At 39.1% G+C, this 72089-nt stretch overlaps 2 protein-coding genes, 1 long non-coding RNA gene and 1 pseudogene across 6 annotated transcripts in view; 1 reads left to right on the top strand and 3 right to left on the bottom strand.

The window, feature by feature from the left end:
• Positions 1-3561: 3561 nt before the first annotated feature.
• LOC148690152 (uncharacterized) lies at positions 3562-5336 on the bottom strand. Its single transcript, XR_015957581.1, has 4 exons — positions 5217-5336; positions 5012-5122; positions 4436-4502; positions 3562-3654 (listed from the first exon to the last, which is right to left on the bottom strand). It is a non-coding gene; the product is annotated as an uncharacterized LOC148690152 (long non-coding RNA).
• Positions 5337-29984: 24648 nt separating this feature from the next.
• On the bottom strand, positions 29985-31391 carry LOC137732839 (phospho-2-dehydro-3-deoxyheptonate aldolase 1, chloroplastic). The gene has a single exon (XM_068472099.2). It carries the CDS (start codon positions 31170-31172, stop codon positions 29985-29987), a length of 1188 nt encoding a protein of 395 aa, XP_068328200.2. The 5' UTR covers positions 31173-31391.
• A 78-nt stretch (positions 31392-31469) lies between these two features.
• Positions 31470-32089, bottom strand: LOC148690153 (pro-cathepsin H pseudogene; annotated as a pseudogene).
• A 36101-nt stretch (positions 32090-68190) lies between these two features.
• Positions 68191-72089, top strand: part of LOC137731939 (SET domain-containing protein) — a 7552-nt gene continuing 3653 nt past the window's right edge. The window contains exons 1-7 of one of the 4 annotated variants that reach the window (XM_088688269.1): positions 68205-68340; positions 68818-68898; positions 69004-69096; positions 69574-69702; positions 70016-70307; positions 70449-70564; positions 71012-71144. In XM_088688269.1, the coding sequence (XP_088544395.1) occupies positions 68872-68898; positions 69004-69096; positions 69574-69702; positions 70016-70307; positions 70449-70564; positions 71012-71144 (790 nt within the window). In that variant the 5' untranslated portion in view covers positions 68205-68340; positions 68818-68871. Of the gene's footprint in view, positions 68341-68817; positions 68899-69003; positions 69097-69571; positions 69703-69995; positions 70308-70448; positions 70565-71011; positions 71145-72089 lie in introns of those variants that run through there. The other 3 variants (XM_068471202.2, XM_068471204.2, XM_088688270.1) reach the window with 3 other exon arrangements.

Consider the following 72089-nt stretch of genomic DNA (forward strand, 5'->3'; position numbering starts at 1 on the left):
ACAACGCGTTAATACGGCCCTGTGACTTCCTGCTAAGTGCATCAGCCACTACGTTCGCACGACCAGGGTGATAATCAATTGTGCAATCGTAATCGCTGAGCAACTCTAACCACCTCCGCTGACGAAGATTAAGCTCCTTCTGAGTAAAAAGATATTGGAGACTCTTGTGATCTGTAAAGATCCTGCACTTCTCTCCGTAAAGATAGTGTCTCCACAACTTCAACGCAAAGATGATAGTAGCCAACTCCAAATCATGTGTAGGGTAATTCATCTCATGAGGTTTCAACTGCCGCGAAGCATAAGCAATCACCCTACCATGCTGCATCAATACATATCCCAGACCATTCAAGGAAGCATCGCTATAAACCTCGAAATCACCACTATCGTCTGGGAGTGCCAAAACAGGCGCATGAGTGAGACAATGCTTCAACTGCTGGAAACTCTGCTCACACCTATCATCCCACTCAAATTTAACATCCTTCCTCGTTAATCTCGTCAGTGGCAAGGCAATCACCGAAAAATCCTTAACGAATCTCCGATAATACCCCGCCAAACCAAGGAAACTTCTCACCTCAGTGACGGTTCGCGGTTGCTCCCAACTCTCCACAGCTGCGACCTTCTGAGGGTCAACCAGGATACCCTGACCAGAAATGATGTGCCCCAAGAACGCAACTTGATCTAACCAGAACTGGCACTTGCTAAACTTAGCATACAATTGGTGTTCCCTCAACCTCTTCAACACCAAAGTAAGATGTCGAACATGCTCCGCTTTCGACTTAGAATACACCAGAATATCGTCAATGAAGACAATAACAAATCTATCCAGATAAGGCTGAAACACCCGGTTCATTAAATCCATAAAGGCAGCTGGTGCATTCGTCAACCCAAAGGGCATAACCAGAAACTCGTAATGACCGTAACGAGTCCTGAACGTCGTCTTAGGGACATCATCCCTACTGATCTTCAGCTGATAGTAACTAGACCTCAAGTTTATCTTAGAAAACACACAAGCACCTCTCAGCTGATCGAACAAATCATCGATACGAGGCAATGGATAACGGTTTTTAATCGTCACCCGATTCAATTGCCTGTAGTCGATGCACAGCGTCAAAGTTCCATCCTTCTTCCTCACAAACAGAACTGGAGCGCCCCAAGGCGAAGTACGAGGTTGAATAAATCCCTTATCCACTAACTCCTGCAACTGAACTTTCAATTCCCTTAACTCCGCGGGAGCCATACGATAAGGAGTTAAAGAAATGGGATTAGTACCTGGAAGCAACTCAATAGTGAACTCCACATCTCGATCTGGGGGTAAACCAGGTAAATCCTCGGGGAATACATCAGGGAAGTGTCTGACCACTCTCACATCCTCCACTCTGTTAGGAACAGCCTCATCTAGCACCACATGAGCTAGATATCCCTGACAACCCTTAGATAACAACTTTTTCGCTCGCAGCGCCGAGATAACGCCATGTCTCACCCCACTCTGCTCACCCACGAAAGTAACCACAGGTAGTCCAGGTCGGTGAAACGTAACTACTTTCCCGTAACAGTCAATGTTGGCACGATAGAAGTGCAACCAATCCGTGCCCAGAATCACATCAAAGTCCACAATATCCAACGGGATAAGATCGGCTGACAAAGCAACACCCTCTACGATCACTGGACATCCTGGGTACACACAATCTACAACACATCTCTCTCCTCTAGGCATAGCAAACTCTAAATCATACCCTAGAGGTGTGGGGCGAGGTTGCGTCACTTGAGCAAATGTATGAGAAATTACGGAATGTGTAGCCCCACAATCAATTAAGACTCTAGCAAAACAACCAAGAATGTTCAACGTACCCATAATCAAGTCTGGGTTGTTCTGAGCGTCCTGCAGAGAAATATTGTGAAGACATCCCTGTCCCTGCTGACGCCCGCCGCAGCCTCTGCTAGCCTGAACGCCGCGTCCCTGAGCACCACGCCCCTGGCTGGGCTGACCCGACTGTCTCGAAGACCCTGCACTGCTAGTGGCAATCTCACCCTGCTGATAATGTCCTCCCTGATACCACTGAGAACCACCCGCTGGAGCTGGAGGATACGGCATATAGCCGCCTGAATACTGGGGATAGCCACCGTGGGAATAGGGATCCTGGGGATACTGATACTGCCCCGGAGCATAAGGGACAGCATCACCCTGATAGTGGTAAGCACCACCTCGACCCGTCTGGCCGTAGCTACTAGGACCCTGGATCTGTTGGAGTGGGGCAGGTGGTGGCATAAAGGTTTGCTGTGGTTTCTGCTGCTGCTGACCCTGGGGACAATTCGCCGCTCTATGTCCCACCTGTCCACATGTGAAGCAACCGTTGCTACCACGTCTACACTCGCCGAAATGCCGGTTGTTACACCTGCGGCAAATAGGGGCTCTGCCTCGACCACCATCGCCCTGCCTCTGGCCTCTAGCGCCACCAGAAAATCTACCTCCACGACCCTGTCCAGTGGCACTGAAGCCACCACTCGAAGAACTCGAGCTAGCACCACCCCTCTTGAAGTTCTGAGTCTGACGGGGCCCGAGCGATGCCTGACCTTTGCCTTTGTCATCTTTCTTCTGGTTGCTGTCCTTCTCTTCATCGGTGTCGCTCGACATATTCTCAGAGTCCTCGATCCCCAGCAGTATCTCATAGAAGTCCCGGTAAGTCTCGCTGTGGACAGTAGACGCCATAGAACGCCACTTCTTCCTGGTGCCCAAACGGAAAAGACGAAGCATTTCCGCCGGATTACCAGCGACATCAGGATGGTAACGAGACAGGTCCGTAAATTTGCGGTAGTACTCATTCGCCGACATCTTCCGCTGTTTCAGTTTGGTAAACTCCTGCTTCTTTCGGTCAATGTACTCAGGGGGAACATATCTCCTCTTGAACAAATCCGTAAAAACATTCCAATCCGTCCTCTGATCTGGAGTCAACCTACGGAGCTCCTGCTCCCACCAAGTTGCCGACTCCGTATCCAGAAACCATGAGGTCGTCTCGACCCACCTCTCCATAGGCAAGTTCCCCTGATTATGCAGCACACGGAAAGTCTTCTCTATGTGTTCTAGCCAGCGCTCTGCGCCCTCGTGCCTTTCACTACCCTTAAATTTATCCAACTTCAGATTGTACATAGTCTCCAGAGGAGTCCTCTGGGGAGGGCGTATCACAGACTGAAGGGCTGTAGCAAAAACTTCCCCCAACTGAGCAACATCGGGGAAGTTAGACTCAGAAGTACGACGTGGTTCCCGACGAGGAGGCATAATTCTGACAGAAGACACCAAAATCATTAGAATACTCACAAGGACACAGGACTGCCAAACCTAGGCTCTGATACCAAACTGACACACCCCGATCGAGATCGGAGCGTGCTGGCCGTCACACAAAGGTGACGTAGCCATGTGCAAGTGCGGAAGCTAATAAAGTAATGATATATAAGTACGAATAATTAAAAACTAAACTAGCAAACAAAGTACTAAACAAGTGCTGGCGTAAGTGAAACACAATTCAGAGCAGGTCTACAGCAGTCCAAAAGAAATTGCAACAATAGTTCACCCGAAGGTGACCCCACAATGATAGGTGTCTGTCAAAAGTGTCGAACAAGCCCTCTGGGAAACCACCGGAACTGCTACTCAACTAGAACCTGGAGGGGCGCAAAACAAAAGTGTGAGTGGGCAAAAACAAAGCTTTCAAAAACCATTTATAAAATACTTTCTAACCCCTCGCCGTAAAACCTGTATACTTCCCAGAAAATATAAACACATAATACATATGCCAAACATGCTCAAATAATATGCCATGCCGAAATCTCATAATGATATGCAAGTGCCCAGGTATAAATCAAATCAATATCATGTAATCTAGCAGCCGGAGTCACCTAACGTGACCTGTACGGCTGCATCTAGAGCTCAAATCTCAATCTCAATATCTAAACCTGCCCACGAGTCGGAACCACCTAAAGTGGTCTGTACGACAGGCCTGGGTGTAAATAAGTGCTACGATCACGTGAAGACTGGGCGAATAATCGCGGGTCACCTACGAGTCGGAACCACCTAAAGTGGTCTGTACGACAGGCCTGTGCACCTACCTTGAGTCCAAGGTGAGCATAAGGTGCGGGAGGTGAACATCACGTGAAGGACTGTGCCCTGGCCACGGGCGGGAGCACTAACACCGGGGGTGCAGGTTATGAGCTCTCTAACTATCTCAAACCATTACTGAAACATAAACGTGAATGACGCTTACCTGGCACTTACCTGTGCGTCCACAGCACCCAATATGCATATGCATAAATATATGCAACTAATAACGTATCCAACGATGCACGAAACGATAATGTAATGCATGGCATAACGAATAAACATTTAATCAAGTTCTGGGAAAAATATAGTATATAGGTATATACGGAAAACCAAAAGCCCACTCACTGGTATGTAGAAGGGTCGTAGCCCCCCTGCCTCGCGTGTGCACGCTCGTCCTCGGGGTACGTGTCACCTATATGCGAAATAGCTATAAAAACGTTAACTTTGAAGCACATAACCAACTTCTCGTAATAACTTCTCATACATTGCTCAAAATGGACAAATGAATATACCAACGTGCTCTACACAACCTCAGGATCACAACCATATTTTTAAAATAATTTTTGGACCTCTCACGCGCCCCCACGCGCCAAAATAGGCACGGACCTACGCGCCCCCACGCGCGGCCACGTGCCATGCACACTGACGGTGTCAATTGACGCCGTCAGGAATATTCCGTTAAACTTAACCGGATACCGTTACTGCCGTTAGGAATATTCCGTTAAACTTAACAGAATATTCCTGTTTCTTCTCCAGCCTACCCTCGCCGGACTCCGGTCACCGGAAAACTGGGAAAACTTCAAACTCACTATTCTCCTTCATTTTTCAACCATTTTCTATGATTCTTGTACCAAAAGAAAGCCCTAGACTAGTAGAATCACGCTATACAACTTTTAAAAGCTAAAAACCACGCGATCGTACCTGTCACAAAACTCAAAACTCGGCCAACTTCGAACCAAGCTTTTCTGACGTCCACTTCCGTCCAACGATACACTCCGAGGTTCCTTGGGACCTCACGAACACAATTACAAGCTTCAAAAGTCCAAAAACAAGCTAGAATAAGTTTGCATGAACAGTACACAAATCGGAGCTTATGAAATCGACGTGAAAACGTCGAAGTTCCTACCTGAAAATGGTATATTCGTGCTCCCCTCGACCTCACGATCACAACTGCACCCTTGGTTTCCTCGGTCTGCTACGGTATAATGGTTCTTGGTGTGTGTCCGTACGTTTACAGTGGAAATAGGAGCTCGGGGGAGAGAGAGATAGGGAGAAGACAGAGGGAGAGAGATAGGGACAGTGTATGTGTGTGTGTGTGTGTGTGTGTGGCCCAACACATGCCAACACCACACCATCCACCAACAGAATAACGAAACGAACTAGGGGCTAAAATGTCATTTCACTAGTACGTTTTAATAATCCCGGGACGGGATGTCACACTAAGGGGGGTGGATTGTGACATCCCACATTGCCCAGAGGAGTGATCCTTAAATGTATATTCCCATCCCTACCTAGCACGAGGCCTTTTGGGAGCTCACTGGCTTCGGGTTCCATCGGAACTCCGAAGTTAAGCGAGAAGGGGGCTAGAGCAATCCCATGATGGGTGACCCACTGGGAAGTTGCTCGTGAGTTCCCAAAAACAAAACCGTGAGGGAATGGTAAGCCCAAAGCGGACAATATCGTGCTACGGTAGTGGAGCGGGCCCGGGAAGTGATCCGCCCCGGGCTGGGATGTGACAATACCACTAAATATTATAGTACTAAATATTAATTTTGGAGTAGAAAAGAAACAAATAGTTTTTGGTGCGAGAGTTGTTTTTGCACTCCAAATTAATCATTCTGCACTCATTTAAATAAAGATTAAGAAGAATACGTGAAAATTAGTCATATTGTCTGCTATCACAATTTCCCTTGTTATCTCCTTATATATAAGCGTGTTTTATAGTTCTAAAATTATACGTTCCAAAATATTTTGTCTATGAGAGACGCATTCATGGACAATTGACCCAAATAATAATTGTTTAAATTTTAATTGCTAAAAATGACCGGTTTTCAGTACAGTTCTATTATAGCATGCATGGGACTACAAATAATCCTCTCTATTCGTCGCGTACTAGTATGTTTCAGGGGAGGAAAAAGGGATAATCTGGGTGCGTAAATATTTGGTCGTAGGCAAAAATAACAGCCCCTCCTGTTTTCCCGTAACCATAGGGAGCGTTGGTTATGTAGAATTTGTATTGGAGTAGAGAACTCTATATTGAGCTAAAAATTTAAACAAATATGACCAACTAGAGGAGAAATTATTCAAACTGCTCGGTATTCAAACGAGTACACTTTACGTGTTATAATACAAGTAGAAGAACAAACAAAAAAAAAAAAATAGAGTTGTATTATGACATGTGGGGTATTGTTTGCGTACTCGGTACTTGGAAAAATCTCTCCACCTAGAGGGTAAAAGATGGATTATTCATAAGACTATTCCAATATTATCCAAAATAGTAAAGATTAGAAGGAAGGAGTTATTTTTTTTTAGTAAGTTTTATTCATGTCTAATCCTTATCTAATCACCTCCAAAAATCGAATCATTCACTTTCCACCTTCAAGATGCTCTCTTACAAAGACATACAAAATATTTTGTTTCTTACATATGGTTCGTTTTGATATATATTGACGGCATTATATTTATGTCTTAGTAAAAATACGATGGGATTTGGAAAAAATATAGGTGATGCTATATACACACTTTTTCTACCTCCCACTGTTCTATATATCTCGTTAATTTCTATTATTTGATTCTTTTCGATTCATTCAATCCTATTGTGATAACTCTTTTTAGATAAGTTTCACTTCATTCTTAATCACAGTCGTATTTTTCCCCGGATTTGATGCTTAATGACACAAACATTAGGCAATTTCACACGTAAGAAAGCTTAAGGACCCCACGACCATTCAACATGTTTATGGCTAAATCCAATAATGTTTGAACACAATAACATGTGCTTTAAAGCTATGTCATAATCTTAGGGTTTTAGGTCTATGAACTGATGATTTCGAGTTTGACGTATATTATAGATTCCAAGCGTATCTATTCAAACTTAAACGATATATTTCTAACGCAGTTTACTCTTTTTATGTCGGCAGTGATGTCAAAAGTTGTTCTAGCTTCAGTTAGAATGCTCCGAAAAGTGAGCTGAATTGATTTAATGATAACTAAGATATATAATGTATTTGACATACAGTTACAAAGAATTCCAAATTCACAAGTTGCTGTACAGCAGCCTTTACAAGGTGCCTGTAGCATTTGCAGCATGATAACTTAAGATTTTTTGAGTTGTCCACATAAAGATGCTTATTTTAAGTCTTGCATGGAATTATGATTTTAGTCTTTGTATTTTTTTTTTTTTGGACGAAAGATAAAATTGTATTAATAATCAAATGCGAATGGAAACAGTTGCATTTTTTGCTATGACATTAAACAAAAATTCAAGTCCTCATTCAACCCAATTAAATCTCCCGCCAAGCTTAAGAAAGTATGTCACCACCATATGAGTTGCACGACTGCATTGTCGAGGGGGAATGATGAACTTACTGACTAGAATGACCGATCATATTCCAAATATTAATTTTGGTTTTAGTCATTTTATTAGGTACATTTATTTAAGGATGACTTTCTATAAAAACGATAAAATGTTATGCCAATGGCAATATATCAATTAAATTTATTTAATTATAAACAAGGCAATGAGATTTTCAAGCACACTATAACACTTCAATCAAATAAAATTTACTAATCCATGCCACTACAGCTGACAGCGTGCAAATGTTTTAATAGCCAGTCCATGCATCACTCACACGTCTTTTACACTTTACACCTCGCACAACTCTGTGAATTCAAACATTTGTTTTTTATATTTGAATTAGATGCTGCGTTCCAGTATTTGTTTTTGGTTTATCTTCTACAATTGAATTTAGACTCTGCGTTACAATCTTGATTTTTACTTCTACTTTTACATTTGGATTTAGACTATACATACGCCGTAGTTCTGCTTTTACATTTGAAGTTTGTTTCTGGTTCTACTTTTACATTTGGATTCAGACTCTGTAATGTAGTGTTCATTTTTATATTTTTATTTTCCTATGGATTGTCTTCAAACTTCCAAGAGATGCAAATAGTGTGACCATTCCAAACACAAATGCAATTAAAAGATTAAATAGCAAAAAGAGTCTAAAAGTCGAAGCACAAATTTGGCATATTTGATACCGCTCAATTTCATCCTCAAGCTCCTTCCATGGTATCCTCTAAACCTCATCGAGACTCAAGTTCAACTTTTGTGACCCTAGCCTCGACTAGTTTTCTTCTAGAAACTCTCCATGGCAGCTGATGTGCGACCCCTTTTTCCCAAACCTTGCTGCGACGATCCGCTTCACAATCTTGTGGAGGTCGTTGATGGTTCTGGAAGGAATTGTGTCAATCACGATGCGTAGTTGCTGATTGACTGAGTCATTGGGATATGGTGCTCCTCATTGTCACCAATAGAGAGGAGGAGAGTGAAAAGAAAGAAGGACGAGAGAGAGAGAGTAAAAAGAGGGAAATGGACGAGAGCGAGTAAAAAGAAAGAAGTGAAGAGAAGGGAGTAGATAAGGACAAGATAGAGGGGAAGAGAGAAGGAAAGTAATAAATTAAAGAGAAAGGTAGAATAGTTATTTTCCAACTAGCTTAAACCCATATAAGAGGCTTCATTGACCTATGTATATTATTATAAATATTTTATTAATTAATGTCCAAAACAAAAGTTGACATATATGACTAACTAGTAAAGATTCTATTGACCTTTTTCTAGATAACCTTTTATTTAATATATAGTTATGTACAAAATTTTATATGCATTATAGGTAAAGAAATATGGGAAAACAAAAAGAAAACACCCACATATTAATTTAATTACAATAACAAAAGAAATATCATTCTTTAATTGAAATAGAATTTTACCCAGAGATGCGGCCTTCACCTATTTTTATTATTGAAACCACCAACGGATGTCTTGAAAACATCGGATGAACTGGGAACCCATATGCTCTAAATTCCTCTGGAATAGCACAAATTTTCGCTTGTTTATCCTTTTTTCTTATCTAATATGTTTATTACTTTGCTAAATCTATTTTTCATGTCAAGTACGTATCCCATAAAAGTTGTCACAATCATTAATAGTATAACTCCGAGGACAAAGAACAAATTCCTAAAAACTGCTATAACTTAGAGGATATAGACCACGAAAAATCTGTAGATGAACCACAATAAGAAACATACTTGGCCCACAGCATGTTCTAGGCTGAAGTGGTTGGCAATATCTAGCTAAAATTTGTATGTTTCTAGATATTTGAAAGAAGCACCAGGAAATATTCTACTAAATGCACACCTCAAAATTCTCATTCTTCGCATTGCCCTTCCGTACATTTTAAGAGGTTAGTTCTTATTAACACTCAAAACTTGCAGGTTAACAAATTAAAATAATTAAGCCCTGATGGGCTTAGGATATGAACTAAAATGAAATTGACTCAATTTAAATGGTTCACCCCTCAAAGCTGGGCTACATCCTCTGTGTTGTTCGAGTTGTATTGGTTTCAAAACTACAAATAGCGCTTGGCTAATTACATGAACTATCCATTTTCTCAATCGTCTGACCTCCTTAAAAAAGGTTCCCACCCATTTATATAGGCCCTCAATGAACTGAAAGCCTTGGATTCCCCTAATATGGCATTTAATGCGCCACTTATGTAAACTAATGTGCTGACACTTTTTCACCCATTGACTAGGTATTCGGCAATGAAATGACATGTCCTTGGTCAAGTTGGCATGCCTTTTTAGAGTGATGCATGTCGAGAGACTTGCTCGACCTTGGTTATCCATCCCTGCATCTCTATGTAGCAACCCAGCCACCTTTATATCCCGTCACAGACCTCTACTTTTGGTCTCAAGTAGCCATGTGACCTGATTGAAGTTTGAGTAGACCTACTCCTAAAATCTTGTGCTATAAAGTTGTTAGGTTGCCCACGTGCTTCTGGCGGTTAGAAAGTACTTTATACAACCTAGTCTACAAAGCTTGTAGGTGGTCGGCTTTAACGCTCGGGACCATCTTCCTTTAAACCCCTTGGACCTTGGGTTTCTTGATCTTCCTTGGGCTTTGACTTTACTTTGGGCTTTTAGTAGCTCCTTTTCTAGCTTCCACCATTTTGTGGGCCTAAAAGTGCCCAACGTTAACAATTCCTCCATTATGATTTTTTCTAGTTAGGTTTGTCGTTTAAACTCGTTTAGAGAGGAATGAGGAAGATAGAGTTTGTCGATATGCGCAAACAAGCATAGCGGATGACATAGGTAAGCCCTTACCTGCCAGCACCAGATAAATAAGACGATCAAAGTGTAATCTGTTATAGTTTAACCACGAAAAGATGTAGTAGTTCTTGCCTACACCATCCTTTTAAACCACTTCTAGTGACCTTGCACAAGGGCTTTGTTAAGGCTTAGTGAGTAGTCTGAAAATAAAATAGGCTTCTACTTAAAGGTAGCTTGCTTACTTAGTTCTTGGGCTATCGAAGAGCTTGAATTGAACCTAGAGCAATGCTACTCTCCTTGCCTACCTCATACACTCTTAGTCAATTAACCATAATCCCGGGAATTTATGATAGATTGCTTCCATTAGTCCCTGATAGGCAAGCTGTGGTGCGTCCCATAATTCTTTATAAAGTAAAGATATTCCGGATGGCTGAATTCCGACAAAGCTGTATCCATTGGGTATAAGTTGAACCATTTTGTTTGGTGCCTCTTCTCAAGAATAGAATCTCGTGAATAGATGTCGAATAGCAGAGCTCACTCGACCCTTTTCTCAGTTTCTAATTGTTTCTCAACAATAACATCTAAAAAGGATAAATCCATTAAGAGTTCATTCAAAAGAATTGAGGAAGAGCTAGAAGAAATACATTCCATAACTCTCTCAATCCAAGTACGATAGAAACTAAATTGCCCTAAAGTAGCTTTGATGAATTTCCAACATAAAAGGTCATAAGCATTTTCTAAGTCAAGCTTAATTGCCATTTGGCCTATAATTTAGCACATATCAGTTAAACCATGAATATTTAACCAAGAACATTAATGTAAACACGAATATTCCTGCGATGAATGAAACAAGAACACATCTTTAAAATATATTTTGTATTAATTTTAGGGTTACAATCTCTTTTACAATTTGATCCTCTGATTCTATCTTCGTAAGGTGTAGATTTGTGAATGAGCTGTTGATCCAAAGGACCGTCAGGGCTTGGTCTAGCAATGAACAGTGGTGCAGATTTGTCGATGTTGTTGATCCAAAGGGTTGTCGAGGCTTGATCTTAGGATGAACGACAATGAACGGATCTTCAAGGGCCTTTAGGGCATGGTCTTGATGAACAGTTGTGTGGATTTCTTCAAGGGCTGTTGGGCTTGATCTTGATGAACGAGGATGAACGGATCTTTAAGGGCCTTCTGGGCTTGATCTTGATAAACAGTTGTGTGGATTTCTTCGAGGATTTGACGAAGAACAAAGAGAGCTTTCTTGATCATTCAGGATTCTTGGGAATTTGGGAGGTTGGATGCTTGAAAGCTTTAAGAGTTTCAAAGCTTCAAGGATTTGGCGAATTCTCTTCCAATTTGGGAGTAGAGAAATGTATATGTCAATTCCACCTTTGATCCCTTGATGGAGAAGCCTATTTATAGACTTTGAGAATGAACCACCACCATCCCTTTTTTTTTTTTTTTTGGGTGAAGTGGATGATGTAGGTGAAATGAGTGGAGGTGAATGATGTAGGTGAAATGAATGGAGGTTGTAATTTTAATGCATTAGTCAATATTTATTTCACTGAAATTTCGATGTCTACAAATGCCCCCACTTCAAGGTGTGTCGTATACATGTGTTTGTCATGTGTAAGAGATGCACTTTGAAGTCCCTTAATGTAGATGTTGATCCAAGGGCCTTCAAGGCTTAATCTTGAAATGGACTGGAAATTTCTTCAAGGGCCACTGAGGCTTGATCTTGAATTGGGCTGAAAGTTTTCTTCAAGTGCCGTTGAGGCTTGTTCTTGAATTTTGTTTGAAATTTCTTCAAGGGCCGTCAAGGCTTGATCTTGAATGAAATTGGACTACAAGGTGGTATATGATCTTTGGCTTTGGTAGTGGATGAATCAGTACGTATTTTGTTGTGCTTGTTGACTTTCCACAACTTTGAGCTTGAACTGGGTTGGAGGATTTTCAGGTTTCCTCCAATTGTTGACTTTCCACAGGCTTATTCTTAAACTGAGCTGGGGGGTTTCTTCTGCCAGACTTGCACCAAATGTCTAAATTTACTCTTTTATGTGGAGCTGAATTTGATTCAAAGGTGGTGGACACTTGATTTTGAATCGGACTTGTGATTTCTTGATGGGCCATTGAGACTTCTCAAGCTCTTCGATTAGAGCAATGATGTGGAGCTTGGATTTGACTTAGACTCCTCCGTCTAGATTATGCGATTTTGCAGAGAAGGGCATTGTGCTATAGTGATTTGTTACAGCTCATCATGCTACATTCTTCTTTGCTTGTTTCATTTGCATGGTAGAAATGGTGCACAACCTTTTGCATTTAAATGGTCCTTTAGAGCATCACTTCTCAGCGACTCATCCATGCTTGGCAGCTTCAATGTAAATAGCCAACATCATATCAACTGTCCTTGAAGTATTCACTGAGGAAATTCGAGACCCACTAACAGTTGAAGACGAGCACTCGAGAGCAATGCTAGGTAAGCAACCAGGAAAAGGTTCTGGGCAATCAGTTCCAGATCGGAAGTTTGATTTTAGGTTCCGACTGATTGCTTTCTTTCTCCTTGTCTTGCAGGCAAGAGTAAGGGCAAAGGAAAAGACAGGGAAAAAGCATGATATGAGATACCTTTTCTTTCGACCCTGATGATATGAGATACTTTTGATTTTGAACAAGTGGTGGATGATCAGCACATGTATGTATTGCGCTTGTCTCCACATGCTTCGATGTGTCATTTTTGCTTGCCTTATCTGTTCTCCAGGCATCTTGTATCTTATCTGGAAGTACATCAGCAGTTGAAGATGAGTACTCGAGAGTGATGCTAGGTAAGCAATCAGAGAAGTGGTTCTAGGCAGTTGGTTCCTGACGGGAAGCTTGATTTCAAGTGCCAACTGATCGCTCTCTTTCTCTTTGTCCTGCAGAGAAGAACATGAACAAAGAAAAGGACAGGGTGAAGGCATGCTATGAGATACTCTTGCTTTCGACCCTAATGATATGAGATACGTTTGCTCTGGTGTGACCTGGTTGAAGAGGTGTTTTCAGGGGGAAGAAAACTGAGTATGTTGAGAGGTTTAGTTGCAGGTGCATTCTTGGCAAGGAGGAAGAGTCAGGTGTTTTGGAATTGTGTCTTGCCATGGAGGATGAAGGTTGACATATATAGGGATTTTCCAATAGCAAGTAGGGGTGCGGATGCGGCCTTGTCACCCACGCTTGTCGGCAAAAGTGTGGTAGTTGGAATAGTGAACTTCACGCATTTTCAACTTTGTCAGAGATCTTTGACAAAGTTGCACGTGTTATCCGACAAGTTGAGGCCGCATCTGAAAAGTGTTAACGGATTTTATGTAGGATAATCCGGCTTTTAAAATTCGGAAAGTGGTGCCTCTTCGAATTTTGAATTGGTGGTTGTGTTGCCTCTCCTTTTATAGAAGTATCGATCACATCCAACATGCACACTTTGAAGATTGCCCACTCATGAAAATTGTCTCTGGTGTATTTCTGAGATTTTACTCCATCCAACCATTTTTTTTTTTTTTTTTGAAAATGGCCTACCCTTCTAACATTTGCTTAGATTTAAGTCTCAGAAGCAATACAGGCACGCCTCGTTAAGGTAATATAAGGCGCCCATCCTTCTTATCTTCGAATGGCCCTCTTACAATTAAAGACTCTATGATGATGGATGTAACAATGGCTACGGTAGTAGCTAGGAACTTCCTTACTCCTAGAGATAATAGGCTGCTTTCAAGATGGTCCAATGAGTTGGTTGTCCAAGACTCTCTGGCTCTCAATGTCCAATGTGCAGGCTCTGTGTCTAATATGGGTCAACATCTACTTGCTCGAACTCACCAAGTTGAATCATTGACTACCAACGTGGCAAATCTTAAACAAGAGATTAGATAGCTCAAGCGCGAGAATAGAGATTGGCACATGCTTGCAAATAATTATTCGACGAGCATGAAGAGGAAGCTTGATCAGCTGCAGGGCTCCGAAAGTTGGATTCAAAGTCACCATCAGAGGTTTGTGGCTGCATTCCAGAGGCACTTTTTGCTTTCGTCATCTGAAGTTTGACCAAGTATTGGGCCCTGAATAATCAACCTCCAGTGCCTCTTCTTCCTAGAGTTCCGCCAAGTACTGAAGCGTCACGTGAGCAACTTTTGTGAAGGCTTCCTCTTCTTTCTTTCTTTCCTTTTTTTGTTTTTTTTTTGTTTTTTTTTGTGTACATATTTGTAATTTCCCAAAGATATCAATAGACGAGCTTTATTTTATGCAATGCATTATGTTAAGTACAAATAAAGCATATATCTCACTAAGATGTGTTACTTCTCTTTTTTCTTTTTTTTTTTAGTGCCTGATGCACCATCCTTCCCCTACTTTCTACTTTTCAATTATTCTGTCACCACCACCCCCTTTTTTTTTTTGACTTGCTAATAGGAGCACACACCATAACCTTTATAATTCTTCTTTTTTGTTTTTGTCATGGTGCCGTCCACCAAGATTCCACCATTTATATATATATATATATATATATATATATATTTTTTTTTTTTTTTTTTGAACTTGGTGCCTGAGGCACCACCGACGCACCCTCATTTTTGTTTTTTTTTTAGTTTAATATATATACATAATATATGTATATATATATATATATACAGTAGAAAATTAAACACTTATAATTTGTATTATCAAGGATGCCTACGAGCTCCATGTTGTTTAAGTTCTTCATCTGCCATTAGGCAAAACAATTTGCATCTTACAGTAAGTTTTAATAAAACCTTATTTTCATAACTTATTCGCATCATTAATTTTAATTCATTATTTTCATGGAAATATTACTTATATTCAATTTAGTTTTATGCATTTATGTTATAATCTGCCATCCATGGATATTCCATTTTAATCAGCCTCATTTCTTTATCATTCAATACATCGAATTGTTAGCCTCTTTATATGTATTCTACTTCCGCACTCTTGATTCTATGGACAGTTTTACCGTCTGAGTTGGTTCCGCCCCATTTGGTATCAGAGCCAAGTAGTTGGTAATTGAGTTGGTATCTATCTCAATTTATTCCTGTATTCACATTTCTTTTATCCTATCTGCAATTTCTTATTTGTTGATCAGTCCTCACTTGTTCAAACTCCCAACCAAACAGTAAGGCGTGGTCCAAACAGTAAGGCCCGAGGAGAGGCATGAGCGGGGAAAGGGTTTAGACAATACACGAGGAAGGTGAATCATTTAAGTTTTGCATATAGAATATTTGTTTTGTGTTTATCATGAGCAGATTGTTTAGATCAAATTCAATGGCCAGTACTAGCTCCAGATCCAACCTAGGAACTATACCAGATATTATAAATGAAGAACAAAAACTTGATTTTCAAACTGATGAAAGTATTGATTTTTGTGATTGGAATATTCCAAAAGTTTCAAGCAACAATATTTACAAGAAAAAATGGTCTTTGACCTCTTTTAAATCTGAACATCATGTTAAAACTGCTGAAAAGGCTTATGCTCTTAGTAAAGAACATGAGACTTGTCAATTATTTTCTCCTGAACAAATTAAATCCTATAGAAAAGATGGTCATAACTACATTCATATTGGTTTAGTTCAAATAGTTGTTAAACCATTAACAAGAAAAGGTCTTAATACCTCCATTCTTTTATGTCTCCGAGATGCAAGATTCACTGACTTCAGTGATAGTATACTTGGAATGATTGAATCCAGTCTTTATAATGAGCCTATCCATTTTGATTGTTTCCCACATCTCACCATAAGTCTTTCAGATCCATACATGCTGAAAGCACTCACACTTAATATCAAAACTTCAGGATACCAAGTCCTAGAAGGAACACAGCCTTTGGCACTTATTTACAGAGTTTATTACAAAGTCACTGGCATAAATATGAATTTTCAAGTTTTAACCAAAAGCCTGCGTGACCACACACTTTTAATTCAAACAACCCAAGAAAATGCAAACATAAAGGTCCCTAGAACCATTAGGTGGTCAAACATCAGTTTACCTTCAAATTGGTGTTTAATCAATGAAAGTAAGCCAGTAGCTATACAAAACAGCCTTGTCAATCTTGACAATGTTGAACAATATTTTGACGGTACAGTAAAAATTAATTTTGATCGACCAGCAAGAAGATCTTACGAATCAGTACATTCGCATAAATCATTTGCTTCTAGCAGAAATTCTTTTTCTGGATCCTCATCAACCGATAGATTGTGACACACCCCGACCGAGATCGGAGCGTGCTGGCCGTCACTCAAAGGTGACGTAGCCAAGTGCACGTGCGGAAGCTCGTAAGTAGTAATATAAAGGTACGAATAATTAAAAACTAGCATACAAGTACTAGAATAAGTGCTAGTTTGTGCGATACAAATTCAGAGCAGGTCTATAGCAGTCCAAATAAAACGACAACAGTAGTACGCCCGAAGGCGACCCTACAATGTGGAGTGTCTGTCAGAACGCCGAAAAGCTCTCAAGGGAAACCACCGCAACGGCTAAGCAACTAGAACCTGGAGGGGCGCAAAACAAAAGCTTGAGTGGGCAAAAACAAAGCTCTTTGAAAATCATTTCATAAAATACATTCTAACCCCTCACCGTAAAACCTGTATACTTCCCAGGAAATAAACATATGTACGTATGTATAAACATGCAAAACATGCTCAAGGGTATGCCAATCATGCTCAAGATATGCCATGTCAAAACCTCGTAATGAAATGTATGTGCTCAGGTATGAATCATATCAATAACATAACATCTGGCAGCCGGAGTCACCTAACGTGACCTGTACGGCTGCATATAGAGCTCAATCTTAAACTCAACAACTGAACCTGCCCACGAGTCGGAACCACTCTAGGTGGTCTGTACGACAGGCCTGGGTGTAATACATGTATACGCTCTAGTGCTACGATCACGTGAAGGCTGTGCGAATAATCGCGGGTCACCTACGAGTCGGAACCACCTAATGTGGTCTGTACAACAGGCCTATGCACCTAGCTTGGATCCAAGCTGAGCGTATGGTGCGGGAGGTGAACAACACGTGAAGGACTGTGCCCTACTCTGGGCGGGAGCACTAACACCGGGGGTGCAGGTTATGAGCTCTCTAAGCATCTCTAAACACTATTTAATGCAATCGTTAAATAACGCTTACCTGGCACTTACCTATGCCTCCACAGGACCCACATATAAATATATATATGACATATGCATATGTATATGTATGCCACAAATAATGCATGCAAAGATGCATAAACGATAAATAATAAAGTGCATGGCATAAGGCAAATAACCCTTTTTAATTCAATTTCTGGGAATATAAATGTATATAGGTATATACGGAAAACAAAAGCCCACTCACTGGTATGTAGAAGGGTCGTAGCCCCCCTGTCTCGCGTGTGCACGCTCGTCCTCTGGGTACGTGTCACCTAGATGCGAAACAACTATAAAAACGTTAACTTTAAAGCACATAACCCGTTTCTCGTAATAACTTCTCATACATTGCTCAAAATGGACAAATGAATATACCCACGTGCTCTACACAACCTCAGGGTCACAACCATATTTTTAGAAAAAATTTTGGACCCCGCACGCGCCCCCACGCGCCAGCACAGGCACGGACCTACGCGCCCCCCACGCGCGGCCACGTGCCAGGCACACTGACGGTGTCAACAGACGCCGTCAGGAATATTCCGTTAAACTGACGGAATATTCCGTTAAAACTAACCGGATGCCGTTACTGCCGTTAGGAATATTCCGTTAAACTTAACGGAATATTCCGGTTTCTTCTCCGGTCTACCCTCGCCGGACTCCGGTCGCCGGAAAACTGGGAAAAGTTTAAACTAACTATTCTCCTTCGTTTCTCAACCGTTTTCTATGATTCTTGGACCAAAAGAAAGCCCTAAACTAGTAGAATCACGTTGGACCACTTTTAAAGGCTAAAAGTTACGCGATCATACCTGTCTCAAAACTCAAAAACCGGCCAACTTCGAACTAGGCCTTCCCGACGTCCAAATTCGTCCAACGAGCTACTCCGACGCTCCTTAGGACCTCACCAACACACCTACAAGCTTCAAATGTCCAAAAACTAAGTAAATTAATGTTGCATGAACAGTGCTCAAAACGGACCTCGCGATATCGACGTGAAAACGTCGAAGTTCTTACCTGAAAATGCTACGGTTGTGTTCCCCTCGACCTCACGAGCTCAAATGTGTCCTTGGTTTCCTCGATCCACCACAGTTTGAGGGGTATGTGTGTTGGTCCGTACGTTTTTGGAAGAAGAAGAAGAAGAAAGGGAGAGAGAGAGAGACACACGGGAGAGACAGAGAGAGGGTGAAGAGAGACAGTGCATGTGCAGGTGTGTGTGTGTGGCCCAAAGCTTGCCAACACCACACAAAGTAACCAAAAACAATAATACGAAAACCAACTAGGGGTAAAAAGGTCATTTCCTAAGCACATTTCCGATATTTTCGGGACGGGATGTCACAGATTGGGTCGAGATCAAGATTTGATAAAATCTTTAGTAAATAAAAAGTTAAAGGAGCAGGAGACTACTTTTGCCACTGCCCAGCAAGAGCCAATCAATGATTTGATTAATATTAAACTAAAGTCTGTAGACACTTCATCACAAGTAACACATCCTGTTTACCAATCTCAAAATTAGGAAGAAAAAACCTCACCCATAGCTTCTGATTTTGAAACAACATCGGTGAATCACCAATTGCTTGTTTTAAACAAACCTTACAAAATTCGGTGGAGGAAGCTCAAAGCTGACATCGAATCTGTTGAAAATATACCCTAAGAAATGTTTTCAGAAAAAAATATTCTGACGAAGAAAAACTAGCCATTTATGGTGAATGGAAAGCTTTTATAGAGCAATACCAATTTGAAATATCTTTCTTTGATTTCATTTAAAAACATTATGAAACAAAAAACAAACTTACGGTTGTTACGAAAGAAAATTGGGTTAATGAAGGCAAAACTTTGATTTCTTCTAGTCATCCTCTCAAAGAAACTATTTTGATTTCCACCGACAATACCCAGATTTTAGCCACTCCTTTCAAAATTCCAAAAGAAGATGCAGGTTTTAAATCTGTTATTGAACAGAACAATTTTACAAACCAAAGTCTTCATACTATTGGAAAACAGTTAGATAAAATTGAAACCAAAATCGCCAAATTGTCTCAGCCAACTTCTTTTCAAAAAGAAAAACCATTAGTGAATTTTACTGATACTTCTTTAAGTTCTATTGCTTTAAAGACAATGACTACTATGCAAAAAATTGATCAAATGCTCAATGAGCTCAAAAAAGAGAAAGTTGTTAATGTTTTACAAAATCATGATATTCCTATCAAAGTAGAAAATGCTTTTACTTCAGAATTTTCTCAAGAAACAGACATTGATACTTCTATTCAGAACATTGAACTTGCTTTTCAAAATATTGATCTTGATCTTCAACCAACTTCTGATCTTAAGCGTATCCGTACTAATCCAGTCAACCCTACAACTCTCACAAAAAACTGGTATCCCAGACCAACACCCCTAGATCTTCAATTTGAAGAAAGAAATATCCAAAACCAATTTTCATTCTCTGCTGACAAACTTTATGAATGGAATATAGATGGATTGTCAGAACAAGAACTTCTCAACAAACTTCAACATATGTCTATGGCTGCTAATAGTTATATTACCAATCATAATCTCACACAAACACAAATTGTCGACCTCTTGGTCACTGGTTTCACGAGAATGCTTCATTCCTGGTGGGAAAAACACTTAACCTCTCAATCCAGAGATGAAATTCGCCATGCGGTCAAAAAAGATGAGGAAGGACTCCCCATCTTTGATGAAACCATAGGACAACGAATACCTGATGGAGTAAATACTTTGCTCTATACCATTATAGAACACTTTATAGGGACACCTAGCAATGTCACCACCAGAGTTCACAACCAACTGAGTAATTTAAGGTGCCCTACCTTAAGTGATTTTAGATGGTATAAAGATGTTTTTATGTCCAGAGTCATGCTTCGAGAAGATAGTAATCAACCATTTTGGAAAGAAAAATTTATTAATGGATTACCAAACCTTTTCGCACATAAAATAAGAAATGTTTTAGTAAATGAAGAAGGTATTATACCTTATCATACCCTTACTTATGGGAACATAGTTAATGTTATCTAGAAGGAAGGATTGAAAATGTGTATTGATATGAAGATTTCTAAACAAGTCAATAAAGACAAATCAATTGCCAAATATGAGCTTGGAACATTTTGTGAACAATATGGTTTACCTCCTATAGCTCATTCCCACAAGAAGAAGAAAGCTCAACATATGAGCAAGTATTCTAAACCACATTCCAGATATCATAAGTATAAGCCTAGGTCGTCTACCAAACCTTTTCAGTCTAATAAATTTTATGAAAAACCTAAAAAGAAATCTTTTGGAAAAACTGGTAAAGATCGACAAGATAAAAAAGGAAAATGCTACAAATGTGGCAAGTTTGGCCATTACGCCAACAAATGCAAAGTCAAAAAAGCCATTAATCAGCTGAAAATCTCTAATCAAGAGAAAGTACAGCTTATCCAGGTTCTAGAACTTAAAGATACTGACTATAGTCAATTAGAAGGAGATTTGGAATTATCCTCTTCTGATCATAGTAGTTCCAGTGAAGTTTCTTCACCAAACATCAAGTTAGGTTGTACCGACACTTGTTGTAATAAAATATCAGTGCTTAATAAGCAAGAAAAACAAGAAGAATTTCTTGTTGAAATAATAAGTAAAGTTGATGACCCAGAATTGAAATCTTTTTATTTAAAGAAATTAAAAAAATTGATTTCACAAGAAGAACCAGGCACTAGCCAACCACCACCTCAAAAGATCTCACTTAGCACCACATTAGAAAGGTTTAGTAAGCCTAAAAATGAAATTACAATTAAAGATTTGCAAAAAGAAGTTAATCAAATCAAATCGGAAATTAGGATTCTAAAGTCCGAAAACATAGAAATTCGTTCACAACTCAGTAGAGTCCGTACTCAAACTGTTGTCGAAGAACAGGATAGTTATTCTTCAGACCGTGATTCTGATGCTCATTCGAGCAAGGCTTCTTCAAAAGATTTAGTTCTAAGTCTTTTAGACAAAATAAGAATCAGAAAATGGTATTCTAAAATCAAGATAATAATCGAAGATTTTCATTTAGAAACCATAACATTAATTGATTCGGGTGCAGACTTGAATTGTATTCAAGAATGATTAATTCCTACTAAGTATTATCATAAATGCACTGACACTTAGTGCTGCAAATCAATCCCGATTAAATTAAAATATGAAATTCCTAAAGCCCATGTTTGCCAAAACAATGTTTGTTTTAAAACTCCATTTGTTTTAATCAAAAATATTTTTGATCCGGTTATATTAGGACTCCCTTTCATCGCTCTAATCTATCCTTTTAAAGTTCATCATAATCGAATCACTACTAATGTATTAGGACAAAAGATTACCTTTGAGTTCTGCATGGAAACAGATCTCAAAAAATTAAAACAACTCCAGAAAGACAGTGTCTCCAAAACTATCAACCAAATTAATGCAAAATCTCAACAAATTAATTTCTTACAAGAAGAAATTAAACACCGAAGAATTGAAGAAAAGCTAACAAATAAGTCTTTGTTAGAATCCATTAGCCAGTTTACTGATAAACTTGTTAAGGAAATATGTTCGGATATTCCCAATGCCTTTTGGCACAGAATACAACATATTGTTAAACTCCCTTATTATAAGGATTTCAATGAGTCAAAAATCCCAACAAAAGCACGACCTATTCAAATGAATCAAGAAGTCTTAGAGCTTTGTAAAACAGAAATTAACCAGCGTCTGGAAAAAGGAATTATTCAGAAAAGTAAATCTCCATGGTCATGCCCTGCATTTTATGTTCAGAAGAATGCCGAATTAGAAAGAGGCACTCCACGACTAGTTATTAACTATAAACCTTTAAATGATGTTTTGGAATGGATCCGGTATCCAATTCCCAATAAAAGAGATTTAATAAAGAGACTTTCTCAAGCAACTATTTTTTCCAAATTTGATATGAAATCAGGCTTTTGGCAAATTCAAATTCATGAAACTGATAAGTATAAAACTGCTTTTGTCACTCCTTTCGGACATTATGAATGGAATGTAATGCCTTTCGGCTTAAAAAAGCACCAAGTGAATTTCAAAATATTATGAATGAGATTTTTAATCCATATAGTCATTTTTCAATTGTTTACATTGATGATGTTCTCATCTTTTCAAAATCAATAGATGAACATTGGAAACATTTGCATATGTTTGCTAGAATCATTAAAGCCAATGGATTAGTTGTATCGGCCACCAAGATTAAGTTGTTTCAAACCAAAATTAGATTTTTAGGATATCACATCCATAGTCTACCATCCAACCAATAGATCGAGTCATCCAATTTGCTGAAAAATTTTCAGATCAGATCACTGATAAAACTCAACTTCAACGTTTTCTTGGATCACTCAATTATGTTGCTGAATTCTATCCTTATCTTCGACAGCAATGCAAACCTTTGTTTGATCGCCTTCAAAAAAATCCTCCATCATGGTCCCAAATTCATACTTCCATTGTTAAATAGATTAAAAATCATGTCAAGACTTTGCCTTGCCTTGGCATTCCAACTCCCAACTCATTCAAGATAGTTGAAACTGATGCTTCTGACATTGGTTACGAAGGTATCCTCAAACAGAAAACTTCTTCCGAAGCTCCTGAACAAATTGTTCATTTCCATTTAGGAGTTTGGAATCCTACTCAACATAATTATAGTACTATTAAGAAAGAGATATTATCTATTGTATTATGCATTAGAAAATTTCAAGATGATTTATTGAATCAAAAATTTTTGGTTCATGTTGATTGCAATTCTGCAAAACATGTTTTACAAAAAGATGTTCAAAACATTGCATCAAAACAGATTTTTGCATGCTGGCAAGCCATATTAAGTATTTTTGATTTTGACATTGAATACATTAAAGGCAGCCAGAATTGCATCCCTGATTTTCTAACCAGAGAATTTTTGCAGGGGAAAAATGGGTATTAACCAACGAAGGCTTCCAGCCACTCTCACCCCAACCCCAACACCAGTAAAACAGGAATCTATTCCCAATTCCTCATCGGCTTTAGCCATCACAAACAGATTTATTCCCTTAGGATCAACCATAGGAAATATCCGTCCAAATTACCAAACAACATTAACTACCCTTTATGATCCTTATTTTTCAGTTCAAACCCCATCTCATTCGAGACCAAGATCAGCCAGTTTTGCTAAAACTTCACCATACCTCAAAAAATCAAACTCAGAAAGGCTTTTTAGCATCCCACATCATATCGATAAAAATCAACCACCATAACGCATTGCCAAAATTCCCCTTCCCCCAAATTATCATTACCTTCCAACTGAATCTTTCAAAAGTCTTAAATATTACCAAGCTATTCTCTCTGAGACAGAAAGCATTGCTATCAAACCCATTTTCAGCACTACCCATGAAAACAAAATATTGTACCATTCCCTCCACATCGGAAAAATTCTTATTGAACAAGAATGGGGAATTCCCCTTTACCCTACCAAACCTTTTCATACACAACATGTTCTCATCCCAAACAATTGATAGGAGCATATTTAGGTGACTTAGCTTGTTTTCGTGCATTTATGTTGTTAGTTCGTAGTTATTTTAGTAGTTTAAGCCATTTTCGTGTGTTTTTAGGTTCCCATGGCTAAGGAAGCAAAAAGGTGCATTTTGGAGCAAAATTAGACTTGGAATGGATAGCTTATGCTTGGAGCAAAAGGAATGGAAGAAATTGAAGACCTAAAGGAGTTAGGATTCCTAATCACCAGAGGGTTCCTAATCATAAGAGGATTCCTAATCAAATGAGGAATCCTAGTCAAAGAAGGTTTCCTACTTGGAGAAGGAAAGTTAAGCCAAGGTTTCCTATTTTGGTTTAACCTTTCCTAATCCTAAATGTCCTTGAATCCCAGCAAATTTGAAGGCACCTTATGTATTTTAGGATATAAAACAAAGTTCCCTTGCAACCTAAATACCATGCCGTGCATCCCTTAGTGTTTCCCTTCCTTGCCGTGCAAGGGAGGGCCTTCTTTCCTATTCTAAAGCATTAAAACACATTCCATTTTCATATCAAACTTAGCCATAACTCACATACCTTTTTCTAGTCCAAAATCCTTGCCTAATTTCAGAAATAAAGCATATTCCCTTTCTTGCACTCCTTTGCCGCAAGTTACATGCCTTTCCCTTCAATTTCTGACTTTGTGTTTCCTTTTCTTTAAGGATTTAGAGTTAATTCTTTTCCTAAACTAAGTAATAAAGCCTTAGGATTCTTTCTTCCATATAAATACCCAATGCAGCACCCTTATTGAACCCTAATCACCCTTCCACACAACCTGCCTTCATTCACTCAGAAACTTAACCCTTGCCGCAACCTTCCATCAAACTTTCCACCATTCTCCTACTTCCATACCTTCATCCAAGCCTCCATACACCCTCCTTAACCCTTGCCGCACCAACCTACTCTCCTAAATCCATTCAAAACCCAGAAAATCATCCACAAAACCACCTTAGACTTTTGTGCCATAACTTAGCAAGGAAGAAGAGAAGAAAGACGAAGCCTTGGACGTTTGTGCATTCAAGTTGGAGTGTTGGACGTTTTTAGGTGTAATCTATCTTTTGTTTTCAATGTTTAATTCTATTTTCCTTTGTGTTGTTATGAACATGAGAAGCTAAACTCATTTTAGCCTAGGGATGCTTTGAAACCATGATTACGTTTATAATATGAGTTGATAAATTCCAGTTGTGATTTCATAAATTGTGAATGCAATTTACTTAACCGTTTGATGGATAACTTATTCTTGTATGTCGATTTGGGAGGCCTACTTAATTTGCATGCTTGAATTTGGTGCTAGAATATAAGGGAGTTTCACATAATCGTCACAAACTTATATTCACAAGTAGTTAAGGTTGTTTTCACAATCATGTTAAGTAAATTCCTAGCATGAGTATCATGATGTCATAGTTACAAGTCCTTTGTCAATACTTATGATTTCCACTGAACGTAATGATCTTTGATTGTATCTCTATTATGATGTCATGTAGGGGACTTTTGAAGAATGCTTTGGGTTGTCATATGATGTCATCCAATCCACTAACTTAAGGGAAATCTGAGGGTTAATTAGTGATGTCACGGTTAATCTGGGGGGTTAAGGTTCATGGTTTTGTAAACACGGAAAATTCCTGAAACAAGAAACAAGAATACGTGTACAAAATATATTTTGTGTTTAATGATTTTGGGGTTACAATCTCTTTGTAATTTGATCCTCTGATTCTATCTTCGTAGGGTGTGGGTTTGTGGATGAGCTGTTGATCCAAAAGGCCGTCGGGGCTTGATCTAAGGATGAACAGTTGATGAACGGATCTTCAAGGGGCGTTGGGCTTGATCTTGAAGACTGGGTGTATGGGTTTGTGGATGAGCTGTTGATCCAAAGGGCCGTCGGGGCTTGATCTAAGGATGAACAGTTGATGAACGGATTTTCAAGGGCTTTTGGGCTTGATCTTGAAGACTGTGTGTATGGATTTCTTCAAGGGCTTTTGGGCTTGATCTTGAAGGTTGATGGATGAGCGGATCTTCAAGGGCTTTTGGGCTTAATCTTGAAGAACGATTGGATGTGTGGATTTGTTGAGGTTGTTGATCCAAATGGCCATTGGGGCTTTATCTTAGGATGAACGGATGATGAACACTTTCTTCAAGGGGCCGTCGGGGCTTGATCTTGAATTGGTGGAAGTTCTTCAAGGGCCGTTGGGGCTTGACCTTGAAGGAGGATTTGACGAAGAACGAAGATTGTTTTCTTGATCCTTCGGGATTTGCTTGAAAGCTTTAGAGTTTCAAAGGTTCAAGGTTTTGGTGTGATGTAAATTCCTTTCTTTCTTTCTCATTTTCCTTCCTTTCTTTTCCTCCTTCTTTTTCTCCCTTCTAAAATGAATGCCTTGGCTTCCTATTTATAGAATTCCAAAACTTGAGTTTTGGATTTAAATAATCAGATGAAATAAATCATTTCTGCCAGGTATTGACACGTGTCCTATTTGATGACCTTTCCAATTTATTTCGATTTTTCGTTGAGTCACACGCTACATGTAAAATTTATGTGACACGTGAGCGTTGAAATTTTAATTATTGGTCAACATTCATTTCATCGAAATTTCGATGTCCACAAATGCCCCCACTTCAAGGCGCGTCGTAGACATGTGCTTGTCACGTGTAGAAGATGCGTTTTGAAGTCCCTTAATGTAGATGTCAACCCAAGGGCCGTCGGGTCTTGATCTTGAATTGGGCTGGAAATTTCTTCAAGGGCCATCGAGGTTGGATCTTGAGTTCGACTGGAAGATTTTCTGGTTTCCCCCAATCGTTGATTTTCCACAGGCTTAACCTTGAACTGGGCTGGAGATTTCTTCAAGGGCCATCGAGGCTTGATCTTGAGTTCGACTGGAAGATTTTCTGGTTTCCTCCAATCGTTGATTTTCCTTTGTGCTACTCTTGAACTGGGCAGCAGGATTCTTCAAGGGAGGCTTGATCTTGAGTTCGACTGGAAGATTTTCTGGTTTCCTCCAATCGTTGATTTTCCTTTGTGCTACTCTTGAACTGGGCAGCAGGATTCTTCAAGGGCCATCGAGGCTTGATCTTGAGTTCGACTGGAAGATTTTCTGGTTTCCTCCAATCGTCTGAGCTTACTCCTTTTATCTGTTTCTTTGTTCAATCTCTCCAATTCGTATTGAAGAGGGTTAGAGGATAGCTCAGCATATGTAGTTGTTGCTTGTCTCCACATGCCTCAATGTATCATTTTCACTTGCCTTACTTGCTCCCCTTTGCAGAAGTGGTCCCTTCTCTGGAAGTGTATCAACCGTTGAAGATGACTACTCGAGAGCAACGCTAGGTAAGCAACCAGGGAATAGATTCCAGGCAGTCGGTTCCAGATCGGAAGACTGACTCCAAGTGCCGGCTGATTGCTTCTTTCACTTTGCCATGCGAGTAAGAACAAGGACAAAGAAAAATACAGGGAAAAAGCATGATATGAGATACCTTTGCTTTCAAAGAAGCAGCGAATGAATCAGCACATATATTTGTTGTGCTTGTCTCCACATGCTTCGATGTATCATTTTCACTTGCCTTACTTGCTCCCTTTGCAGAAGTGGTATTTCCTTATGCAGGTTTGGCATCTTCTCTTGTAGTATTTGTCCTCTGATGCAGGAGTTGAATGCAAACCTTGCATTTGAATGGACCATCACTTCTTGGTGGCAGCGCAAGTTTGAGTGGAGTTTCCGACATATTGCTTTCTCTGTCCTTGTCCTGGCAGGTGAGAACAAGGGCAAAGGAAAAGATAGGGAAAAAGCATGATATGAGATACCTTTGCTTTCGCCCTTGATGATATGAGATACCTTTGCTTTGGAAGAAGCGGCGAATGAATCAGCACATGTATTTGTTGTGCTTGTCTCCACATGCTTCGATCTACCGTTTCCTTCTGGCTCATCTGTACTCCAGGTATCTGGTATCTTCTTTGGGGAAGAAGAAAAAATTGAGTATTTCGAGAGGCTTTGCTGGGAGTGCGCCCTCAGAGGTAAGGAAGAATTGGGCATTTTTTTGCAGGTCTGCCTTGCCATAAAAGATGAAGGTCGACATATATAGGGATTTCTCAATAGCAAGTGGTGGTACTGTTCTTTTACCCTTGTCGACAAACGTCTTTTCGATATCTGAACGATGCCTCTTTGATTTCTGAACGACGCCTCTTCGATTTCTGAACGACGCCTCTTCGATTTCTGAGCGAGCGCCTCTTCGAAAAAGTAGTCACGGGTGCGGCTCTGTCACCACGCTTGTTGGCCAAGGCGCGTAGTTGGGATGATAACCTTCACGTGTTTTCAACTTTGTCAGAGATCTTTTGACAAAGTTGAACGCGTTATCTGAAAAGCCGCAAAAGCGTCGCCGAACTTCACGCAGGAAAATCCGGTTTTTTGAATCGGTGGTCGTGTCGCCTTGGCTTTTTATAGAGGTATCGATCACCTCCAACATGCACACTTTGAAGATCGCCCGTTTGTGAAAATCGTCTTCGGCCCCTTTCTGATTTTACTCCATCCACCTTTCTCTTTTAACCCTTTGACAATGGCTAACCCGTCTAACATTTGCTTAGATTTGAGTCTCAGCAGTGATCCGAGTGCGCCGCGTCAGGTAAATGTATGGTGCCCTTCTTTCTTATCTTCTAATGGCCCTTTGACAGGTGAAGATTCTGTGATGAAGGACGCAACAACAGCTACGATAGTAGCTAGGAACCTCCTCACTCCTAAGGATAGTAGGCTGCTTTCAGGACGGTCCGATGAGTTGGCCGTTCAAGAGTCCCTCGCTCTTAGTGTTCAGTGTGCGAGCTCTGTGTCCAACATGGGCCAACGCCTGCTTGCTCGGTCCCGTCAGGTGGAATCATTGATGGCAGAGGTGGAAAATCTTAAGCAGGAGATCAAACAAGTTAAGTACGAGAATAGAAGTTTGCACGTGCTTGCAAATAACTATTCGTCGGGCATGAAGAGGAAGCTTGATGAGCTGCAAGAATCTGAAGGTCGAATTCAAAGTGACCGTCAAAAGCTTGCGGCTTATCTCCAGAGGCACCTTTTTCCTGGGTCATCTAGCGTTCCACCCAGTATTGAGGCCTGGAATGCTCTAGCTCCGATGCCTTCCGCTCCGATGCCTCCTGCTCCGATGCCTCCCGCTCCGAGAGTTTTGCCCAGTAATGGGGCTTCACGTGAACATCCTTTGTGAAAGCTCCATCTTTTGTATTTCTTTTTTTTTTTTTTTTTTTTCATGTGTAAGCACATATCTGTAATTTATCAGAGATATCAATAAATAAACTTTATTTTATTTAACGTAATGTGCTAAATAGAGCGCATATATATATATATTTTTTTTTTTTCACATGGTGCCAATGCACCAAGATCCTTTTTTTTTTATTATTATTTTTTTTGCTTTCGGTGGTGCTGATCCACCAAAATAGATCCTTTTTTTTTTATTATATATTTTTTTTCTTTGCTTTCGGTGGTGCTGATCCACCAAGATAGATCCTTTTTTTTTTTTTTTTTTTAATAATATTTTTTTTATATATATATATATTCCCCACATGGTGCAGGGAGGAAATGCAGAGGAGCTTGGAGTAGTAGGAGGTAAGAGTTGGAGAAAGTCTTTGGGTGTGAGTTGACAAACTTTGGTTTTGTCAATCACATTCAAAGGCAGCAGCAGAGGCAAGAAGACGGATGAGGTCTTTGGGTGTGAGTTGACAAACTTTGATTTTGTTGATCACATTCAAAGGCAGCAGCCATGGCGGAGGTGCAGAAACAGCCAGAGCTTGAGGCAGAGTGTAAGGCGTCGAGTTTGAAGACCGGCTAGTCGTTTGACAGCGGTCAATGAAGCTCTTCGTTGATTTTGACCACGGTGGCCAGAGTGAGGAGCTTGAGGTAGTTAGTGGATGTTGTTGTTGCGGCTATGGAGTTTGGAGAGTTTGAAGATGGAGCACAGCCGTGAAGAGGTCGATGATCGAAGGAGGAGTGACCTCTCGGACTCCCAAGCCACGCCCAGCTTCCTTTGCAGCTCCCAAAGTCGGAGCCTTTAGTCCGAGAGAAGACCTGTTGAAATAGCCAGAAGAACGAAGCTTGCATCTCCTTCTGCACCCTGCACCGGGAAACAAAATCCTTCCGCGCTGCGAGTGCTCCGTGAAATCCAAGTTCCACTGTGTGACCCTCTGCATAGCTGCATAACCTCCAGTAGCGAAAGCCCTGAGAAGGTTGAGAGTAGCAACAGATTGACAATAGGCTCTAATCAGTCTCTGGGGGTCTGGAGTCTTCGACTGTAAATCGAAGGCGTCTCCGTTCACATTATCCCCTCTGTAACTAGGCAGCTTCACACCGTTCTTCTCCTCAAAAGAATCCGATCTGGGTTTCGCAAACTGACCCGCCATTCTTCCCACCTTGACGACGGGGATTTGGCCTCCGAACATCAAAACGACGCCCATTTGGAGGAGAACTCTGAAGGTGTCACGAATGTTGTTGGCATTGAACTCCTTGAAGCTCTCAGCGCAGTCCCCACCTTGAAGAAGAAACGCGTTTCCCATGGCGGCCTCTCCGATAAGCTCCTCCAGGTTCCTCGCCTCACCAGCGAACACAATAGGCGGGAACGAATCGAGGGTCCGAAGCACCGACTGGAGATCTTCCTGATTCGGGTACTCCGGCAATTGCAGCGCCTTCTTAGATTTCCATGTCTCCAAGCTCCATTTTGCCGGAACTGCATTGTGCTTCGTCGCCAAAGAAGAAGAAGACGCCGTCTGAGCAGCCTGCTGCTTCGGCGGCTTATCGGAGACAACTGGGTTCTTGGCTGGCTCGGCGGCGTGGACGGCGACGATTGGCCAGACGGACTTGATGGGCAGAGAGGGTTGGTGAGTTCTGGAATTAGTGCAGACGGGGCATTCGAGCAGCTCGTGGACGCTGGTGGCGGGAGTAATGGCGGTGGGCCCGTTGATGGTGACGTTGGTGGTGACATTGCTTCTGGGCTTGGAAAATTCATGGTGGTGCTGATGAAGTTGAGGATGCGGGTGCAGAGTGTTGTGGTGGGGATGGATCTCGTCCTCATCGAGTCCATCTGAGGACGACACACACTCGATGCTTTCCAAGTCCATCGCTTTCCCCCTCGACCACCCCCAAAAGATCGAATTTTTCACCAAACCCAATTGCAAAAATGAAAAATTATCCAAAACCCACTAATCAAAATCCCCAAGCGAACCCACAAATCGAAGAACCGATTGCTCGGAGCTGCTGGGTTTCTCTCGGACCTTCCCTTTTCCCTATTATTTTCTGGGAAAATTTCAGAAAGTGGAAGAAAAAGGAGGGAGCGAAGGAGGGAGTCGGCGTAGTGAGTGAGGTGACGGATGGGAAGGCGTCACGGAGGCGCTGGGCGAGATGCAGGCGAAGTGGAAGGAATAGGAGCACTCCGCCGTGAAAATGGCGGTGCCCTGACCACTTTTCACAGTTTGTAAGCAGATTCCGCATCTACTTTTGGAGAGGCGTAGGGTGGACCTGAGGATTGAAAACCTGGAGGGAGATTTGCTTTCCGAATACCTGCACATACGCAGCCTCGAGAGCTCCAGTGGTGCTGAATGTCCAGCAAGATCCACAGTGACCTTGATCTTTAACTGGGGTCACTATGCCTTCTTCTTTCCAGTTTTTCGATTCAGGAAGAACGGCATCAGTGAGCTTGTGGTTGCCCTTTGTGGTGGCAGAGCAGTTCTGAGCAGCTTTGTAGGCGGAGAGGGTGCTTTCTGCGGTCTCCTTGCGCTCAGCGCCGGTCTTGAACTCGGCAAGATAACGGTGGTAATCGCCCTTCATCTTGAGATAAAAGACCTTGGAGTCGCCGGCGCAGGCGGAGGGGATGAGCCTGGAGTCAAGGAGCTTGAGAATGCCGTCGCAGATGTTGGAGAGCTCGGTCTCGATCTTGGATCGGGAAGATTTGAGGAAGACAAACGGAGACGAAGGCTTGGAGCCGAGTAAGGATGGGCTTTGAGAGCTGGGCCCGAATTTGTTGCTAGGCTCGCAGGCTTGGGCTTGGATTTGGGCTGCTCCTTTTTGTGGACTTCAACTTCTGTTTCTTTGAGTTGGCATGGGTCTTAAGTGTAGGCAAACCTACTTTAACATGTATAATTTTTTTTTTTTTTTTTTTTTTTTTTTTTATTAACACATAACAACGTATGTACCTTTTTTTTTTTTTTTGATAGAGAATATATATATATATTTTTTTCTAATACATAGTAACATATGTATTTTTTTTTTTTCTTTTCTTTTCTTTTGTAATAAAATTGACTTTCTTTAATGAAACATTTATTTATTTATTTTGATGTGACTGTACTTGAAGTTTTGAAGTTTTGAAGTTTCAAGTTGCCTACGTACTCTTCCAAAGAAGAGATCAAGTCATAAAGTAGTTCAAATGAGTGATGGTTTTGATGATGATTTTACCGTACACAGTTTATGCTCTTGCGGGCCAGGAGCGTTTGTTGTCACCTTTTAGGCTCGTGCAGACCAGGAGCTTTTAGTGCCGTTTGCAGTTTCAGCTCATGCAGACAAGGAGCTTTTGGTGCCGTTTGCAGTTTCAGCTCATGCAGGCAAGGAGCTTTTGATGTCGCCTTTTATGCTTGTGCAGACCAGGAGCTTTTGGTGTTACCTTTTAGGCTCGTGCGAACGAGGAGCTTTTGGAATTTGTCAAACGATCTTAGAGAGGCATTCCTTGCAATCTTTATAGCAATGAGTCTTGACTGAGTGATTGAAGAAGTCTTTGGGGAAGAAATCGCGCATCGTGATGGCAACGGACGATCTTTGTGTCATAACTTCATCATCCTCAACACTTTCATGTAGCTTTGAAGGTTGACGGTAGCTGCTTTGCCCCATTTCCGATTGGTGAACTTGTGGAGGAGACCTATGTTTCTTGTGCATTTTCTTTGGAGTGACATAAGTTCATCCTTCAACTTCACTTGACTTGACTGACATGGTTTTGGAGCATGCCCCCAGCGGTTGAGGTGAAGATTTTGAGTTCAAAGAGCCAGAAGTGACGGTGGTATAGTTTGACTTCACCACATCATTAAGATCTAGCTCGATGATCCCTTTCTGAGCCAACTTCATGATGAGATCTTTTAGCACAAAGCACTTTTCCGTCGGATGACTAATGAAGCGGTGGAATTTACAGTACCTTGGACTGTCAGTACGGTTCATATCTTCTGGCCGTTTGCACTCAGGTAGGTCGATCACCTTTTTGTCAAGCAAGTCTTTCAACATGGCAACCACGTCAGAGTCGGGGAATGGATAAGTCTTCTCCTCAAGCTCCTTCAAAGTGCGTTTACGTATCTCTTGATCACGAAAAGCTTCGGTTTGAATCGCCTTGCTTCGTGTATGGATTTTGACTGGAGTTGTGTTGACCGTCATTGCTTCCTTGGTGGGTTTCACGTAGCCTTATCCACCTTTGGCCCCAAAACTTTGTCATTCTTGTAGTCGGCGATCTGTTCTTTCTTCCCATGATGGGTGATGCTTAACTCCATATCATGGGCGCGGGTGGCTAACTCCTCAAATGTTCGTGGTTTGATGCCTTGAAGGATGTAGTGTAGTCCCCACTGCATGCCTTGAACGCACATCTCAATGGCGGAGGTTTCAGAAAGCCGATCTTTGCAATCCAGGCTTAATGAACGCCATCTATTTATGTAGTCGACGACAGGTTCATCTCTCCACTGTTTCGTACTGGTCAGCTCTAGCATGCTTACAGTACGACGAGTGTTGTAGAAACGGTTGAGGAATTCCCTTTCTAGCTGGTCCCAACTGTTGATAGACTTAGGTTCGAGGTCAGTGTACCAGTCAAAAGCGTTACTTTTTAGTGAACGCACGAACTGTTTGACGAGGTAGTCTCCCTCCGTCCCAGCATTGTTGCAAGTTTCAATGAAATGGGCGACATGTTGCTTTGGGTTGCCTTTTCCATCGAACTGCATGAATTTTGGGGGCTGATAACCCATTGGCATCTTCAAAGCATCAATCTTCTTGGAGTAAGGCTTTGAGTACAGTACTGAGTCATGTGAGCTTCCTTCGTATTGTGTCTTGATGGTGCTTGCGATCATCTCTTGTAGCTGTTGGATAGAGAGAGATTCCATGAACGCCGTTGCTTGGTCTAGCTTCGGCTTCTCTTCGACTTTCTCCACTGGAGGCTCCTCTTCTTCGTCGACTTCTTTCTTTAATGGACCAACATTTGGGTCGACTTTCATGTCGAGCTGCGTATCTAGTTGGTTGATGAGTGCGGCGATCTGCAAATCCTTCTCTTCCACAGTCCGTGTAAGCTTTGCAATTGCTTCGCTCATTTGAGCCAGTTGTTCTTCAACAGAGGTGACGCCAATGGTCATGACTTGTGCAGCCAATAGACATGACTTTCCTTCAGACATCCATAGTGCTGATGAAGAACCCCATTGGCCATTTTGGGGTGTCATCTTGTGTGCCTCAATAGCATGCTTTGGTGCCCCCAGCAAGGTCAGGTGGATGACCAACTCGCTCCTTTGATGCTGCTCTTGCTTGCTTAGCAGTACCAACTTTGTAGCGGCATATTGAGGAGTGGTTGTGGCACCAATGGATGCTCCATTTGTGGCGGAAGTGCTTATGCTTCTTCCCTTGGTGGTTGCAAGAACGGCTTGTCCCTTGCTTGATGCCATTGATTTTGGAGGTGTGCTTTGGTTGTTGTCAACTCCGTAACCATGCTCCTTCAACTTCTTTTGAGTTTTGGTGAGGTCACGATCTTTGTCGTTGACGGTGTTTGAAACCTTCTTTCCAAGATTTGAAGAGGAAGCAAAGTCATGCCTAGCCTTTGACATGAGTTCGTAGGCATTTGGGTTAAAGCCTTCTTCGGTCTTCTTAGTTGGAAGAGAGCTTGGTTTTACTTTGACGCTATGCTGTGCCTTCAGACGGTTGATGAGTCCGGCGGTTTGCAAGTTTTTCTCCTCTGCAGTCTTTATCAGCCTTGCAATTGTTTCCTTCATCTGAACCAGCTGTTTTTCAATGGAGGTAGTGCCGATAGTCATGACTTGTTCTTTGTTTGAAACCATGGACTGTGCTTGAATATCTTGAACGGAGATAGAGATGAGAGGTAGAGATTGTCCCACTGGGCGTGCCAAATTTGTAAACACGGAAAATTCCTGAAACAAGAAACAAGAATACGTGTACAAAATATATTTTGTGTTTAATGATTTTGGGGTTACAATCTCTTTGTAATTTGATCCTCTGATTCTATCTTCGTAGGGTGTGGGTTTGTGGATGAGCTGTTGATCCAAAAGGCCGTCGGGGCTTGATCTAAGGATGAACAGTTGATGAACGGATCTTCAAAGGGCGTTGGGCTTGATCTTGAAGACTGTGTGTATGGTTTGTGGATGAGCTGTTGATCCAAAGGGCCGTCGGGGCTTGATCTAAGGATGAACAGTTGATGAACGGATTTTCAAGGGCGTTTGGGCTTGATCTTGAAGACCGTGTGTATGGATTTCTTCAAGGGCTTTTGGGCTTGATCTTGAAGGTTGATGGATGAGCGAATCTTCAAGGGCTTTTGGGCTTAATCTTGAAGAACGATTGGATGTGTGGATTTGTTGAGGTTGTTGATCCAAATGGCCGTTGGGGCTTGATCTTAGGATGAACGGATGATGAACACTTTCTTCAAGGGGCCGTCGGGGCTTGATCTTGAATTGGTGGAAGTTCTTCAAGGGCCGTTGGGGCTTGACCTTGAAGGAGGATTTGACGAAGAATGAAGAGTGTTTTCTTGATCCTTCGGGATTTGCTTGAAAGCTTTAGAGTTTCAAAGCTTCAAGGTTTTGGTGTGATGTAAATTCCTTTCTTTCTTTCTCCTTTTCCTTCCTTTCTTTTCCTCCTTCTTTTTCTCCCTTCTAAAATGAATGCCTTGGCTTCCTATTTATAGAATTCCAAAACTTGAGTTTTGGATTTAAATAATCAGATGAAATAAATCATTTCTGCCAGGTATTGACACGTGTCCTATTTGATGACCTTTCCAATTTATTTCGATTTTTCGTTGAGTCACACGCTACATGTAAAATTTATGTGACACGTGAGCGTTGAAATTTTAATTATTGGTCAACATTCATTTCACCGAAATTTCGATGTCCACAGGTTTATCGGAAAAGCAACTGGAAATCAATTTATGTTTGAATGTATCATGTGTGGAGAAGTATCCCTTGGCTATTTCATCATCCATTGGTTTTTCTTAATTTCGTCAAAATCTGTTTTAAGTTTTTAATTCACTTGTTTTTCTTTTAAATTCGTCCAAAATCAAATCCCCTTTACTTGTTCCAAATCTGTCCAAAAGTGTGTTTTTGAGTCTTTTGAGTCAAAACTAATTGTATTTTCGTCCAAATTGAGTCCTAGAGTCTAAATTGAGTCTTTTTTATTATTTTGAGTTGTTTTGAGTCTTTGAAGTTTGTTTTGAGTCATACAAGTTTAGTTAAGAGTCTTTCGAGTTTGTTTAAGTGTTTAAAGCATATTTTTACATCTTTGAGTCGATTTTCATTAGATTAGCAATCCCTCCTAATCCCCGGCCTAGAACGATCCTTACTTATATCTACACTATAATTGTCAAAAAGAGGGTTTAATTTGGGTGCTATCTTTTATCACATCAAATTTTTGGCGCCGTTGCCGGGGATTAGCAACTTTGCTAATCCCCTGTTGTTTCTTTTTGTTTCTTTTTCATATATTTTTGTTTTAGCTACTGACCTTATTTCTTTTCTTGTTTATAGGTACTAGTTTATGACTCATAGTTCTCAACCTATTAGTGCAAAGATCTTGGATTTTGACGATGATTTTGAGCGCACTTTGAGAAGGAAGAAGAAGGACCTAGAACTTCACTCATCAAGTTCTAGTTCGGCTTCTAATCTTGAGGTGGAAGAGGAACCCACGGCGAGGGAGGAAGAAGAGGTCCACACCATGGCAACGGACAACCGTACAATCAAGGAGCTTTCCACCTCGGGAATGGACAATGCCACACCATTGTGCATCCAATACCCAAGGGTGGCTTAAGACAAAACCGACGAATTTGAATTGAAGTCAAGTTTGTTGCACCACATTCCGAAGTTCCGTGGACTGTCCATGGAGGATCCCAACAAGCATTTGAAGGAGTTCGAGGTGGTGTGTTCAAGCATGACTCCAATTAACGGTGATAGTAGTATTTTGAAGATGAAGGCCTTTCCCTTCTCATCATTGGAGAAGGCTAAGGATTGGTTATACGAACTAGCACCCGGAACGGTCACTTCTTGGGAGAGCATGAAGAGGGTGTTTCTTGAGAAGTTCTTTCCTACTTCAAGAGTCATTCTCTTGAGGAAGAAGATTAGCGGAATCCAACAAAGTCAAAGGGAGTCTTTGCCAACGTATTACGAGCGTTTTAAAGCCCTTGTTGCATCATGTCCTCAACATCAAATGAAAGAGGAGCTTCTACTTCAATACTTCTACGAAGGTCTTCTTCCCATTAAAAGGCAAGTGCTTGATGCCTCGGCGGGAGGTGCGTTGGTGGACAAAACTCCCATGACAGCCAAGAACCTAATTGCGAACCGGGCTTTCAATGCACAACAATATGAAGGAATTGGGCAAAGGGACCCCCCACGGCAACAAGTGCATGAGGTAAGTTCTCAATCCGACATTCAAACTCAATTAGCTAATCTTACTTCTATTGTGTCTCAGATGGCCGAAGGAATGAAGGTCCAAGGACCAATTGTATGTGGCGTATGTTCTATCCAAGGACACCCTTCGGAAAAGTGCCCTCAATTGATTGAGAATGGGGGATGGGAGAGTGCAAACGCCACTGGATTTCCAAGCCAAAATTAACTGAGGAATGATCCATATTCCAATACCTACAATCCGGGTTGGAGAGACCATCCAAACTTCAAGTGGAGGGAGCCTCAACAACCTCAACAACAAGGAGGCTTTAGGCAGCAACCCCCGGGGTTTTACACCAAAACCTACGACCATGATTTAAACCAACCCCAATCTGCCCAAAACCATCAAGTACGTCTTTAGATAATGCTACAATTCTTAAGTTACTTACCAATTTGTCTCAGGGGCAAGAAAATCAAAACAAGGTGATGCAAGACCAAGACAAAAGGGTGGACCAATTAGAGAAGCAAATTGGGCAGATTGCGGAGTTTGTAGGGCAATTCCGAGACCAAGGCAAGCCCCTGAGCTCAACCATTGTTAATCCAAAGGGAGGGTTCGAATCTGCCAAAACAATCACTTTGAGGAGTGGAAAAGAAGTTGGCACTACATCCACACCACCCAAAACAAGTCCTAATGAAGATGAGAAGCTATAACATGAAGAGGAGGATGCAAGCAAGCCCACAGCAAGGGTACAAACACCCTTGCCGCAAGCGCTTAAGGACCAAAATTCATCCAGTCCATCCCATTCGGCCACCAAAGGTAAGTTGGGTTCAAATTCGATTAATTCTAACCCCGTTCCACCCAATGTTCCTTTTCCTCACAGATTTTTGCAAACAAAGAAGGAGGAGCATGAGAAAGACATTCTTGAGACGTTTAGGAAAGTTCAAGTCAATATCCCGCTCCTAGATGCCATAAAGCAAGTGCCCAAATACGCTAAGTTCTTGAAGGAATTATGCACTACAAGGAAGAAGGCTTCGAATAAAGAGGTAGTGAGAGTAAGTGAAAACGTTTCCCCTTTACTTACTTGTTCCAAATCTATCCAAAAGTGTGTTTTTGAGTCTTTTGAGTCAAAACTAATTGTATTTTCGTCCAAATTGAGTCCTAGAGTCTAAATTGAGTCTTTTTTATTATTTTGAGTTGTTTTGAGTCTTTGAAGTTTGTTTTGAGTCATACAAGTTTAGTTAAGAGTCTTTTGAGTTTGTTTAAGTGTTTTAAAGCATATTTTTACATCTTTGAGTCGATTTTCATTAGATGAGCAATCCCTCCTAATCCCCGGCCTAGAACGATCCCTACTTATATCTACACTACAATTGTCAAAAAGAGGCTTTAATTTAAGTGCTATCTTTTATCACATCAACAATCTTTACAATTATTATAATTACATCCAAGCATGGACTAATATCTTTCTTCATCAGACAGTTGATTTTAGTCACTCATGGTTCATAACCTTTGACAGAAATTTCAAGTTAAATTTTCCAGCATGGTTTCCAGAATGGTGGGCTTCTCATGGCCTGAATGTCAATCTCATCCCAGATGACCTTCGTCAAGCACTCATCATTGGCTTCCAGAACAAATTTGATCACAGCCGTTTCGACAGCAGGGTTTCCTTCTTTTCATTGTTCATGGCCAAGTACAAAATCCCATGGATACTGAAATGGAATTTTGAAGCAGACAATGGTGGCATTTACACGACCCAATGGGTGAAATGGTGGGACAAATTCAACCATTAGAAAATTATCGATTTAGTAAAATTAGAATTTCCTCAGGTTCAAACTTCGCCAATTTTTGCACCGTCAGCACAGGCTTTGCCAGAAATCCAGCAATTTCCTAAACTACCAAAAGCTCTGGAACAAGTTCAATCACTCTTCGATATCAGTCCTTCATCCTCTCTTAAGGGAAAACCTAAGTCCTCCAAATCCTCCAGTTTGAAGAAGAAAGAGAAATCCTCAAAATCTTCCCAACTCCTGGATTTGGCCCAACAGCTTATGGCAGAATCAGCAATACTTCACAAAAGAGGAAGTTCAGACTCAGACTCAGATGCTTCAGATACTTCGTCTCAGCTTCCCGCCAAATGGGCAGATCTCCCGGATGCCCAAGACCCGTTTGAATTTTGAATTTCAGATTTGTAATAATTTCCCATGTGATCGTATCCAAAAAGCATCATCAGCAGTAGCAATCATCATTTCAGATTCCTGACAAGATACTATTCATCTACAGTACCAGACAACTTACTGTTCATCCAGCTTTTCAGAAGACAAGGCGTGAATCCACAATAAATCTTCATCATTCTGCTAGGCTTTAACAGCTAGCATCACACGCAAGCGGGATTCCCGGCTCAATTCTTTCAGCCTCAATCATTTCTCTTAGCAGGATAAAAAGAGGGCTCATTCTAAGAAGAAGGGAACTTTTAGTCAAAGAAATTTCTCTTCATATTCGAAAGAACAGAGAAAAACTTCAGTAGAAAATCAAACACTTATAATTTGTATTATCAAGGATGCCTACGAGCTCCATATTGTTTAAGTTCTTCATCTGCCATTAGGCAAAACAATTTGTATCTTACAGTAAGTTTTATAAAACCTTATTTTCATAACTTATTCGCATCATTAATTTTAATTCATTATTTTCATGGAAATATCACTTATATTCAATTTAGTTTTATGCATTTATGTTATAATCTGCCATCCATGGATATTCCGTTTTAATCAGCCTCATTTCTTTATCATTCAATACATCGAATTGTTAGCCTCTTTATATGTATTCTACTTCCGCACTCTTGATTCTATGGACGGTTTTACCGCCTGAGTTGGTTCCACCCCATTTGCATATATATATATAAGGGATGGAATGAGAGTTTTCAGAAAAGGACGAAGATGGGCGGAGAGCTGGAGTCGAGCTTGGAGCTGGGAGTTTGTTGCTTGTTGCAATGTGTCACTTTTTACCGTGTGGTGTTGTGCAAAAGGCTTCAGCGTTGTTACGTTGTTTAGTGCCTTTTGGTCCCAGTTTTCCCTCAATGGTGACATTGCCATGAGTCTTGGTGCTTGGACCTTGTTGCAGTGCGTCACTTTTTACCTTGTGGTGCTGTGTAAAAGACTGCAGCAGGGCTTCGTTGTGTAGTGCCTTTTGGTCACTGTTTTCCCTCAATGGTGCGCTACCGTGGGATGCTATGCAAAAGACTGCAGCGATATTTTGCTATGTAGTGTCTTTTGTCACAATTTTCCCTTGGAGGTGACTTTGCTGTGTTTTGCCACTGTTTGCTGCTGCATGAGGGCTGCTGTACGAGGGCTGTTACACTGCTGTTGCTGAGCTTTGAATCAAGAAGCGCGTTGCTCGTGCTGATGTTGCCGATGCGGTTGGGGAGAAGGAGTTGACAGCAGGCTGATCACTACAAACGACGTAAGCAGAGGAGATGGTGACTTGGTCTACTTCAACAGCAAGGAGGAGTTACTGAATACCTGTGGCGGTGCTGGTGTCTGCGACGTCATTTGGATTTACAGCTGAGTGTGCAATGGTGCTGAGGATGACGGAGAAGCATCATGAAGCTTGGGCGAGCTGAAAGTGCTCAAGGCCGCTTGAGGGCGAGACAATGCTTGCTAATAAGGGAGCAGACGTCGCGGCTCACATTTGTGGGAAGTAAAGGGATCATGGTGGATTCTGGACGATCGCAACCGTGTCGCAGAGATTGTTGCTGAAAGAAGAGAAGGCTGCCTGAGCCGATGTCTTCGATGACGGCGTTGATGGCTAAGATCCTGGTGGTTCTCTGTTAGCACCCTTCACTCCAAGCAGGTTCAGACAAGCTGGGACAGCGATGCAAGTTGTGTCCCACCTCCAACCGTACCAACTTCGATGGAAGGCATGGTGATAGACACGTGAAGATCTTGTCCACTGTTGATGGGTTCCATCACGGTAATGTAGTGAGATCTCTCCACATTCTGAGCTGGGTCTTGGTAGGCAGTGATGTAGATTGCAGAGATGATGTATCTGGCATGTGTATTGAAGCCACCGAGAGCTCCAGCCATTGTAGATCCAGTACAGTTCTTGAGCATGTTAAGCTCGTAGAGGGGTGCCACATTGATTTTCAAAGGCAAGCATGGTGGCCTCGAAGAAGAAGAGGAAATTATTATGGCCTTCAGGAAACGGACGAAGTAGGAGCAGAGATTCTTGGTGGCGCATTCGTACATCCATTGCTGCTATTGCCTTGTTTAAAACCATCCTTCTGTTGTCGGCAAACCTCGAACCATTTTTGCGCACGATGAGTAGGCGTTGTTCCCCATGCGAATCGAACTTCCAAACTTCTTTAGACACCCATGCAATCGCTCTTCTTTTTTAGATTGGTTTGAATCTGATCAGCGTCTTTTGTTGAAATCTCCAGTGATGTAAAACCATTCTTAACTGCAACTTTTGGTGCTGGGTAGCTAGCGATGATGATGATGCTAATGAATTTGGCGAGGTTCTGATACAGAGTAGAATTGATGATGGCACTGAGTCGGCCCATGGCGTGTGGTAAGCTGCAGGTCGAAGGTACAAATGGAAGAGAAAATGCGGATTGGGTTTTGAGAGCCGGGCCTAGGCATGGAGGGAAAAGAAGCAGAGCTCCTTGCACAGCAAGCTCAAAACAATTGTATGTTTGAGAAGGGATGGGCTCGGCATTTGGGCTGCTCTTTTTGTGGATCTCAACTTTGGTTTTCTTTGATTTGGCTCAGGTCGTCTTATGTGTAGAAAGACCCCCTTTAAAATGTACACCTTTTTTTTATTTTTGATGTAACTGAACTTAAAGTTAAATGTTCAAGCTGCCTACATACCCTTCCCATGAAAAGATCAAGTCCTCAAATATATATATATATATATATATATTGTAATGAAATTGACTTTCATTAATTGAGCCTTTAATAAAACCTTATTTTTTATTTCGATGTGACTGATCTCGAAGTTGAATGTTCAAGCTGCCTACGTACTCTTCCAAAGAAGAGATCAAGTCATAACGTAGTTTAAATACATTGTTTTTTTTTTTTTTTTGGGTATATACATATATTTTTTGTGTGCTGTATGCAGTTTATGCTCTTACAAGCTATGAGCATGGTGTGTTTGTTTTAGGGGTACTAGTGCTTCAAGAATTTGCCATTGATGGGGCCGATCTTCAATCCGTCTTTTGCCATGATTAAGTAGGCGCCGTTGGTGTAGACTTCTTGTATTGCGTAAGGTTCATCCCACTTTGATGTGAACTTGCTTTTCGGCTTGTGAGTTGTGATGATAGGTCTACGCAATGCAAGGATAAGATCTCCCACCTGAAAAGAATGAGGGCGAACTTTCCTGTTGAAAGCCTTGGAGAGTCGTGCTTGATAACACTCTAAGTGCTGCTGAGCTTCGAGCCTTCTCTCATCCAGCTCTTCCAGCTCTTGAAGACGCAACTTTGCATTCTCTTTATCAATCAAGCCTTCTTGTATAGCCATCCTTAGTGAGGGGATTTGACTTTCAACAGGTAGGACAACTTCCACGCCATACACGAGAGAATAAGGCGTAGCTGGGGTAGGAGTCCTATGTGGCGTCCTATATGCCCAAAGTGCTTCACTTAGTCTCTTGTGCCAGTCTCTCTTTGTTCGACCGATCATCTTCTTCAAAAGGTTGCACAATGTTTTGTTGAATGCTTCTGCAAGACCGTTGGTCGGAGCATGATACATGGAAGACTTGTGTTGTTTGAATTTGTATTTGTCGCAGAGCTCATCCACGAGTCAGTTGGAGAACTATTTTCCATTGTCAATGATGATGTTGTGAGGCACACCATATCGGGTAATGATATGCTTCTTGATGAAACGGACGACAGTTACCTTCTTGACTTCCCTTAGGGGTATGACTTCAGCCCACTTGGAGAAATAATCTACTCCAGCAAGGATGTAAGCTTCTCTTGCAGATGACTTTGGTGTAATCGGCCCTACGACGTCCAATCCCCATGCATTGAACGGCCATGCAGCAACTGTAGGGTGTAATGGTTCAGGCGGTTAATGTATGAAGTTGCCATGGCATTAGCAGGCTTGGCACCTTTTGGTGTGTTCCAGACAGTCCTTCACCATGCTTGACCAGTAGTAACCCATTCTTTTGAGTTGGAAATGTAGCTTTGGTCCAGACTAATGTGCCCCGCATACGCTTGAGTGTGCTTCTTCCGTGGCTTGATTAGTTTCTTCCTCACCTAGGCATCTCAGAAGTACTCCTTCAAAAGAACACCAGTAGAGTGTTCCTTTGTAATAGAGGAATCGAGGTGCTCGTCGACATATTTCAGAGCGCTGTTTAGGATTATCTAGTAGCTTTCCATGCTCCAAATAGTCGATCAGTGGTTGTCTCCACTCTTCAGCATCGACTGGAAGTACTAAGATGACATTTGCATCGTCCAGTAGCATTTTAGTGACAAGCAGGATCACCTATCTTTGGCAAACTGGCATGTTTGCAGCTTCGTCTTCTCCTAATGTCATACTTGAGGCTAGGTTGGCGAGAGCGTCTGCCATTTGATTTTCTTTTCTTGGCACATGTTTTAGTGTGACAGCCTCAAACTTTTGTAGCAATTGAGTTGCTAGCCAGAAGTATGGGACGAGATCATCTTTCCTCACTTTATATTCAGTCAAAAGTTAATTGATTATGAGCTTGGAGTCGCCATATACCTAAAGGGTTGTAATTTCCATCTTGATCGTCATTTCGAACCTGATGATTAGTGTTTGGTACTCAGCGACGTTGTTGGAGCATAATTCGCTTAGTTGGAATGAATAAGGTAGTATTTGCCTTTGTGGCAACATGAATACTACTTCTACCCCCGCTCCGTCTACTCTTGCGGATCTGTCGAAAGACATCATCCATGTCGGGAAGATGTTGATGTAGAACACTTCCTCATCAGGCAAGTCGTTTCAAATTTTCCAATCAGCTGGGATTGGGTGATCAGCAAGGAAGTCTACTAGTGCTTGTCCCTTGACGGCTTTAGCTGGGACGTAGATGATCTCATCTCGATTAAGAAGCAAAGCCCATTTAACGAGTTGCCCTGTCAAGGCTGGTTTGAACATGACGTATTTAACCAAGTCAGCTTTAGCAACCAGGTGGATGGTGTAAGCATGCATGTAATGTCTGAGCTTCTGAATGGTGAACACCAAGGCAAGGCACATCTTTTTTATTGGGGAGTAGTTCAACTCAACACCAGTGAGTGTTCAACTGAGGTAGTAAATCACTCATTCTTTCTGGGATTCAATCTCTTATGCCAAGAGTGCTCCAACTGAACTTTCCTGAGCAGCGATTTACAATACAAGCGGTTTCCCGAGCACAGGCACCCTGAGGACAGGTGGACTTGATAAATACTTTTTTATGCGTTCAAAAGCATTGTGGCATGCTTCGTCCCATACGAACAGAACATCCTTCTTCATGAGTTGACTTAATGGTTGACAACACCCTGTAAGGTTGAAGATGAAGCGTTTGATGAAGGTTAACCATTCTTGTAGACTTTTCAACTCGTGCAGGTTTCTTGGCTTAGGTTTGCTTTGAATGGCCTTGATCTTTCATTGGTCCACTTTAATACCACGGTGTTTGACAATGAAGCCAAGGAACTTTCTAGAGATGATGCCAAATGCACACTTTAACGGGTTCATTTTTAGGTTGCATTTTCGCAGCCTTTCGAACACTATTCGCAAATCTTTCAAGTGATCTGATCTTTTACTTGTCTTGACCACCATATCATCTACGTAACATTCTACGCTTTTGTGTAGCATGTCATTGAAGATTTTATGCATTGCATGTTGATATGTAGCTCTAGAGTTCTTCAGACCAAAGGGCATCACTTTGTAGCAGTAGATACCTTTTGGAGTGCAAAAGGCTGTTAGTTCCTCGTCTTCGAGGGCCATGCGAATTTGATTGTATCCAGAAGAGTAGTCCATGAATGATAATGCTTCATGGCCAGTGGTTGCTTCCACCATCATTTCGATGATTATCAAGTCTTCCTTCAGGCAAGCGTCGTTGAGGTCCCAGAAATCTACGCAAACACATATTTGTCCAGATTTCTTAAGGACAATGATGATGTTGGAGATCCACTTGGGGTACTGCACCTCTCGAATGAAGCCTACTTCAATTAACATGTCAATCTCGGCCTCGATTTATGGGATGAGCTCGGATCGATAGCGTCTTTGAGTTTTCTTTACCGGTCGCATTCCAGGCTTGACTGCAAGATAATGTACAGCGATGAAAAGGTCAAGGCCAAGCATTTCTTTGTAGGTCCAAGCAAAGACGTCTTTGTACTTTAATAGCAACTGGTAACACTCATCTATCTCGTCCGCACTTAATAGTGCACTTACGAAGATAGGCTTTGGTTCTTCGTTTGTGCCTAAGTTGAGTTCCTTGAGATCATCAACCGTGGCTTGCCCCCTATCTTCTAGTTATGGTGCTGCAGCAGTGACATCTTCTTTGGGGATTTCGTCTTCTTTGCCTTATTGGATCGTGATGTGGAGGACATCTTGGACCTCCTCTTCAGTGATGTCTTTTCAAGCTTGTTGGCATGAAGATTGTCCGGTGTGGATGATGGTGCGCCTTCTTACTTTCAGTGGTCTATTTGTGTCAACCTCCAAGATTGCTTAGCACTTCATCCTTGAAGGAATCAAGCATCGAACGCTGCCTTTTTCTGCTAGCTCGTCGAGCTTTTCTTCCTTTAGCGTTATGTCCTTCTTTCTAGAAGGCTTTTTATTATCTTCAAGTCTTTCCAAAGCTGACCGTTGCGGATGAGAGCTAATCGTGTTGCTTTGTTTCTTAGGTGATGTGAAAATAACTTGACACATAAATTAAACCCTATTATTGACAATTGTAGTATATATGTAAGTAGGGATCGTTCTAGACCGGGGATTAACTAGGGATGCTAATCAACACAAATAGGACTTAAAAACACTAAACTAGACTTTATAGACTCTAAACTAACTTAAAACACTCAAAACAGCAACAAACAATCAAAAAGACTTAATTCTAGACCTAACAAGTGATTTTGACGAAAATAAAACTTAACTTGACTCAAAAGACTAAAAGAAAACAGATTTTGACTTAAATAACAAGACTAAATGAAAGGAGGATTGTTTTTGGCGAATTTAAAACTTAAAACAGAAACTTTGCATAAAACACTTTGTAAAAATGAATTTGGTGAATTAAAAAGGGTGAAAGGCTAGTTAGAGGGTCCTACTCCATACATGACATATGCATATAAACCAATTTCCAGTTATTATTCCTTTAGACTATGAATGACAACACTCCAAGTTAATTGCATCGCACAATCAACCATCAGATTTTCCTTATTTCATTGAATTGAATGACTACGCATTACAACCAAATTATCTTTCTCAAGTTCCCTATATGAAACGCATGATAGAGATACATATCAAAAGTCACTAAGTTCTATGAAAATAATAAGCATTGACAAGGCATTCATCACTATGAAACGCATGAGACTCATGCCAAGGATTCACTTAACACGATTGTGACTAGCAACCTCCACTACTTGTGAATATAAGCAAATAACTATTACGTGAAACTCCCTTATACTCTAGCATCAAATTCATGCATGCAAATTAAGTGTCGACCCTCAATAAACATACATAAACAAGTTTTAATAACTTAGATAAGCAAATCACATTCAAGACTAAAGAAACAATAAGTGGATGTAATCAATTCATATAAAACATATAATCATGGCTTCAAATTCACCTCCAACTATAAAGAAATTAGTTCCACATGTTCATCATAATTGAAAACCAAGTTAAAATAAACATTGAACTAACACTAGGATAGAAAGCACCCAGAAACACTCCACACTCCACACTCTAATGGCAGATTTTGAACCCTTCTTGGATGGCAGATTGCACGGCACTCTTCTTTTCCTTCCTTCCTTGCTTGCGGCACTAGAGCACACGCCACACACACTTGGTGTAATTCCTTGCATTTTGCATCCTTCGGCAACCTGAGATACAAGCATAGTGAGGTTAGCTAATTGAGATTGAATTTCGGCTATTGAACTTACCTCATGGACTTGCTGTCGTGGGGTGTCTCTTTGTCCAACACCTTCGAATTGTTGTGCATTCAAGGCTCGATTTGTAATTAAGACTTTGGCAGCCACCGGTGTTTTGTTAACCAAAGCACCCCCTGCCGAGGCATCTAGCATTTGTCTCTCAATTGGAAGGAGTCCTTCATAAAAGTATTGAATTAAAAGCTCTTCTTTCATTTGGTGTTGTGGGCAAGATGCAATAAGGGCTTTGAAGCGCTCATAATATGCTGGAAATGATTCTTCTTGGTTTTGTTGGATTTCGATAATCTTCTTCCTCAAAAGAATTACTCTTGAAGTTGGGAAGAATTTCTCTAAAAAAGCTCGTTTCATACTTTCCTAAGAAGTAACGGTTCCAGGTGCCAATTAGTAGAGCCAATCTTTAGCCTTTTCCAAAAGAGAGAATGGAAAGGCTTTCATCTTTAGAATATTGCCATCTACATTAATGGGTGTCATACTCGAGCATACTACTTTAAATTCCTTCAAATGCTTGTTTGGATCTACCACGGACAGCCCATGGTGCTTGGGAATATGATGCAACAAGCTTGACTTCAATTCAAACTCATCGGTCTTGTTTGCAGTTGCCTTAGGGTATTGAATGCAAATAGGCACGGCATTGTCCCACCCCGAGGCTGAAAGTTCTTTGATTGTTCGATTGTCCGCAGCCATGCTTTCTTCTTCTTCAAATTCAGATTCGAACTCGGAACTTGAACTAGGTGGATTAGGTTCTGGTTGCTTCCTCTTTCTTCTCAAAGTTCGTTCAAAATCGTCGTCAAACTCCAAGATGTTTGCACGAATAGGTTGAGAACTACGAGTCATAAACTAGTACCTGAAACAAAGAAACAAACAAATCAGCAACCACTCCTAAAGTGTGCGGCAAACACAAACAAAAAGACACAAAGAAACACACGACACACTTGACCTTAAGACACACCTTGACATGACACAAACAAAAAGGGATTAGCAAGTTTGCTAATCCTTGGCAACGGCGCCAAAATTTGATGTGAAAATTAACTTAACACACAAATTTAACCCTATTGTTGACCATTGTAGTATATATGTAAGTAGGGATCGTTCTAGAAAGGGGATTAACTAGGGATGCTAACCAACACAAATAGGACTTAAAAACACTAAACTAGACTCTATAGACTCTAAACTAACTTAAAACACTCAAAACAGCAACAAACAATCAAAAAGACTCAATTGTAGACCTAACAAGTGATTTTGACGAAAATAAAACTTAACTTGACTCAAAATACTAAAAGAAAATAGATTTTGACTCAAATAACAAGACTAAATGAAAGGGGGATTGTTTTTTACGAATTTAAAACTTAAAACATAAAACAAATTTGGTGAATTCAAAAGTGTGAAAGGCTAGTTAGAGGGTCCTTCTCCACACATGACATATGCATATAAACCAATTTCCAGTTCTTATTCCTAGACTATGAATGACAACACCCCAAGTTAATTGCATCGCACAATCAACCATCAGATTTTCCTTATTTCATTGAATTGAATGACTACGCATTACAACCAAATTATCTTTCTCAAGTTCCCTATATGAAACGCATGATAGAGATGCATATCAAAAGTTACTAAGTTCTATGAAAATAAAAAGCATTAACAAGGCATTCATCACTATGAAACGCATGAGACTCATGCCAAGGATTCACTTAACACGATTGTGACTAGCAACCTCCACTACTTGTGAATATAAGCAAATAACTATTACGTGAAACTCCCTTATACTCTAGCATCAAATTCATGCATGTTAATTAAGTGTCGACCCTCAATCAACATACATTAACAAGTTTTAATAACTCAGATAAGCAAATCACATTCAAGACTAAAGAAATAATAACTGGATGTAATCAATTCATATAGAACATATAATCATGGCTTCAAATTCACCTCCAACTATAAAGAAATTAGTTCCACATGTTCATCATAATTGAAAACCAAGTTAAAATAAACATTGAACGAAAACAAGGATAGGAAGCACCCAGAAACACTCCATACTCCAATGGCAGATTTTGAACCCTCTTTGGATGGCAAATTGCACGGCACTCTTCTTCTCCTTCCTTCCTTGCCTGCGGCACTAGGGTAATGTGGTGTGAATTATGGTGTTTGATGGCTGAATGTATGAATGAATGAACGAGTGAATGGATGGATGATTTCTGCAGCATAAGGATGTATATATATGATAGGGTACACAGCTAAAACCGTAGGAAATCAGATTAGGATGTGATAGAAATCAGGTGGGAAAAGGTTTGCACAACCCTAGGGGAAAAAGGACTAGGGTTCCACAGCAAAGACCAAGGAGAAAAAGGAAAAGGATTACAGGTTCTAGAGCTTCTAGAAGAGGGAGAGGCACCACCTTTCTAGGGATTCTAGAAACAATGTGTTTTGTGGTAGAAATTGGACTTCTAGAAGGGATAAAGGGTGCGGCACCTATTTAGGAACAGATAGGGTGTTCTAGAACCATATATCTAGGTGTTCTAATGTGAAATTAAGTCCTCTTTGCAGCTGGAATTAAGGTAGCAAAAGATTAGGGTAGGATAAGATAGGATAAAGTTTGGATAATGTTCCATGTTTGTTGCTCTTTCCTTATCTTCTTTGTCTTGAACTTGTTTCTCCAGATTTGTAGCATGTTCCTAGCCTCTTTTGACTTAAAATTCGTCCGTCCACCTTGCTCCATATGCAATCTATCCATAATAAGCCCAAAACTGCTCTAAAAGGCTCAAAATTGCCTTTTCTTGCCAATTTTGTCATTAGGACCTACAAACACACGAAAATAGCTTAAAACACTATAATAAGTAGTAATTAGCTAACTAAATGCAAGGAAACAACATAACTAAGTATCATAAATATGCTCCTATAATTAGGTTTTGACAACCTTTCGAAAATAGAGCTTTGGGATATTGGCGCGTTAAGCCTCTTGAAGACGGAGGTTCGATTTTGACCACCAATGCGATTAAGCACTGAAATTCTAGGTCTTGAACGACTCATCCTGTCGAAGACTGACGTCCGAGGGACGGGTTTGGGCTCTTCTTGATCTTGCTCAATGTTCACGCTGACGTATTGAGCACTAGCGCTTTTCGCTTTGCTTGAAATCATCAAGGTTGTATTTGATGTGAAGCCAAGTCCAGCTTTGTTATTGTCGACTCTGTAACCATGCTCCTTCAACTTCTTTTGAGTCTTGGTGAAGGTACGTTCTTTGTCATTGACGGTGTTTGAAACCTTCTTTCCAAGATTCGAAGAGGAAGCGAAGTTATACGCAGCCTTCGACATAAATTTGTAGGCATTTGGATCAAAACCTTCCTCGGTCCTCTTGGTTGGAAGAAAGCTTGGTTCCATCCCATTTGGCAGAGCTTTTATGAAGGCTTGTGGTAATCTTGCAATCTTAGCGTCGTCTAGCTGTGTCAGAGGCAAAACTGCATTCGTCTTGAGCAATTTCACATTATCCTTGTGCCACTGTGCATCGGCTTTGCTTGCTCTAGTTTCGAACGGGGATTGACCATTCTTTCTTCTTGAAATCGGGATGTATCGAATATGAGTGTGTTCGGTCGTTTTGAAGGTGTCCTACTCCCAGTGGTTGTTACAAAATTAGCAGGCCCGTCATCATTTTTGCTTGAAGATGGCACGGCTTACCCTTCTTGCTTCTTGGGCATGGTTTGCCACTCCTGCTTTTTAGGTGTTGTTTTGCCCGTGGATTTGATCTCTTCTGGAAGAGCTTCGGGCACCATGTCTTCATCCATGTAGAACTTGTCATCTGCAAAGTGTGATTCGGCTTTGGTGAATGGCTTGGTATCACCTTAGAACACCTTTACTCATTTCTGGTAGAATTTTAAGCATTGGTGGATGATGAATGGCACTCCTCCATTCCCATGGATCCAAGGCCTTCCTAAGAGCAAGTTGTAGGAAGTTCTTGCATTAATCATGTAGAATATTGTGCTTGATTTGAGTTCACCAATGGTCATCTCCACTTGGATCATGCCCATCGCCCTTTGTCCCCCTTGGTTAAAACCCTGGATCAGCAGACGGCTTAGGGACAGTTCATCCATTTTGATGTCGATTGTGGTCATTGTTGACTTTGGCATGATGTTTATGGCCAACCCACCATCTACAAGCATAAGGTTGACTTTGAGCTCCCTTACGTACCCCGAGATGAAAAGAGGATGGTTGTGAGGTTTTGATCCCAGCAGTAAGTCTTCGTCAGTGAAGTTGATTGCATCATGGATGGCACAACATGTGGCTGAAGCTTCAAGCCTTTATCCTTGCTTTCTTGCACTTCGTGGTCCCCAGGACTTGCCAAGACCGCTGCTAGTGCTCTTCGCATCTTCTTTGGCAATCGTAGTGCTTCCTCAATGCTAGTTTAATTTGTGTTGATTAGCATCCCTTCTAATCCCTGGAATAGAATGATCCCTACTTACTCGTACTATGATTGCATAATTAAAGGGTTTAATTTGTGTGTTAGTTTTTGACACATCAATTTGACAAAGAACAAAGAGAGCTTTCTTGATCCTTCGGGATTCTTAGGAATTTGGGAGGTTGGATGCTTGAAAGCTTTTAGAGTTTCAAAGCTTCAAGGATTTGGGGAATTCTCTTCCAATTTGGGAATAAAAATGTATATGTCAATTCCTTCTTTGATCCCTTAATGGAAAAGCCTATCTATAGACTTTGAGAATGAACCACCACCATCCTTTTTTTTTTTTGGTGAAGTAAGTGGATGATGTAGGTGAAATGAGTAAAGGTTGTAGGTGAAGTAAGTGTATGATGTTGGTGAAATGAATGGAGGTTGTAATTTTAATTCATTGGTCAACATTTATTTCACCGAATTTTTGATGTCTACAATTAATCCTATTAAAACAATCCAAAGACACAAGTATACTTACGAGCCAAGCTATATTGGACATTGTTTATCTTCATCCATCCCAAAAGTTGCATTTGCAGGGCTTTTTTGAATCTAGTCATTTGTTGATTTCCCCTTTCATTCAATGGTAAATGGAAAAATCTATCTCTACTGTTATACATTGTTCAGCTATTTTTACCCACACATTAAGTGTAGGTTGAAAAATGTACTAGCGAATCACTAAAAATATAAGTGATATTAAATTTATTTTCTTTTATTTGCATTTGTTCATGGTATGAGTAAATGTTTACTTGCTACTTTATTTGCATTTTCGTTGTGGATGTTCATTTCATCTTCTCGAAGATTTTTTCTAGTGGAGTTGTGAAAATGAACATGCATCTTCTCTGTGTCCAACACAAGCAGGGTGTAGCGTTCGTGATTTGGAAGAGGTATGAAGAATTTTGTTTTGAACTCTCATTTGTTCGTTTTATTGTTCTCCCATATTGTGCTTCAACGCATTCATCTTGACATGATCATTTTTGTCTCTGTTGAAGTTCATATACAGAATATAATCGGTGTATGGACAATTAGGAATTAGTTTTACACATGATGAGCTTATGCATAATCAGTTATTGCAGCATCAGTTATAGCATAATCAATATTCAACATCAATTATAGCATAATCAGTATGCATCATTAGTTATAGCATAATCGGTATGCAGCATCAGTATGCAACATTAATTATAGCAAAATTAGTATGCAGTATCAATTATAGCATAATCATTCAGTTTATACATAAAAGGTAGTAGCAATATCAATTTACGCATATATGTAGTAGCAAAATCAACTTACACATAATAGGTAGGTGGAGAATCAATATACACACAATAGGTAGGTGTAGAATCATTGTACACACACAGGTATGTGCAGAATCACTTTGACATAAAATGATCTTAGAAACGCTAAAAAATATATTCAGAATCACTTTACAGACAAAGGATAGATGAATAATATTTTACACACAAAAACATAGATGCATAAATGTAGATGCATAATCATTTTATAACTAGAAGTAGTTGAAGAATCAGTTTACACATAAACTAAAAATGCGAAACTGAGCATCTGAAACACTGAAATTGATTTTCCCAAAACTGATAATGCATGCGAAACTGTTTTTGTTTTTATTCACAAAATCCTAAAGTGTTTTTTGTAAACAAAAAAAAAACAAAACAAAACCAAACAAAAAAAAAAAAAAAAAAAAACTATAAATCTGAAAATGATTATGCAAAATGGTTTGTTCCGTGATTTTTGTCCTGTAGTGGTTAACGTGGGTCGGTTATTAATGGTTATAATCGAGGGGAATGGGCCGTAATTTATGATGTGATATAAACTAACACACAAATTGAACCCTATTTTTGATAGTTCTAGTATGTGAAAGTAGGAATCGTTCTGGGCCGAGGATTATGAAGGACTGCTAATCTACTTAAATTAGACTCAATTACACTAAACTAGACTCAAAAATAGAAAACTAAACTCTAATAACTCAAAACAAACTAGAATGACTCAAAACAGCACAAAACAAGCAAATTGACTCAAAACAGAAACCACTATGTTTGGATGAGGGAAATAAACATGGAGTTTTGGTAAAAGTTAGAATTTATAAATTGACAGGCACCAATTCTCTTGTTTGGATTTATAAACATAGAAATTTAGAATTTCCACGTGGAAAAAAAACTTGGAATTTGGGACCTCCAAATCCCAAGTTCAAATTCCATGTAAATAGGTGTCATTTCTCAATTTCTATGATTAAGAGTTTAAAAATAACAAATTTCGTATTCAATTCCATTGTTCTTTTAGTTAACCAAACAAGAAAATTTATAAATTCTAGAAAATAAAATCTCGTCATTTCAATTTCCGTCATTTTTAAATTCCTTAGTAATCTTAAATTTCTTCACCCAAACGTAGTGTAAGGGTGACTTTGGACAAAAATCTAACTTAACTTGACTCAAAACACTAAAAACAAACTAGTTTGAACATATTCTAACTAAAAGACACGAAATATAAAGGGGGAAGTGGTTTTTGACGAATTTAAAGTAAAAGCAAACAGATTTAAAGACTCTAAATAACTTTGGACAAAATTGGGTGTTTTAATGGGTGAATGGCTAGCTAGAGGGTTCATCTCCACACATGACACATATGCATACAAATCGATTTTCAGTTATTATTCCTATAAACCATGAATGACAATGCCCCAAATTAATTGTGAACTGCACAAATTAACTCTCAAATTTTCCTAATTTCATTGAATTGGACTCAGCGACGCAATCAAATTATTCTTATCAAGTTCCCTATATGAACTGCAAGATAGAGATACATATCAAATATCATTAAGTTCTATGAAAATCATAAGCATTGACATGACATTCGTAACTATGAACTACATGATACTCCTGCCATGGATTTACTTAATGCAATCATGACTAGTGACTTCCACTACTTATAAATAAAAGTTCATAACGATTAGGTGAAATTCCCTTATATTTTAGCATCAAATTCATGCATGCAAACTAAATATGCATCCTTAATCAGCATACAAGAATAAGTTCTCAATCAAACAGATAAGTAAATCGCATTCATGTTTTACGAAACAATAACTAGAGTAAATCAATTCATATCACATATATGTTCATGGTTTTGAATCCACCTCTAGCTAAAACGAGTTTGGTTCCTCATAGTCACACTTAAACAAAGATAACTTAAATTAAACATTGAAAACAAAAGATAGAATACACCTAAGAACGTTCCAACAATCCAAGCTTGAATGGCAGGTCTCCTCTCCTTTCTCCTTGCAAGGCTGCGGCACTAGAGAGATTTCTATGTACGATGGATGTGTGGTGCGAATTGTGGTGAGAGATGGGTAATTTATGATTGCTACGACACAACGTATTTATAGGGAGAAGGGAAGGCATGGAAAAAGGGCTGAAAATGAAGGGAATCAGGACTCCAAATCAACAAGGAAAAGGGACACTTCTCATTCAGATTCCAGGGAGGAAAAGGAATGGTCCTTGTGGCAGGAAACATACACTACAAGAAAACAAGGAATATGTGACGGAATTTATGGTGGCGCCCAGAAATTCGTCATATATAATGAGAATAAGTGAGGAGATTTTAGAAAGCGTCACATAAAAATTTTCGTGGGACCAACATGATTTTTTAGATTGTATGCGTCACATATAACTTTCAAATTCGCTACATATAAATGGGCGGGAAATTTTACCGCCCAAATGAAAGTTTATTGGTGACGAATTGTAGAATGCATCACATAATGTTAAATAATATGACATACTCAAATGTTAGGCTAAAGATGCCTGACTAATTATATATAAAAAATTATTCATAAAAGCCAAATATGATAACTTAAAATAAAATAATTGAAGTTCTTCCACAGAGTCCACCTTCATATTCCTATGGTTTTCTAAACAGAGAGTACCCATTCTCACTTTCGTCCCTTTTCACCCCACCCCTTCATCTCCCTCTTTTGTACTCCAGTGGTTGCCATCATCGGCGACCACCCATCTCCCCTTCATCTCCTACAGACCGCACCCTTTTTTTTTCCCCATTGCACTCTGATTTGCACTCTCCTCAACACCCAAATACTTGCATCTAACTTGGTGGCTGTAAGTGGGTAAGGTCTTACCTCATCTTAATTTTGTTTTAGGTTATGCACATAAACTTTTGTTTGAATGAACTATGGCAATTTATAGAAGCTAAAAAGTATATTGACGGAAATCTTAATCCATTTGGTTTTATGCACTATATATTTGTGTTGGCCGTTTTCATACGAAAGCTGAAAGGGCTGTGTGATATCAGTTGATCTACCAACTGATTCATTTTAAAATGAAAATCTATTTTGACATAATACCCTTGCTAAGTTTATGACATATCCCCAATTTTCCCTACATTTTCTATAGCTATTTTCTTGTCTATCCATCGTGTTGCTTTTAATTTTATATAATAGTTTATCTGTCAAGGATTTGTGAGCTTCCAATTAGTTATCAAGCTACATACATTTATGCTATATATGATTTCAATGATATATGAAGTAAAGCATGTATTTAGTGCAGGAAATGATTATATGTGAGCTTCCATGTTCTTTACATGTGTTGACTAAAGCCATTGCATTCACAATCTCTTGATCATCCTTTTGTAATGCTTGTGATAAATGATATGTGATTCCCAATATAGATTTCATCAAAAATATGAGAAACACAAACTCAAAAGATTGTATGTCTTTCAATAACCTATTTGCTTCAGCCACACTATCATTGGTATTATCATCAACAATCATTTCAAGCACATTGTGCAGCATCACTGGTGCAACATCACTTGTGCAGCATCATTGGTGTAGCATCACTTGTACAGCATCACTGGTGTAGCATCACTTGTACAGCATTATTGGTGCAGCATCACTAACATGGGTGGTCCTTGAAGATCCTCGCAGTCATTTTTTCAAGCTTCAGGTGGTCCCGGGACCACCCTGATCCCTTAATAGATTCGCCCCTATGCATGATGCATCGACCTTGCTTGCTAGAATTCTCTAGCAAATTCCCATGCATGCATGATTCTCCTAGAACACCAAGACTTCTATAATGAGATGGACCTTATTCTTTGGGTTCTTTAGTCTGGTGTTGTATTTTTTTAACAAATGCTTGTATAAAAAATCATTTATTTTCCTTACATCTTTGTCACAAAGGAACTTGATTCTCAATTGCATCGACGATTTGATTTGAGAAATTCTTGTATGCATTCAGCCATTGTGGAAGGCTTTGGCGAAGTATGCATCAATTACTATGACTGAAAGGGAAAAATTTTTATTGCAACGTCCTCCAACTATATTTCCTACTAACGAAAACCCAGCTCAAAAGAATTATAATACAATTTTAGAACGTTACCAAATTTAGGGTTGGCAGGTCCACTTAAATTGAAATACTCTAAGTTTTGTTAAAGTTTCCAATGTGCAGTAGTGTAGTTTTGCATATTTGTTTTTAGCATCAGAGTATTTTAATTCTCACTCTCTCATTAGCAACAAAACAAACCCTTGACCTATATGTGGTGTGTTTTGCTGTGTGTTTTCAGGGAATCAGCACGGATGATAAGATACATTTTACAATACTTTGGAGAATAGAACAATCAGGTACCAATCTATGTACTTTTTATTTATTTTTCAATGAATACAATATTTGGAATTTTAGGATAGAAATTTTATTAATTCTGTCACTTTAATAATATCATATGCCTTTTATGTATGCACACACACATCCTACGAAAGACATGTATCCTATCTTGTTGAAATTAATATATCTTTTCCTCGTTTATGTAAATTCCATATCTAGCTACTCGAAATTATTTTAATCTAAAACATATAGTGTTTGAAAAATAAGTCTTAGTAAGTTAATATTGTGTTAAAATACAGTTGGACATCATAGACAGACAATGGATTTGTAATCGGAATCTCCTTAGTTTGGAATATAGAGAAGGGGTCAAGTCATTCATTAACGTTGCTCGTCATCATGTGAACCAGAATAATCAGATATCATGTCCTTGTAAAGTTTGCTATAACAGATTTTTTCATTCTGTTGAAGATGTTCATCTTTATTTGTTGAATTCCAGTATGGATATGAATTATGATACATGGATATATCATGGTGAGAGGATCTATCAAGTGCAAGGACAAACTTCAGGATTTACGAATGACGAGCAGACTAGTAATCCTAATGGCAACATGGTCAATATGATTGAGGATGCATTCCAGATATTGGATGATAATGATAATCAAGATACATTGTGGAGTGGTGAGGTGATTACTGCTCATAAGGTAGATTTTAATAACCATGAAAAGTTGCTTCATGAAGCTCAAATGAAGCTATACCCTGGATGCAATGAATATACAGTTTTGACCTACGTTGTGGAATTAATTCACAACAAAGTCGACAACCATATGACTAACAGGGCAGTTGATAAGATGTTAGTAATGATGAAGAAGATGTGTCCCCAACCTAACCACGTTCCTAAATCATTCTATGAGTGCAAAAAAATATTGAGATGTCTTGGATTGGGATATGAAAATATCCATGCTTGTTACTACGACTATGCAATGTTTTATAAAGAACATGAAAAGAAAGATAGATGTCCAGTGTGTAATGAGCCAAGGTATAAAGCTAGTGCTTGTGAGCAAAGAAAGAAAGTTTCGAGAAAAGTATTGCAGTATTTTCCACTTAAACCAAGGTTGCAAAGGTTATTCATGTCAAGACAAACGAGCAAAGACATGAAGTGGCACAAGGATAAAAGAGTCAATGATGTGAACACAATGAGGCATCCAGCAGACACTATTGCTTGGAAAAAGTTTGACAAAATATACCCTGATTTTGCTCGAGACCCACAAAATGTTAGATTGGGCCTTGCAACTGATGGGTTTAATCCTTTTTCAGATATGAGCAAGCCTTATAATATGTGGCCAGTTGTTTTGTTTCCGAATAATTTACCCCCATGGAAATGTATGAAAAAGCCATTCTCTTTTCTCACCTTGTTAATTCCTGGACCCAATGCACCTGGAAATGAGATTAATGTATATTTACGTCCATTAATAGATGAGCTTAAGGAATTATGGGAAAGTAGCGTTCAAACTTATAATAAGATGGCTGCATATACTTTTAATTTGCATGCAATTGTGATATTGACCATCAATGATTTTCCTGCTTATAGAAATTTATCACGTTGGAGCACTCACGATAAGTTGGCATGTCCAGTAGTAATGAGGATGGATTGTACACCAAGCTGAGAAGTAAGTATTGTCATATTGGACACCGTCGCTATTTACCAATGAATCATTCATGGCGGAAGAATACTTCACTCTTTAATGGTTGTCGTATGAGAAATCGTCCGAGAGATTTCTCAGGCGAGAAGATACCTGATCAATTAGATTATATTGTTCCTCGCACATTTGGTAAGCATCGTGACAATAAAGACAAGAAGAGGAAGCGGCATGCTGAAAAATTAAACAGGACAAGGAAGAGTACTTTTTTCGAGTTGGAATATTGGTCGAAATTCAAGATCAGGCATAATCTTGATGTCATGCACATTGAAAAGAACATATTTGATATTTTGATTGAGACATTGTTGAACACGGAGAAATCAAAGGACACACTCAAGGCGAGGATGGATTTAAAAGACATGAATATCAGGGAAAGTTTGCAATTGGAATTGAATGAAAATAATAAATTGGATAAGCCACCAACTCAGTATGTATTCAAGCCTTCCGAGCGTAAAGATTTTTTTGCAATGGTTGCAATCAATTAACTTTCCTGATGGTTATGCATCTAGTATTTCATGAAATGTGCGTGTAAATGAAGGAAAAGTTTTGGGTTTAAAGAGTCATGATTGTCATGTGCTGATGCAACGTGTACTTCCCGTGGGTATTCAAAAACATTTGAAAAGGCAGATATATGAACCAATTGTTGAGTTGTCAATTTTCTTTCAACAAATATCTGCAAAGACAGTTACTGTTACTGATCTTGATAAGTTGGAAGAATACATTGTGCTCATATTGTGCAAACTAGAAAAAATCTTCCTGCCTGCTTTCTTCATTCCCATGGTTCATTTAACTGTGCATTTGCCACGAGAAGCTAAATTAGCAGGACCAGTTGGATGTCGCTGAATGTATCTTGTAGAAAGGTAATGTGTCATCATGTTTGCTTTAGTTTAATTTAGTTTGTTTTTCTACATAGTAACAATACTTTAACTTTTAGATTGTTAGGCACGTACAAGAAATCTGTTTGTAACAAAGCTTGACCTAAAGGCTCTATTGTGGAAGCCCACATAGCATATGAATCTTCAATATTTTGCTCCATGTATCTATGTGATGTTGAGACGGAATTCACCCGACCAGAAAGAAACAATGATGGTGATGATACCAATGCACTCCTTTCTGTTTTTGCTCAAAAACCACGTCCAATTAGAGGTCATGTAATGGTTGAACTTTCGAGGAAAGATATAGAAATGGCTTATTGGTATATCTTAGACAATTGTGATGAAATTGAAGACTTCAGAAAGTATGTGAATTTAATAGTTCAAGATTCACTTATGATATTTGTAATTCCATTATTTTAACTAATATTTTTTATACTCATGTAGTGAGCATATCCAACTTTTGGAAAGAGAGAATCATGATAATGTAGAACAGAGACATAAACAGTTGTTTCCAGACTGGTTTAGGCAGCAAGTCAGGTCATTATATTTTCAAGAACCTAGATTGGTGAGTGAAGAAATATTTTCATTAGCCCAAGGTCCTGATCGACGCACTTGATAGGAGCATATTTATGCTACTTAGCTATGTTGTTTCCTTGCATTTAGTTAGCTAATTACTACTTATTATAGTGCTTTAAGCTATTTTCGTGTGTTTGTAGGTCCTAATGACAAAGTTGGCAAGAAAAGGCAATTTTGAGCCTTTTAGAGCAGTTTTGGGCATTAATTGGATATCTTGCATATGGAGCAAGATGGATGGACGAATTTGAAGACCAAAGGTGTCTAGGAATGTGCTAAAGAGTGGGAGAAGCAAAATTGGAAGTTTTGAAGATAAGTAATCAACTACAAAGAAGGAACCTTATCTTATCTTATGCAAAACATTATCCAAACAAACCTTATCTTATCCTATCTTATCTTATCCAAATCAGTTTGTGCCTTAATTTCAACAATTTTGAAGGGATAATTAAGCATTTAAATACATAAATATCTGGTTTGTAGAAGCCCTCATCCCTGTCCTACACCTATGTCGTGTGTCCTTGTCCCTTTAGGTCCAAAAATATGTTCTAAAACATCCCTTCTAGAAGCTTTAATGTTTGCCGCACCCTTCTATCCTAGTTCCCCTTAGTTTGTGGTTGTTTTAATCCATTCCACTTGGGTTTTAGTTGCATAATTCTATTCCTATTTAGCTTATGCCGTGCCATATCCTTGTTCTCCAAGGCTTTGTAGTGGAACCCTAGCATATATACATGCTTAAGCTGCAAAAATCAACCATCCATTCACTCATTCATTCATTCATACATTCAGCCATCAAACACCCTAATTCACCCTAGTGCCGCAACAAGGAAGGAAGGAGATGAGGACTTGTGCCGTGCTTGCCATCATCCAAGGGAGTGTCGTGCATGCCACTGGAGTGTGGAGCGTTTCTGGGTTATTTCTATCCTTAGTTTTAGTTCAATGTTTATGTTAATTTGGTTTTCAATTATGATGAACATGTGGAACTATTTTCTTTATAGTTGAAGGTGAATTCGAAGCCATGATTATATGTTTTATATGAATTGATTACATCCAATTATTGTTTCTTGAGTCTTGAATGTGATTTGCTTATCTGAGTTATCAAAACTTGTTTTTGTATGTTGGTTAAGGGTCGACCCTTAATTTGCATGCATGAATTTGATGCTAGAGTATAAGGGAATTTCACCTAATCGTTATGAACTTATATTCACAAGTAGTGGAAGTCACTAGTCATGATTGTGTTAAATAAATCCTTGGTATGAATATCATGCTTTTCATAGTTACGAATGCCTTGTCAATGCTTATGGTTTTCAAAGAACTTAATGACCTTTGATATGTTTTTCTATCATGGTTTTCATAGTTAGGGAACTTGATAAGGATAATTTGGTTGTGATGCGTATCCCGTCCAATTCAATGAGTTAAGGAAAATCTGAAAGTTAATTTGTGCTTTTCACGGTTAGTTTAGGGCATTGTCATTCATAGTCTAAAGGAATAATAACTGGAAATTGGTTTATATGCATATGTCATGTGTGGAGAAGGACCCTGTAACTAGCCTTTCACCCTTTTTAATTCACCAAATTCATTTTCATAAAGTGTTTTATGCAAAGTTTCAGTTTTAAGTTTTAAATTCGTCAAAAACAATCCCCCTTTCATTTAGTCTTGTTATTTGAGTCAAATTTTGTTTTCTTTTAGTCTTTTGAGTCAAGTTAAGTCTTATTTTCGTCAAAATCACTTGTTAGGTCTAGAATTGAGTCTTTTTTATTGTTTGTTGTTGTTTTGAGTGTTTTAAGTTAGTTTTGAGTCTATAGAGTCTAGTTTAGTGTTTTTAAGTCTTATTTGTGTTAATTAGCATCCCTAGTTAATCCCCGGTCTAGAACGATCCCTACTTACATATATACTACAATTGTCATCAATAGGGTTTAATTTGTGTGTCAAGTTAATTTTCACATCCGCATTATCCAATACACAGGGTGTATTGTGAACGGCATACGATATTTGGTCACACTTGTTGATCAAAACCGCACAACACAGAATAGTGGGGTAATGACGTATGGATCACATAATGGTGAACCATGTAACTTTTATGGCAACGTAGTTAATGTCATTAAGTTCAATTTACAAGAGTTTTTAAGGTAATTCTTTTCAAATGTCATTGGTACAATACGGATACCAAAGGAAAAAAGATCATTCAGGATTTTCATCTTACATCGGTGAATGTAAACAATTAGTGGTATGATAGTGACCCATATATGTTAGCTACACAAGCACAACAAGTATTTTATATTGATGATTTAAAGTTAGGTCATCCTTGGAAAGTTGTGCAGAAGATTCAACATAGGCATGTTTGGGATGTTCTTGAGAAAGATGATGCTGATAATGATGACGAAAATGACAAAGATGATGATGAGTATGAGCATGAAAGTGATAATTCAAAATGGTCGGTTCAAGATGACAATGATGAAGGTACTATATCATTATGCAAAGAGGACATTGATCCAGAATCAGTTGATGTTGACGAAAAGATTCGAAGAATGCTTGGTGTAATGGGGCAACAAATGGATGAGGCGGAGGCGGAGACAGATAAGGAGGAGGAAAGGGAGAAAGATGAGGAGAAGGAGGAAGAAGAGGATGAGGACTTGTTATTTCGAAACAATGAAGATGGTGAAACAACTGATACATATAGGGATTATGATTAATGATTTTGGTGAGATTTATGCATGATACGTTAATTTTAATTTTATAAAATAAAAAGGTTTGTATGCTATGCTTATAATGTAAGATTATATTGTGATGTTATTATGTTCTAACTTTTGTCTTTTCTTTATTTAGATGGCAGCTTTAACACAAAGAGGAAAGAGGGTGAAGAGGGTGATAGATCGCACACCACCTCCTCCAAATGATGCACCTGTACCACCAGCTCCACAACCACCACCACGACCCCTATCACCATCACAATCACCTGAAGAAGTAGTAAACAATAACCCAGGTATGAAAATACTAAATGACAACTTTTTATAAATATTCATCTCAGTAAAGTTGTCACAAATCTTGCCAAAGTAATGTATTTTTTGTTTAACTATCTGCATTATCAGCTCCAATACAACGAGGAAAGAGGGTGAAAATGGTGAGGGATCGCACACCACCTCCTCCAAATGATGCACCTGTACAACTAGCTCCACCACCACCACCTGAAGAATTTGTAAACAATAACCCAGGTATAAAAATACTAAATGACAACTCTTTATAAATATTTATCTTAGTAAAGTTATCACAAATCTTGCTAAAGTAATGTATTTTTTGTTCGACTATCTGCATTATCAGCTCTAATGCAGCGAGGAAAGAGGGTGAAAATGGTGAGGGATCGTACACCACCTCCTCCAAATGATGCACCTGTACCACCAGCTCAACCACCACCAACACGACCCTCATCACCTTCATAATCACCTAAAGAACTAGCAAACAATAACCCAGGTATTAAAATTCTACATGACAACACTTTATAAATATTTATTATAGTAATAATATTGTAAATTTGGTCAAAGTAATGTTCCTTTGAATTAGATAACAGGGCATCTACATATGTATATATCATGTACAAGTGTACAATCAGATAATTAAACTAACATCAACGTACCTATGGATGTAATTGTGTTTATGAATGGACACAATAGCTAGGACGATTTCCCCAACATAAAATATAGCTTTATTGAATTTCAAGGTTTGTATATTGATCATGATCTTTACAAGAGAGAGAACAAAGCTCTTATAAAGAGCTGGATGACAGATGACAAAAATAGCAGACAACAGCCATTACCTACCACATGGTTTTTGCCTTAGAAAACCGAACACAACAAGGGCTAAACAAATTATAATTACAAGTAAAGAGATCCTAGATTTTAGGGAGAGACATTGACAAAAAAAGAGAAGTATGGTAGAACAAGAAGTGAGATGACAAGTTGGAAGGTTGTAGCCATCACTTTAACCCATAACTTAGCTATAGTGATAATTACAACTTGTTGTTCCTATTTTTATTGTGCAGTATCACTTGTGCAACATCACTAACACAACCCATACTTGATTTACTTGTGATTTTGATCTATTTCAACAAGCTTCATCTTTTTTCAATGTGTCTTTGCGCATCAATAAAGTCATCATATCCCAACTAGGAAGATATTCCATAATTAGATACAAGTACTCTTCATTCTGGAATGAACAATAGAGCTTGACAATACAATTACTATCAACCTCAGCAAGTAGATTCCTCTCAACTTTCACATGTTCCACTTAAACAAAAAAAACACCAATTGTACTAAGCCCATGGAAGAAAAATTAAATTAGATTTTAAAAAAAAGGTATGAGAGAATGTATACTGATTTCTTAAGTTTCTTCATTGCATATACGTGACCAGTTGCTTTCTCCATACAGATTCTAACCTGTATCAGAGAAACGAATAGGTCAAATGTTGTAAGGCATACATAGTGCATTAAGGCCACTTTTATTTCTCAAGATGAGTTATATATGCCAAAAACAGTCAAGATGAGTTATCTATGATTGTACAGTTGTACATGATATATACAACTATACAATGATTTTTATGTCTTATCATGACAACACTTTATAAATATTTGTTTTTCGTTTCCAGAAGCAGAATTTGATTTTTCTGCAAAAAAAAAAAAGACGTGTGGAAAGTCATCTAGGAAACGCCTCCATCCATGATATTTTAGAGGCCAATAACGGGAAGAAGATGCCAGTCATCTTTGATTTGAAGCAGCAAGTACCAATTGATGCATGCGTGTCAGCTTTTTTCACTTCTAAAATAGGGATTTTTGTTCAAAGTGATGCACTGGTGTGCTACAAGAGATGGGTAAAGGTTCCTGCTATGGCTAAGGAAAAATTACGGGAGTCATTGCTAGTGAGTTTGACTTTACTTCAACTTAGTCATAATAATTTCAACCACTCATGTATTTATATTTTATTTTGATTTTAGATACTGTTTGAGGTAGACTTGTGCAATTCAAAGATTCTTGCTTATGTGAATAAGAAGATGGGGAAGTTGTACTCCCAATTTAGGTTTCGATTGCATGAGCACTACTTATCATGTGAAACACCTGCGAGAGGACGAGCTAAGTTGCCTAATAAGTCACTATGGAATGAGAGACCAATGAGTCATTGACACTGGCTGTGTGATAATATTTACACTAGTGAAGTCTTTTTGGTATGTTTCTGTAAAACATTTTCTTATTTATGTTATCTTGCTGCAACACTTTGCCATGTTTCTTATGTATGCTTTTTGGTATGTTTCTGTAGAACAATTTCTTTATTTATTTAAAAATAATAATTTCCCTACAAATCATAGTCTACAATATGATTTCTTACTATATTAAAAGAGATCAACACATGAGCTTCTTAGAAATGTAAAGAAAATAATAAAAACAAAAGAAATCCACTACCTCAAATTCACACTGTGGTAATTAAATTCTTTTAACGTACTTAGAAAGTGACCTAGGAATATTATGAGCCTTTTTAGTAATTTCAATGACTTTTCTACTCCATGTTAGTTTGAGATCAAATTTTTATATTACAATTTACACATTGCAAATCATGCCATATATTCGTGAACCTTAATAAAGTCAAGAGTAGGTATTCCATATGCAGCATCAGTCATATGCAGCATCAGTCATATGCAGTATCAATCATATGCATCTATTGGTTAGGTTGATGATTAGGGTGTAGTTGTCAACTTACTTCTAGTTAGATCTTGTATCTTCTTTCCCATACTTCTAGGGTGGTTAAAAGCTTTTTGCCTTACCTTCTTTCTGCTCCCTGTTTTATGGAGTTGCTGTGTAGGAGTGGTTCAAGGGTGATCAGTGTGTTGATCACCCCTTGTCCTATATATCTTGTATCCTTGTGTGGTTGTTTCCTTATGAATCATAATACAAACAAACACTTAAAATTCAACAAACCTAACCAAAAGTGTGATGTGATGATAAATACTTTAGAACCACTTATGGATTCAAGGTGTTTCATTTTCCTCTTATGTATAATGTTGATCCAAGAAGCACCAGATGGTACTCCACAAGATTCTCTACAAGTTCCATTGGATGATGAGTTTGGCATCATGGCTGAGAACCTTGGGAGGAAGGGAAAATCTGTTAATGGTGTAGGCCTTTTTCCTCGTATGGATACATCTGATTATGTTTCTTCAATGCCTTCAAGTTCTGAGTTAACAGAGATGAAAGATCAAATAAAGCTTCTATCAACTAGTTTCATCAACTTGGAAAAAGAGAATAAAGAGTTGAAAAAGAAGAATGATATTCTCATATTACAAGTGAAAGCTCTTTTAGCAAAAAAGTGTCAAGGCATCAACAATTCTATAGGTATTGATGATGTTCTTTCAGATGTCGATGGTGCATATGCTGAAATGGAAGACCTTGGTACCGATGAAGACTAATTTATATTACAAAGTCTTTTATTGTTATCTAGTTTTAGTCATGCACACGGTAGAACTTTTTGGTTAGCTCCTTAGTGTGTTAGATTTCTCTTTTGTTAGCATCCCAACATGTATAAAGGAGTTGGTGCCCTTCATGATGAACTTACTGTTATCTAGCTTTAGTCATGCACATGGTAGAACTTTTTTGGTTAGCTCCTCAGTGTCTTAGATTTCTCTTTTGTTAGCATCCCAACATGTATAGAGGAGTTGGTGCCCTTCATGATGAACTGCCATTGAGCTGAGATGGGACACTAAGATCTAGAATTAGATTTTTTTTGGGATTTTTATGTGAGTATATGAAATGTACTTGATGTATGTGCCTAAGTAGTTTATTAATGAAAATGCAATTAACCAAATGGGCACCTCCAGCAGGACCCACCCACATGGGCATGTCTCTCAAGATTTATTGAATCCAACGGCTGAGATCGAATATAATCAAATCTAAAGGTAAAAAAAAAAGATTCAATGACCCAAATTTAAATCCAACGGCTAAAATAATTAAAAAAAATTATTTAACTCAAAATTCATCCAAATTTAGTGATTTTTCAATATTTATTAGAATTTAAATACTTTTAGGTTAAAATGTTCATAAAATTAAATTATTGTACATAAATTTTTTTAAAAAAAATTACTTTAAAAGATAAAATTAGCCTAAATTTATTTTTTAATAATGTCAGCTTAAAAAATTTATATCAGAAGAGTTGGAGTAGAAAAATTATTTTTGAGTTAAAACCTGAATTTTGTGGATTAAAAATTTTAGGTTTTAGTCCAAATACCGAGATGGTGTAAATAAAACAGAAGAAGCGGAAGAATAATTTTCCATCTGGCACTTGCCGCCCAAACTCTCCCCTCTCTCCTTTCTTCTCTCTCGCTACTGTCACGGACGTACGGTCGACTTCTGCTTGAATTTGCACGTCAATGGCTGCCAGTAAAGTAAGCGTTTACTTTTTAACTACTATTTCGTTTCTTTAAATTCCTTCAACTTTACTGCTTCTTTTTTGTTTCTTGAAATTTCACTTTCGTTGTTTGCATTCTGAACTTCAATTCTGTTGCTTCTGTCAATTTCTTTTTGGTTGCTCGCAATCTCTAACAACACCTGAAAACTTTCAGTCCTCATAAAATTCTATTCAATTTCAACCCCCTTTCTGTGAAATTCTTGAATTTGTTTTATTTTCTGACAATTTCCCAGCAACCAAACAGACACAAAACGCTGTGTAGGGTTTACGTTTTGATTTTAGATACACACAATTTGATATATTAAACTTGTAGCTCTGTTGGGTTTGCGTTCTTTACTGTTTTTTATTGGCGGGTTTCTCTTTTGTAGCTTTTATTTACCACAATTTATGTAAATTAAGTGAAAAATGTGCTTTGCTTCCAGTTTTGATTAAAACTAATCTGTCTTTTATCAAGATATTAAATTTAAAGGAACAAGGTGCGTGCATTTGATCATGGGTTTTTGGACGCATGTGTAAACAAGTGAAGCTTAATTGTGTATGCCTTCTCTTGTTCCTTTTTATGCATATGAGTGTTTGTTCGTGGGATTCTTTATGATCGAGAGGGATAAATGGTTTTTTATGCTTTATTTATTAATTGCAGCCGTCGTCATCTTTTGATTCCATGGCGTTGGATAAAGACTGCTCAATTGTCCTTGAGCTATCTGAAAGTGACCCTCTTTTTGATACAAAGAAGGTGAGGAAGCAACAAATAGTTTTGATTTATAGGACTCATACCAAGTCTTAATGATCCTTAGTAATAGAAATGTTAAAATGAATGGTATGTACAGTGGAGAAACTGTCAAATGACCCTTTTCGTCAATGAGATTTTGTTACTCTTAGTCTTAAATGTAGGACGTATTTGTGAACCGTTGGAGGCACATTGTTAAATAAAGTAAGAAATGCCAAACTAATCACTGTGTATTCTTCTATTTCAGATTCTTGTTCACTTAGGCAGTTTATCTAAAATAAGAATAAAACTATGGAATAACAACCATCCGCACAGCCGTTTTACTATTTGCAAACTTTTCGTATATGTTGCTATTCTCTTTCTTGTAGATAGTATTGTTCTTACATGTTAGTTAGCATCTGATGATTTGTATATGCTTTCGAATTAGCTGAGTTGTTTCTACCATCATTCTTATAACATTTGTTTTTTCTCATTTTCTGGCAGAAATTGCTACAAGATAAGGGATTTAATACAAGGCAACAAATCAATGTTAAGGGGTCTTCAGATCCTAATTGGCTCAGTACCACTGTGGAAGTAATGCTTCAGATAGCAACAATCATAAAATCAACTGAGGTAATCCGTCACTAAGCTCTTTAAATTAAATGGTCGTCAACTTAAAGGATGCCCAAAGACGATTATGGGAATTTATTGTAGAACTAGAACAAAGCAAAATTCTTTTCACTTTGGGAAATATGAGGCATAGAAATTTGGTCCATTTTCATGCCTGAGGAATCCATCACAAGATCCTTCAACTCATAATTCCGATACCTCCTTGGACTGTTTATGCACACAAGGGGAGACAGGTGGCTTTTGAAATTAGAATTGCCTGATAATACTTTATGATTAGTAGACTAATGATGAAATAGTGGGCTTTAATGAGGTGCAGGCAGAGCTTTATTTTGGGCAAGATCAACCAATGGAATCATATGGTCCCAGGAATGAACTTGAGGCTCTCAATTTAATCCTTCAGCTTGTTGAAGCCTCATTCTTTGGTGCTTGTCAAATGCAAAAGAATGCCCTGCAAGAACTGCACAATGTAATTGTTGATATGATTTGTCAGTCTTCTGACAAGCACCGTCCAAAGACTACAATTGTAGAAGGCTACAGCTCTGATAAAGAAAAGCAATTGTTACAATGGGGTGAAAACAATGGCATCAAAACAAGGTTGCAGATAGTTTGTAAGTCTTAACTTTTCACTGTATGATTGCTGCTGTTGTAACTTTTTATTCTTTCACTCTTTTGAGGGGGGTTTTCCTGCACAAGAGAAGTGAACTAGTCTTGAATATATGATGTCTTTTTTGCTTCCCTCGTCATAATAGATGTTGAAGGGGCTGGCAGAGGAACCATAGCTAAGGAGGATCTGAAAGTCGGTGATACTGCTCTGGAGATCCCAACATCTTTAATAATCTCCCAGGAGCTTGTGCAAGCTGATATGGTATGTTTTAACGCTTGAGAAACCTTTTTAATAATTTTGACTTGTCTATAATTATTACTTTTGTGTTTAGTTAAGAGGCTTTTAGAAGTATATTAGAGTTAGGGGAGATAGAAAAACTAAAGTGAACCTACTTTATCTCAGTTGTGATCTAGCTTTACACGTTATGTAAGCATAAGTAAGCTTCTCTCTATAGTGGCTTATCTGAATCCTATCCCCTGTATTCAACATGTTTATTTTTAGATTTCTATCTAGACTAGTCTGATGATGCTCTCTCTCTCTCACTTGTAAATCTTGATATATAAGCATCTTTTACTGATGCAACTGTACTATTTCCCTTGTTCTTTCTGAGGTGGTATACATCAGCTCAGAGCTAGAGGGGGATTATTAATTGCATAGTTTATGAACAGAAAAGTGGTCCAATATATTACCCTTTTCTTTTAACTGCAGTATCATGTATTAGAGAAGTTTGAAGGCATTACCCCTGAGACGATGTTGTTGTTGTGGAGCATGAAGGAGAGGCACAATTGTAATTCAAAATACAAGATGTACTTTGACACACTTCCTGAAGAATATCATACTGGTACTTTGACTACCTGTGACATTGTTTTCCTATTATATCTATTTTGTAACTTTGTGCAACTACAAAGTTCCACTTATATGAATTTCTATTTTGGCTTTTATCACTAATTTTTTTTTTTAAATTTAATATTATTTTCGGTGGATAATGAGGTCAAACGTGGAACTTATCCTCTATGTTTTCAAGCAAGTTGTTTATGTGTAAGATCCTCAGTGTTAGTATTTCTGGTAAATGATAAATTCAGATAACAAACATGTAACTTAAAAAGGATAACTACCTACTAGCCAAGAAGCTGTGTTCCATTACTTGCCATTCTACGGGATTGAAAAAATTATTATTAATACCTTTTAACTTAATTCTAGCTAGGAATAATTGTGATTTTTTTTTTTTTAATAATGAATGGAAGTTGAATAATTACTGTTGTTTTACCTTATTTCAATATAAAACTAATTTTTTTTGGTTAAAATTTCGTACAAAACTATGATTTTCTCTATGGTAGCTTTTTCATGTTTTATTTGTTCATTTGGGAATGATGCTATCTAGAAATGCTGGAAGAATTAGGCACATGTGTTTATCAAGCATGAGACCAAACCCTTGGGAAAGTTTGTGGTTGTGCTATCTGATATGTCTGTTTTTTTTTTTTTTTTTTTTTCTTTTTTCTGCTAATTGTAATGCAAAGACACAGGTTTTGTCCTGTGGTTTCTGCCTGTTGTAAAGGATAGTAAAATCTTGACCGTCTGCAATTTAGTCAAAATAAGCCTCAGGGGACAATCATGCCCTTTGCAATGGACTTATTGCTACATAGATTTGTACATGAGGAAAAAAAGGGGCCATAAAAAAGATGTTTAATAAAACTCCAAATTTCTGGTCATCACATAGTTGCATCTTGAAAACTATCAACTAAGATGGACATGCTAAGATAAAGAATTAGATGAAGTTATTTGGTAT

This window comes from Pyrus communis, chromosome 16 (genome assembly GCF_041283825.1).
Source record: "Pyrus communis isolate YQ-2024b chromosome 16, ASM4128382v1, whole genome shotgun sequence".
Classification (NCBI taxonomy): Eukaryota; Viridiplantae; Streptophyta; class Magnoliopsida; order Rosales; family Rosaceae; genus Pyrus; species Pyrus communis.

Excerpts from the sequence above, each read along its gene's own strand:
- LOC137732839 (XM_068472099.2), bottom strand. The coding sequence starts at position 31,172 with ATGGACTTGGAAAGCATCGAGTGTGTGTCGTCCTCAGATGGACTCGAT.